Source organism: Miscanthus floridulus, chromosome 19 (genome assembly GCF_019320115.1).
Source record: "Miscanthus floridulus cultivar M001 chromosome 19, ASM1932011v1, whole genome shotgun sequence".
Lineage (NCBI taxonomy): Eukaryota > Viridiplantae > Streptophyta > Magnoliopsida > Poales > Poaceae > Miscanthus > Miscanthus floridulus.
Genome location: NC_089598.1, coordinates 91934767 through 92006855, shown reverse-complemented (window position 1 = coordinate 92006855; position 72089 = coordinate 91934767). Strand labels below are relative to the sequence as shown.

At 44.8% G+C, this 72089-nt stretch overlaps 2 protein-coding genes and 1 pseudogene across 4 annotated transcripts; 1 reads left to right on the top strand and 2 right to left on the bottom strand.

Annotated features, from left to right (window-relative positions):
• Positions 1-135: 135 nt before the first annotated feature.
• Positions 136-2966, bottom strand: LOC136526360 (GDSL esterase/lipase At1g71250-like; annotated as a pseudogene).
• A 39475-nt stretch (positions 2967-42441) lies between these two features.
• LOC136527569 (uncharacterized) lies at positions 42442-47337 on the top strand. 2 transcript variants are annotated; one of them, XR_010776848.1, is made up of 7 exons: positions 42442-43216; positions 43626-43693; positions 44431-44517; positions 44610-44694; positions 44780-44875; positions 45240-45614; positions 46983-47337. XR_010776848.1 is itself a non-coding variant. In XM_066520345.1 (6 exons), exons 3-6 carry the CDS (start codon positions 44487-44489, stop codon positions 45400-45402), a joined length of 375 nt encoding a protein of 124 aa, XP_066376442.1. In that variant the 5' UTR covers positions 42444-43216; positions 43626-43693; positions 44431-44486; the 3' UTR covers positions 45403-46057. The 2 variants fall into 2 exon arrangements, 1 of the variants encoding a protein (XP_066376442.1); XM_066520345.1 differs by lacking the exon at positions 46983-47337 and having other exon boundaries at positions 42444-43216; positions 45240-46057.
• Positions 47338-47995: 658 nt separating this feature from the next.
• LOC136527665 (receptor-like protein kinase HERK 1) lies at positions 47996-51874 on the bottom strand. Of its 2 annotated transcripts, none has more exons than XM_066520454.1 (3): positions 51594-51874; positions 51160-51395; positions 47996-50741 (listed from the first exon to the last, which is right to left on the bottom strand). In XM_066520454.1, exon 3 carries the CDS (start codon positions 50730-50732, stop codon positions 48207-48209), a length of 2526 nt encoding a protein of 841 aa, XP_066376551.1. In that variant the 5' UTR covers positions 50733-50741; positions 51160-51395; positions 51594-51874; the 3' UTR covers positions 47996-48206. The 2 variants fall into 2 exon arrangements, with proteins under 2 accessions (XP_066376551.1, XP_066376552.1); XM_066520455.1 differs by having other exon boundaries at positions 51160-51373.
• Positions 51875-72089: the final 20215 nt, after the last annotated feature.

Genomic DNA, 72089 nt, shown 5'->3' with positions numbered 1-72089 from the left:
ATCAGTAGCATTTATTGATAATTACTTTTTAAATAATAGTTGGTGTGGCCCATGACAAAGTTTGATTTTTTTTAAGATTGCAAACAAAGAGATATATTGTTTCTTGTCAAGTCTTAGAACCCTCCACGGGTTTCACTAGAAGTTAATGGGAGTGGTGTACTTGGTCGGCCCATCATAGAACGCTTGGGCCGTGAGAAAAGCGGTCTGTTGTGAAGGGTGCGCGTGGTCCCAGAAGACATGGTGGTTGCGGTTGGCGCAAAGCGTGGAGTTGGGCAGGCACGGCGCCAGCCCGCTCCCGTAGCACGCGCCGGCGACGTCGGTGTACCCCAGCGTCCGCGGGTCGGCCACGGCGTCCTGCGTGAAGCCAAAGGCATCGCCGAGGGAGTAGACGAGGCCCGACAGCCTCGGGGCGAGGCCGGCGAGCAGGGACCGAAGAGCGTCGTCGAAGCCAGTGGCGAGCTGGTTGAGGGTATCCGAGCATGCGCCCGCCGGGCTGAACGCCCGCACCGCCGGCACGCAGCCGACTAGCCAGACGTTGACGATGGCCAACTTCCTGGCGCCCATTGAGTACAATTCCTACATGCATACATGTGTTATTAGCACTGTAATTGACCAAAATTGTGTGTTCTGTAGACTCTGGACATAGTGGCGTCCATGATGGGGCTCCTTAAAAAATGTTGCATGATTATTAGACCAGTGCTAGCTATAGTACAGTTATGGTGGCGAAGTAGTTTGAGATGAGGTTGGCATAGAGCATGGCGGCATCTCTGCGCTGGTCTGCCGCTGACCTATTCTACGCCAGCAGCTCAGCGGTCGCGAAGACATACATGTCGTTGTTGCGATGCCGAGGAGGAAGACGGACCCAGAGAGCAATGCGCTCACCGCATGGGAGCCCACTGTGGCGGCCATCTTAGCCTTGGTGGCGCGAAGTACTCCATCTGCTTCGACAACGGGATGGTGTTTCCGATGTTCTGCATGCGTTTGCATGTATATACTCAGTTACTTCAGATAGAAAATAGGACCTCTAGGATCGTAGATCAGGGGATAAATTTGACTTAGATGGAAGACTTGGTGATGTACCTCGCCATGCGTAGTCACGGCCACGGCGCCATCGCGACATGGCCACTAGAGTCATAGTAGGGGAAGCCGTGCAGGCGCCTACTAGGTCGTCGAACGCAGCAGCAGTGCAGGTACAGTGCTGTGGCGACGACAAAGGCGATGGTGCTTCCCGTCGCTCACAGCGTCTCTCTTGATCAGTCTAGGGTTAGGAACTTTGGGGTGGGGCTGGCGGCTACCGGTGATCTCATGTCTTGTGCCCCAGCCCACACCGTCCTTTTATGGTACTGCGCGATTGGGGACCATCAGCCAGGAGAACTGGCTGAGCGCCCCCAACCAGGGTGTGGATCAAGAGCCCAATTAGCCATTGAGACAACTGGTGAAGATCATCCTAACATTCCCCCCCTTATCTCACCTTATGACTTAAATTCAACTTACTTTATCTTTTTTTCATTCCATCACAGATCAGTGCATAGAGCGTGCCTCATCGTCACGGTCAGTTGCCACTAGATTAAACAGCTACAATGCACCTCTCTGTTTTGAAACAGATTCTCAACTAGGCCCTTAGTATCCAGAAATTATAGGCTTTCTCGTAAATCCATGTTGACTGTGTGTTCTCTGAACACACTGGGTGATTAGTCTTTGGTAAGCGGATCCACAAGTACTTGCTTGGTACTCATATGCTCAATGCTCTCAAAATGATTCTAGATTTTCTCATTTACAACATATAACTCAATGTCAGTGTGTTTGGCAGCACACTTGACATGTTGTCTTAGGAGTTAACTACTTTAAATAGTTATTGTTGTTGACTATCATTGTTAAATCCGAGTACATATTCCCTCGACCACTTTTGCCTGTTCCTGAGGCCTCGTGACAACCATCCAGCTTTACAATGTGAATACCTGCACGTGACTAACCTAGCCTGAAAGGAATTGTTGGTGCCTTGGTTGAAGAACCGGCAAATGTTTCCGGTAGGAACCAACACTGTTCCTGCTGTCTTTGCACGTTCAGAAAGTGGCCAACCAGTCCTTTGGGCATGTGTCTCACCAGAGATAAACCTAGTCTACTGTTGAGTTTTGGAGGCACCTCCTAAACAATTTTTTTTCAAATATACTTATGTTTGACGGTTTGGATCCAGGAATCAAACAAGCCATGAAGTTGGTGCCTCCTGCCTCCAGACTCCAGGTACGAATCCTTTTTTGTCAGATCTGTTGTCTTTCAATGGTAAAAAAACGCATACTGGTACTCAGGCCTTGTTTAGATTACCCCAAAATTCCAAGTTTTTTCACTCTCTCTCCATCACATCAATTTTTAGCCACTTGCATGGAGCATTAAATGTAGGTAAAAAAAAAACTAATTGCACAGTTTAGTTGGAAATCACGAGATGAATCTTTTGAACTTAGTTGGTCCACGATTGGACAATATTTACCAAATAAGACGAAAGTGCTACTATTCATCGGGTTGAAATTTTTCTCAATCTAAACAAGGCCTCAGTTTTTTTTTCATCTCTATAATATAATATACTAACTTTTGCTGTGTGGCATGAAGCAGTGATGCCTATCCTGCTGCCATGCTGTTGTATCTTTGCAAACTAGTAATAAAATACAGTACAATACCATACCTTGGTCGATTTGTAAAGGGCTCTGCTAGATTTTCTCACTGCGAATATAATTCACAGCAATTACTCCGGAGTTTTTCAGCTTTCTAACAGATTTAAGTCTCCGCTTCACATGTCTCGAGGACTTCGAATTATCCTTAGTACTTGTAACTTTGATCAATACCGTTTGGTTGTCACAGTACATAAGGATTGCCGGAACTGGTTTCTCTACCAGTGGCAAGTCCATGAGTAGCTCTCTTAGCCACTCGGCCTCAATAGTAGCCGTGTCAAGTGCTACAAGCTCAGCTTCCATGGTCGATCGCGTCAAAATGGTCTGTTTACATGACCTCTATGTAACTGCAGCATCTGCGAGTGTAAACACATAGCCACTCGTGGCTTTAATTGCATCTACATCAGAAATCCAGTTGGAATCATTATATCCTTCCAATACAGATGGATAACCAGTATAGTGAATTCCATATTCGATTGTACCTCTCAGGTAACGTAGCACTCTCTCTAGTGCATCCCAATGATCCTTCCCTGGATTGGAAGTAAAACGACTTAATTTGCTCACAGCAAAAGATATATCGGGACGTGTTGCACCAGCGAGATACAAGAGGGACCCAATTATTTGTGAATATCTCAAATGGTCCAACCCTTCGCCTTTATTTGTCCTTAGCTTTACACTAGCATCGTAGGGCGTAGAGGATACTTTGGCATTCTCAAAGCTAAAGCGACACAATATTTTTTCCACATAATGAGATTGATTTAGAATAATCTCATTCTCATTTTTGATCAACTTAATATTCAGGATAACACTTGCTTCTCCTAGATCCTTCATGTCGAAGCATGAAGATAAGAATGATTTGACCTCGTCAATCACGGCAGTGTTAGTCCCAAATATGACTATATCATCCACATATAAGCACAAGATCACTGTTTGACCCCCACCATGGCGATAGTATACACACTTATCTGCTTCGTTTACAACAAAACCAACAGAGGTTAAGGTTTGATCAAATTTTTCATGCCATTGTTTGGGTGCTTGTTTTAGGCCATATAATGATTTTAACAATCTGCAAACTTTACCCTCATGTCCCTTAGCCACAAAACCATCAGGTTGCTCCATATAGATTTCTTCCTCCAACTCTCCATTAAGAAGAGTTGTCTTTACATCCATTTGATGAATGTGTAGACCATAGGAAGCAGCTAATGCAATGAGCACCCTAATGGTGGTTAACCTGGCCACAGGTGAATAGGTGTCAAAATAATCTTCACCTTCTTTCTGGGTAAAGCCTTTGGCCACAAGCCTCGCTTTATATTTTTCAATCGTGACATCTGGTCTCATCTTTTTCTTGAAAATCCACTTACATCCAATAGGTTTGCACCCAACAGGGCGTTCAGTGATTTCCCAAGTCTCATTTGTCATGATGGAGTCCATCTCGCTACAGACTGCCTCTTTCCAATAGTCAGCATCCGAAGACGCATAAGCATCAGCCAGAGTCGTAGGCACGTCATCCACAAGGTATACAATAAAGTCATCTCCAAAAGATTTATGAACCTTTTGTCTCTTACTCCTGCGTGGAGTGATGTCTGAATTGTTATCCTCCTCATTATTCTCTCATAGAGGTATGTTCTCAACTTGTTCAGAGTTAGGAATGGCTGCATCCAGATTTTCTAAAGTACTGCTACTCGGTCTCATAGGAAAGATGTCCTCAAAGAAAGTAACATCCTTAGACTCCATTATTGTATCTACTATAATCTCTGGAGTATCGGATTTAACTACCAAAAATCTATAGGCAGGACTATTCTGAGCGTATCCTATAAAAATGCAATCGACTGTTTTCGGCCCAAGTTTCCTTTTCTTCGGCTCTGGAATGTTGACTTTCGCTAAACATCCCCACGTTCGCAGAAAGTTGACATTGGGTTTTCTGCCCCTCCATGCCTCGTATGAAGTTATGTCACTTCTCTTGGTGATAACTCTATTGAGCACAAAATTTACAGTCAAGATTGCTTCCCCCCACCACATCTTTGGCATACCAGCACTCTCTAATAAGGCGTTCACCAAATCTGTAAGTGACCGGTTTTTCCTCTCAGCTACACCATTTGATTGTGGTGAATAGGGTGGTGTAAATTCATGGATAATCCCATGCTCAGAACAGAAATTAGAAAAATCATTAGAGATATACTCTCCTCCCCTATCATCTCTAAGTCTCTTAATCTTCTTTTCTAACTGGTTCTCAACCTCTGCCTTATATATTCTAAAATAGTTCAGCGCTTCATCCTTAGACTTCAGCAAGTAAACATAACAGTAACGTGTTGCATCATCAATAAAAGTAAGAAAATATTTATTCCTCCTTTAGTCAAAACACCATTCATCTCACATAAATCAGAATGGATCAAATCTAGTGGTGCCAGATTCTTCTCAGACTCTAATGCCTTAAAAGGTTTTCGAGGTTGTTTTGCTTGCACACAAGTTTGTCACTTAGAATTCTTGACTATATCACATTTAGGAATTAACTCAGATCTGGACATTCTAGCAATTGTATCAAAACCAACATGACAGAACGTCGAATGCCATATATCAGTAGAATTTTTATTCAAAGCAGTAGTAATATTCAAACTATAACAAGAATCCATAGTACTTAGTCCATAGTACTTAGGCGGAATAAGCCTCCGCTGTCATAGCCTTTTCCTATAAAAGCCCCAAATTTAGACACTACAACTTTATTCGACTCGAATACTAGCATATAACCACTCCTACACAGGAGAGACCCACTCAGTAGGTTCTTGTTTATCGTAGATGCGTGCTGGACATTCTTCAATTGGATGGTTTTCCCTGAAGTGAGCTTCAGATCTACCATACCAACACCAAGAACAGAAGCACGCGTTCCGTTTCTCATTAGGATGCTGGAAGTCCCTGCTGCCTGATATGAAGAAAACAAGTAAGCATCAGAACACACGTGAACATTTGCACCAGTATTAACCCACCAGTCGATAGACTGAAATGTAGAATAAACAACAGGAGATTTACCGTACCCTCCTGAAGTCGAGGCCTCGCCAATGGTCACATTAGTGAACTTTTTGCTCAGTTCAGTGGTCCTGTCCTTGCGGTTAGGACAATCCTTGGCAAAGTGACCAGGATTACCGCACATAAAACATGTGAGATTCTTCAGATCCTTCTTCTCGGTTTTCTTCTATGTTTTCTTCTTTTTAAAGCTAGTAACCTTATTCGCCTTGGGACCCTTCTTGTTAAATTGTTTCTTGTTTTGAACAAAATTGGCACTGTTCTGCATGTTCTTCACCTGCACATCTTTTGCCCTTGCCTTCTCTTCCACATCAAGAGCTGCAATGTGATCTTCAATAGAAATCTCTTCTCTTTTATGCTTCAGAGCTGTAGCAAAATCACGCCACTCTGTAGAAAGTTTAGCAACAATCGCTGCTGCAACAAACTTTGGAGGTAAAGCACATCCCAAATGTGCAATCTCACCAACCAAAAGCTGGAGGTCGTGTGCTTGAGTTACAATTGATTTAGCATTGTCCATGCTGAAATCAAAGAACTTTTCGCACACATACAGCCAGCGATCGGCTTCGGCTTCTGCATATTTTTGCTCCAAATCCTCCCACAGCATGGTGGCCGATGAGTAATTCATATACACATCATAGAGTTGATCTGCCAAGATGGTGAGGATGCAGCCCAATGCGGTGTTATTTGCATTCTCAAACTGCATGGTCTGTTCCTCTGTGATGGGAAACACAGGGTATATCACCCACCATAGCCCCAATGACATGAGCCAAAACTTGGCCCTTGTCTGCCATCTGTGAAAGTTCTCACCTTCAAACCTCTTAGGTTTCATGGCATCAGATGCATTTGCCATTGCTAGATCACAGAAATAGGCACAATCAGGTTTTTGGAATATTAGAAATATATGCCTAAAATACATTTCAGATTTTGTTTGGAGGAAAAACTCATAGATAAAAAATAAGCATATAACACAAGTAAACAGTCAACATACTGACTAGAACAGGATTGCGCAAGGAAATTACTCAATGATCCCGCGCAGAATGTAGTCGAACGTGTTGAAGTAGATGTTACAGATCACCAAGCGGTCGCGTGTAGACGTTGCCCAAAAACTTGATTGTCGCCCCGTGCAGGAGTCTCGCGGCAGTGGTTTCGGAGATCCCGCTCTCTTCAAGTCCGGTGCACGCCGAACTCAAAGGTCGACGAGGCGCATGAGCGAGAAGCTCAGCACAGCGAGTGGGAAGGTGAGCGTGTGAATGTGTACCCTTCAACCAGGACGTCTCCTGGTTTTATAGGCCTTTATAGTGCATCAATTCCCCTCATAAACAGTAAAAACTGCATAATTTAATGACAAAAAATGCTGCAATCAAATAGCAGAAACTGACATACCTTATTACTGTTTAAAACAGCAGTTTCAATCACATTGAAACGCCATTACGCTCAGCATAAAAAAATAAAACTGCACAAATAATAGCCTGCTGTATACGTACGCGTCGCAAGTCACAAGTCACGCAATTTTTCACGAGAAAAATGCGCGCGAGCTGGGCGTGCGTGTAGCAACAGTCTCCTTCTCTCTCATTTGCACGTATTTTGCATAGAGATGAGACTCCCATATTTAAGCAAGACGATCTCTCCTTGAATTAGCAATATGAGACTATAGGTTGTGCATGCTTTGGAATTTTGGGCCTAAATCCAACAGTCAGCTTGCCGTTTCATCCGTGCCTGAGCTCTGCGAAGATGCTGCTTCACCAGGGCCTGCATCAGGTCTCTACTCTTCATTTCTGTAAGTCAGGAACAGCGGCCAAAGATTCGATGTCTAGACCAAAATGTCGAGGCGGAGAGCCATAAAGAACCTCGAATGGAGACCGACCCAGGGCAGAATGTGTGGAGGAATTGTACCAGTATTCGGCAAGGGATAGCCAGCGGCTCCATTGGGACGGGCAGGCGTGCACGAAACAGCGTAGGTATGTCTCAAGGCACTGGTTGACGCGTTTGGACTGCCCGTCAGTGTGCGGATGATAGGATGAGCTGAGGCGGAGACTGGTGCCTGCAGAACGGAAGAGGAGCTGCCAAAACTTGCTTCTAAAGACTCGGTCACGATCAGAAATGATGGATTTGGGAAGTCCGTGGAGGTGGAATACAGTATCCATGAACAACCGCGCCACCATAGCTGTCGTGAACTGATGCTTCAGGGGAAGAAAGTGTGCGAACTTGGAGAACTTATCAACCACCACGAGAATAGCATTAGCAGACTCGCTTGGAGGAAGGCCCTCAATAAAATCCATGGCGATTACCTCCCATGAAGCAGGCGGAACCAGCAGAGGTTGAAGTAGGCCGGGGTAGCGAACGCGTTCTGGTTTTGCCTGAAGACAGACTGAGCAGGACTGAACGAATGACCAAACATGGGATTTCAGGCCAGGCCAGAAGAAGAGGCGCTTGATGCGGCTGTAAGTGGCTGGAGCACCCAAGTGGCCACCGACCGGGCTGGAGTGAAACTCCTGTAAGACTAGCTGCTGAAGGGACTTACTGGAGCCCAACCACACACGCTGCTTATGCCGCAAGATCCCGTGTGACAACGAGAACGGAGGTGCCGACTCTGGGGAGATGGACAACTTGGTGAGCAGCTCGCTGGCGACCGGGTCTGAGCGATAAGAATCGACGACAGCTTCCAACCATTGATGTTTAACAGAGGAGATAGCATTGAGCTGTTTAGGATGAGCGCGACGGGACAGAGCGTCAGCGGCGCCATTTTCAGTACCCTTGCGATATTGAATATATTGCAAGCCTTGGAGACGAGCAAACACCTTCTGTTGCCAAGCTATGTGAAGGCGTTGCTCATTGAGATGTGTTAAGCTTTGATGATCCGTGTGGATGACAAACTCGGCTTGGAGAAGATAATGGCGCCATTGGTCGACGGCCATGAGTATGGCAAGATATTCCTTCTCATATACTATCAAGCCTTGATTGCGGGGACTAAGTGGTTTGCTGATAAAGGCCAAGGGGTGGCCATTCTGGTGTAAGACTACACCAATTCCCGACCCTGATGCATCAGTATTGATATGAAATGGCTAGGAGAAATCTGGTAATGCAAGCACAGGCGCCGAACAGAGAGCATCCTTCGGCAGCTGAAAAGCTAGGGAATGACGCTGGGTCCAAACAAATGGCTGATCCTTCTTCAATAATTCAGTAAGGGGCTTAGCCATAATGCCGAAGTGTTTGACAAACTTCCGGTAATATCCGCCAAGACCCAAGAACCCGTGAAGATCCTTAGCGGAGGCAGGAGCGGGCCAGTCGACCACCGCCTGTACCTTTGAGGGGTCGGTAGATAGGGCGGCTGCGCTGACCACATGTCCAAGGTAGGAGATAGATTCACAAGCAAAGTGGCACTTTGACAGCTTCAGTTTCCATTGATCGGCACGTAACCATTGAAACACCTGATTGAGATGTTCTTCCAGTGATGGACTGTACCAATATGTCATCACAAAATACGAGGACAAATTTGCGGAGGCCTAGGGCAAGTGTCACATTCATAGCCCCCTGGAATGTCCCCGGCGCACCGGTGAGGCCGAAGGTCATGACCTTGAACTCGTACTGTCCGAGGTGGGTTTGGAATGCCATTTTATGTTCTTCGCTAGTGCGGAGCAAGATCTTATGGAAGCCTGCTCGAAGGTCCAAGGTAGAAAACCAACGAGTATTGTGGAGTTCGTCCATTAGTTGATCGAAAGCTGGCACTGGAAACTTTGATTTCTGTGTAAGTGCATTGAGGTGCCGAAAGTCCATGCAGAAGTGATAACTGCCGTCCTTCTTAACCAACAGCACTGGGGAAGAAAAAGCGCTGGCACTGGGCTGGATAAGACCTTGGTTCAGCATATCTTGGACTTGACGCTCAATCTCGTCCTTTAACTTCAGTGGGTAACGGTAAGGCCGGATGAACATGGGCTGGGCGCCGGGAACCAGTGGAATTTCATGATCACAGGCCCGCGAAGGAGGAAGCGATGTTGGTTCACTGAATAAATCCTAAAATTCAGTCAGCAGATGCTGGACTAGTGGCGGTACTCTGGCCTGCTGATGCTCCTTAGCCGCTGGCTGCGACAACGCTTTAATTTGAAGAAGGAAGTGCTGAGGTGAAACTAGAGCAAGACCTTGTAGCACGCGAGTGTGTCCCTGGTACGGCACTGCTAGACATTTCTGACGCCAATGAACCTGCACCGGGCTGTGGGCTTCCAACCAGTCCATGCCAATCACTACATCAAAGTTTGCCAACGGCAGAGTTTTGAAGTCTGACTGTAAGGTGCAACCATCCACTGTCCATGGCACACTGCGTAACACAGAACCACTGACAAGCATACCGCCCCCTACAACTTGAACTGAACTTGAAACGCTGTCAGACTGAACTCCGACCAGCTGTGGCACCAGAGTTTCATTGGTAAAAGAGGAAGAACTGCCCGAATCAATCAAAATCTACACAGGAACATGCTGCAATAAGCCAACCAGCCGAACTGTGTGCGCCGCCGGTACTCCAGACAATGCAGACTTGGACAGTGCCATCATCAAATGCTTGGATGAGGTTGAATCCGGAGAAGAATCTGCCAGTGAGTCATCTGAGGAAAAGGAGTCCCATAATGCATCAACGGCCTGTAGCACTTCTGGAGGGCAGTGGTGATCTTTGCTCCATTTGGCGCCGCACTTGTAGCAGAGGCCAAGTGTGCGGCGATAGGTCTTGATAGCCGCCAATTTCACGTCCGCTGAGGAAGATGCGAGGGGCGAGGTCGCCGCGGACGCTGAAGCGGGCTTCTCGGCGCATGGGGGCGGTGGCAGGAGTGGCAATGGCACCCGGGCCGATGGAGAAGGCTTGTAGGCAGAATACCAATCACCTCCACACGGAGGCTTAGCAGCAGCAGGACCGGCCACCTCTTCCTGCAACAAGGCCAAGGAGCGAGCAGTATCAAACGTTTTTGGGCATTGAACAAGCACAACGGATTTGATGTCTGGCTTGAGACCGTCAATGAAACACATGGTGAAATACATGGGATCGGATGTTTGGGGGAATAGGAAGTGAGCTGATCAACAAGTTCAGAGAACTCGGTGACATATGCAGTTACTGTGGTTTTCTGATGAACATTGAATAATTAGCGGAGTAAGAGTTCATGCTGGTCGCGGTCGAAGCGGTCGTGAAGGAGGCGACAGAAGGTATCCCAGGAAGCATTTTGGAGCTGGGGGTGATGGATTGGTACTAGCGGGAAGCCGGTCCCTCCAGATACATCTTCGCCATGCTGAGCCAGAGAGGTTCGTCAACCTGGTACATGGAAAAGTATTTCTCGCAACGACGACGCCAGAGGCGTGGATTGTCACCGTTGAATTTGGGTAAGGCAATTTAGGAAGGCGGCTGGGGCTTGCTGTTATTTGAGCAGGGTCTGATGGTCGGGGAAGGTGCGGTGACCACAGCGGGTTGGGATCCGGTGGGGTGAGTTGAGGATCGGGCGCTCAGGGAGGTTGCGTATGCAGAACAGCTGGAATTGGAACCTGGGAGGGAGAGAGCGACGACGTACCCTTGGCCAGGACATGGGTCCACATTGTAACGACGCCGGACCCAAGATCCCGTGTAGTCTGAGCAACGCAGTGCCCATCGGGCCGATCGGCGTTGTATCCGGTAGGTGGGCGCATGGATGCCGAGGTTGGGGAAGTCGGAAGTCCGGGCTAGTGCGACGAAGCGTCGAACACCACGCTGTCGTAGTGCTTGGTTATTGAAGCGCCCTCGGTCATATAGGCCCCGTTCGCTGGTGTAAAACTTGGCTGAAACTGGCTGGTTGTTGTAAGAGAAAAATACTGTAGCGGCTGAAACTGGCTGATTGTTGTGAGGAGGAGCAGACGGCTGAAACTGGCTGGTCAGACCAACAAACGCACCCATAGGAACTCAAATGGGATAGTCCGAGAAGGCTAGTACGCACATCTGTTACATCAGATAAGTCTCAACGTAGTAGTTTCGACAGACATGAGCAATGAAGCCACGCCACACATAAAAGTAACCACAATACAACATAGGTACAACAGACCTAGAAACAACAGAGCTCACTACTACACATCTGGTGAACCTCAATGCCACAGGCTTAGATGGGTGCACACACGACCTTACTCGAACGCAGCTTCAGGATTGAAGTCCGGGTCTTTCTCTGTACAACAAAGCAAGGGTGAGTACAAAAGTACTCAGCAAATCCAACCTTACCCTACGGAAGGGGATAACAGTACATGCATATGGATAAATCAAGGATAATGCTTGATTTTATTTGCATAAAGCTATCTTTTTGACACATGCATGTTTCAGTTTATAAATACCTTTTTTGCAAAATACATATCTTGTCCATATATAAGAGTTTTCTAAAAAAGGAGTTTGTCACAATTTTAAGTGCTACTGAATGCTCTGTTCCCACAACATATGGCAGGCAACCATTCATTTCCAAAATCACACTCACTCATGTTTCCACTCATCCTAACCCATCTAGTTGTTGAAACCAAACCATAACCCGTCCGAGACCGCGGACACGGCTATCCAGATAGATTTTACACTCTGCAGAGGTTGTACACTTTCACCACAAGTAGGATACCATAACTTAACACCGTCGTGCAAGCACAGATCCATCAGAGCCATTACCCTCCATACCTGAATACTGACGCTCACCACGGGCACACTAAGGCAACATTATCATAATACAATAATTCACAGAGCTCATTACATTTCATACAAATTCTCATATTTCACATACATCTCTTAGTGTTCCCCTGCACACCTGCCTCCAAGTGATTGCCATACCAAATAGGGGGATTTAAACTAAGCCTCGCCACATACAAGATCGAGTGGTTGTATGATAAAATGAGTTAGGCAAGATGAATCATCAACTCAGTCCTTAATCGAGACCAGATGGATATCTTTACGCTTAACCATAAAAGGTAAAGCCACAACACCTCGGCATCCCACAAAAGGGATCCGATCCGCCCCATCTCTAGGGTAATCACCATTTATAACTTGTTCATTAACCTTTTCACAATACCCACAACTTATCCTCACAACTCACACAGTTTTTATTTAAAATCATTGTATTTGAGAAATCATAGCGATGAGTATCCATGAGGAGTACCAAGTCTTAAGCATTCTAAATAACGATATTTCGTCATAGCATAATATTTGTTCCTAAGTTTGAGCAAGATAATCATCGGGTTATATCAATCTAAGGATGGCTATTCAAACGGGTTTTAGCTAAGCAGCGAAAATACTTCGTACGTATAATCGTACATGCAATATTTAAAACGGCTTCTACGGGTTGTGTTTAAAAATAGGATCGACATGATCAAAGGGAATTAGATTGGACTTGTCTCCGTCGGCGTCCTCGGCAAACTCCTGCTGGTAGTTCGGGTCCTCGGCGTCGAACTCACGGTAGTGGCCTCCGAACTCGTCCTAGTCGGTCACTCCGTCAGTTAAAACGCGCAAACAACCGAACATGCAGCCAAACATAATTAAATATTCACCTATATTTAAATGAGCTCTAAAAGTTATGAAATTTGTACGGGAGATAGAGTTTGATTTTAGATGAATTGAGGAAAACGAATCAACGGAATCGGCGTTTGTATGGCTGAGATATTGAGTTTGCAATGTGGGCGCGGGCGAAGCAGTTGGCGAGCCCGACGCTGAGGTGGATGGAAGTCGCTGCAGGCGGGTCCAGGTTGCTGACAGCGGCGAGGACAAGCGTCGCCAAAGAGGAAGGTTCGACTCCGAGGTAGACGAAGGGAGACGGAGTGGATCGATCCGCTGGATCTTTCGGTTTCATGGTTTTCGATCCATCGATCCTTATCCTCTGTCTGGTGTCAAAATGGAGCCATTTGGATAGATTTTATGGACCGGTTCAATGAACCGTTCCACCAAACCGTGCCACCCCCATCTTTAGCTGGTGGTCTTGAAGAGTCCGGCGAGCACGCTGACGACGGAGAGCACGCCGACGATGGTCTTGATGTTCTTGTATGTACAGTACAGGAACCTGTGCACGGCGATCCAACACGACGTGTCATTCCGTCCATGAGACATGGGATGCGACTAGCCGACGACATTCCAGCGAGACGGCAACCTGGGGACCTGGGTGCGGGGTGCCTTATCGCCGTTGGATCGCCCTGTGCGGCCAAGATCAGCGCCGTGCCGCGCCGCGAATTAAAAAAATGAACCGCTGGCCCTGACCGCCGCCCCGTGTGGTGTGTCCGTTCCGTCTACCCGGAGCGAGCCGAAGCTTCTAGAACCTTCGGGGCGAGATGGTCGTGCTGCACGTGAGGTCGGCGGCGCCCGCCTCCGCTTCCTCCTCCCCGTCGCAGGACGGGGACGAGGAGACGGAGTTCCTGTTCGAGTACGCCGCCTCCGCGGTCGCCCTCGGCGCGCTCGCGGGCCTCCAGGCCGCCCTCCTCTGCCTCTGCCGCCGCCTCCGAGGTGAGAGCCTGAGAGGCTTTACCAAGAGACCCCGTCCGTCGTCTTAGTCCTAGCTCCCGTTGTGGGGGGACGCCGGTCGAGTCGTACTGACGCGGCGTGGCCGGTTCTGCGATCCGCATAGAGGTGCGCGGGTGCTGCTGGTGCGGCCGCCGCCGCCACCGAGCTCGAGAGGGCGCTGGACGAGGCGGAGGCCTACGCTTCCAAGGTCAGCATTCCCATTCCCCTCGCTGTTTTCTCGCGCACATCTGCACCAGAATTTATGCTTAGTTTTAATCGTTAGATGCGATGCGGATTGCGCTTGTTTTTTCGACCTGTTTATGAGAGTTGGATGAAATTGTTACATCTTGTTGATTTGGGAGTTCAAGTATGTGGTAGGTTGTTTGATTCGGTACACTAGTCTCTAACTCTGAGAATCGTACTCGATCGATAGATCCGATGTAGGAGTAGAAGAATAGATTGTGAGCGCCCGCAAGCTACTGGTCTAAGATAGACTTCACTACTCTTGTCACTCACAGAGGCACTCACAGAGAATCATACTATGTAAATCGACAATGAAAAGTGTGTTAATTTTACATGTGCGGTCGACAGAGGCACTTATGTCACTCACATAGGCACTTATGTTGCCCCTGCCGGTCGACGGCCCAGACTAGAGTCCTCTTCATCTGTATGATTGTATCTCTGCCGAGTACAATACAGACTGACAGCCTGTAAAAATACCTAAGGAATCCCTTGTGATAACTTCAGCTGCATGACCTCCAGATGCCTTCTAATGCAATATGGAATTTAATGCACATAAACGTGCTGCATACATTTCTTTGTTATAAATTGCTTTACTTTGGGAATGAGATGTTTACTTTGATTAATGGTATACTGTGTTTGAGAGCCCAAATTACTCAAGCTTGCCTCCTTGCACAAACTTAGAAGTTAATGCCTAGTGAATATTAATGGCTAGTTACAAACTTAGAGTAAGCATTTGTTTCTCTTGGAGAGAGATGATGAAGAATTTGACAGCAGGACACTACTACACAAAATCTTTTCTGAGGCGGTCGTTTTGGATTAACGGAGGCGGGCAAAGCGTCCGCCTCCGTCGAAACGTCACGGTTAATCCGTGAACTACGGAGGCCTTACGGCAACCGCCTCGGTTAATGGGATTAACCGAGGCGGGCGTCTTAATGTGCCCGCCTCCGTTAATGTTCTCCAGAAAACCCAAAAAATAAAAAACTTGCGACTTTGGAGAGTTGAACCCACGACCTGCCGCTCAACACCACCACGTCTCTACCACTACACCGCACACTCAGTCATGTCTATATATAATATGCTATCTTTTTATATCAATCGGCCTGTTCGCTGGTTAGTTTCTGGGCTGGTTTGGGCTGGCTGGTGCTGGTTTATTGTGAGAGAAAAACACTGTTGGCTGGCTGGTTTGGGCTGGCTGAAACCAACAAGCGAACAGGGCGAATGTTCCGTAATCTTATATTGGATATTTTGGCTACTAAATGAACTCAAATGAAAAAACTTTTAACTACAAAGTTTTAAATATTGTCAAGTACTACAACTTTGGTACAGGATGTATCTCCATCAGAGATAGTTTGAAAAATTCAAAAAATTGAGTCTCAAAACATTTGAATTTCAAACACATATTTGAGACTCTAGATGACTTTAAATCCAAAACTTGTCAATATCAAACATGTAGATCAGGTCGGCCACTAGAACTTTGGTATTAACTATGTGAACATTTGAGATCGTTTAGGAATTCTAAATTTTAAATTTCAAAATCTATAACCTTCGAACGCACATTTGGGACTCTAAACATTTTCAAATTAAAAACTTTTCAACTACAAAGTTGTAGATTCTATTGAGAACTATAACTTTTGTATAGACCATGTCAACATCCGAGATCGTTTGGTAATTTTAAATTTCAAATTTCAAAATCTGCGCATTTACAACAATATTTTGGGACCCTAAACAGTTTCAATTCAAAAACTTTTCAACTACAAAGTTGTAGATCTCGTCGAGAGCTACAATTTTGATATAAAGTTTGTCTTCATCCGAGTTCATACGAAAAAGTTATGAATTATTTTTTGTTGCAATCATTAACCGAGGCAGACAACTTAAGACGCCCGCCTCCGTAAATCGATTTACGGAGGCGGACGCTTAACGATTAACCGAGGTGGTTGTTTTGAGGCGACCGCCTCGGTTAATATATTAACGGAGGCGGTTGCGTTAGGACAACCGCCTCGGTTAATCGTTATTAACTGAGGCGGGCGATTAAGGGTGCCCGCCTCCATTAAGGATTAACCGAGGCGGGGCAGCCAGCCACCGAATAACGGAGGCAGGAAACCAGCCCGCCTGCCTCGGAGGGCCAAAAGCAAACGCTGCCTAAAAGTTTTTGTGTAGTAGTGGGAGTGGAACTCAGATTACTTCAGCATTGACATAAGTCTCATGCTGTCCATGAAATAAGAACAATGTGGTTATATTTGTTACATGGGCCATGCCAATGCTGCAGTGCCGCCATTCCTGTTTAGGTCCATGTTCAGCATTAACAATGGGCCTTTTCTCCCTTTTACCGCTGGATATGAAACCTAACATTTTTAGGCAACTAGATAGGTTTCTCACCTACATCTCAGTAAGAGAGACAGCAGCATGAGGAAGATTCAAAATGGCAAAATGAATTAGGTTGCCAAATCTGTGGAAAATCTGAAATACTCCAAGAAAACGCATAAAGAAGCAACAAAGTGCAGGAGTTAGCACATGGTACATTGATAGACAAATGTTCGCACACAATAATCTCACTTAATCAACGTAAAACCATTCTTTGGTAACCTCACAGTCACAGCAACACAAGTCACACTCCATGAACATATAGGTGGAACCCATAGGCTCGAGCACAGTCAATAGGACCAAATTACAACACACACGAATAACCTGGCACACTTGGCAGAATAAACAACCACACACACGCACATGCAGAAACAAAGTCAGTGCACAATTAAATAGAAAAGGCAACCAAATTACAACACACACATGAATAACCTGGCACACTTGCAGAATAAACAACCACATACTGTACATGCAGAAACAAATCCAGCACACAATTAGATAGAGAAATGACCATGCAAACACAGATACTAGAGTCGGGATCGGTCGATGATGAATGCACTGAAGGACTGTACATCTTACTGGTATCTTGATTGGCCCACTAGTAGCAAATATGGACTCAATGTTCCTGTTCTTACCTGAATCTTGCTTGGCACTATTAAATCTTGCAGAGATGAGTTTATGGAGTCAGGGAGGCATTTCCTGCTGCTTCGCCTTGAACATGTGGCATATCCAGTTTAAGAACAGGGTGGTTTGGATGTGCTGCAATGGCTTCTCTCACCTGATTTGGGATGCTGACCCCAATGAACTCAAGCTCCTTCAACATGGGAAGGTTGTCAATTCCAGTGAGGGACTCCATGCTGGTGAAGGACCACACAATCTTCTGAAGCTTAGGGGCTGCTCCAGCTTCAAAATTGATGCTGGTGATGTTAGAGGCCTGAACAAGAAGATATTCGAGATTTTGGAAGTCATCCTTCTTCAAGGTGAGCGTGCTTTCGACATAAGATTTGCATCGAAGCCTGAGGCAGCTCAGTTTTGGTAGCTTAGCAAGATATGCTTCTACACGGTTTTGGTTCAGCAAGGTATTGCTCAGGGTCACCTTGGAAAGCTGATAAACCAGTAGTGGAAGAAGCAGTTGTTGGATACTTGTGATCCCGCTGAAGTTTAAGCTCTTGAGAAGCTTGGGAGAATTCTTGAAGACATTGCTTTCAGGAGCTGGAATGTGGGCTGTTGTGCCTATGTTTATAGTATTATTTTTGCTGCCTGGTAAGAGTTTGATCCGGACCGATAATGACTGCAGGCATTCACTCAGGTCACTGATAACTCCAAGCAAATTTTGGATATGAGTTTCTTTGTCGTAGATGACCACTCCCAGCTTCTTTAGAAGCCATAGGTGGCCAATCTTTTGCAACATGGCATCACCCTTCTGAGACCGTGAAACCTGTACACGGGATAATACCTCCATGTATAACATCTTCTCGATCTTGAGAGGCATCTTGACAGCAGTAAATGATTCCTCAGCCGTTCCGCTGATTGTGGAGTAATCAGAATGGCCTCCAGCTAGCAAACGCTTCAGCTTTGGGAGCACAATGTGTTTGGTGGCAGATGGGGGGATCTTGGTTTGCCGGATGTCTAATACCTCCAACTGCTGGAGCTTGTTGATCTCCATGGGCAGATGAGTGATTCCTGTACCCCGCAGGCTGAGGTACTTGAGTAGGAGCATCTTGTTGCATATGTTCTTAAGGTAATGGTGCTTGTTCTTCCCCAACTCTGTGCAGCCCTGGAGATCAAGCACTTTGAGCAGCTGCAGCTGAGAAGATGGAGGCAACGCTTGCAGGAACCCCATGATGTTGTCTGAGCGACGCAGCCGGAGGCCGCTGTGGCTGGAGAAGTGCCAAGCCAAGTGATGGGAAAGCCGACGCCTGTCAATAAAGTTCTCCATTTTTGCGAGCTCACTGATAAATGTGTGGATCGTAAGGTTCTGTACCGTGCAACTCTTGACCTTCCCTGTCGTGCCAATGCTGACAGGGCAAACAAACCACCTGTCAACAAGGGCATCGAAGCATTGCTCGGCCTGATGCACCGAGGAGGACCAGTCTTCTTTAGTGATGAAGCCTTCAGTGACCCACCGGGCAACCAAGCTCGACCTTGTGATCTCCTGTCCTCGAGGGTAGATGGCCAGGTACAGCAAGCAGCTCTTGAAATCCTTAGGCAGGCTGCTGTAGCAGAACATGAGCATCTTGGAAGCATTAGTCTCCCTTGCATCATCAGGAACTACTAGGCTGCTGCACAAAGTCTCCAGCTCTTGACGGCTCCAGTCAGGATCAGCAAACATGGAATGGAAGAACAGCTTCATGCTGGTGTTGTCTGTCTCACATCTCTTTAAGATGTCAAACATAATGGTGCGCAGGGCTGTCTCCTCCTGGGGTCCGGTGGCATTGTCGTATGGCCTCTTCAGCATCAGGAGGGCTTTCTTGTAGAAGTGGACGAGGGAGTAGATCACAGGGTCCTCCCCGCGGCTCATCACCTCCTTAGCCACCCACTGGTAATTGGTGGTCACCATGACCGCGCTACCGGCGGCGCAGCCGAAGGCAGCCAGAGCCATTTTGAACCTCTCCCATACGTGCACATCATTCAAGCGTTCAAGGATGATCAGTGACCTTCTCCCTTCCACTTGAAGATGACTCGCGATCATGCCAGCAAGCTGGTCTTCTTCCATCTCGCCCCAGTCCGCCGCCTCTTCGGCACTGATCGGCTGGCCTGAATGTCGCAGCTCCCCCAGCATGGCGAAGAGTAAGTGCCAGCTGGTGGCGATGGGGAAGTACTCTGGGAGCCTGAGCCACCGCACCCGATAATAGTCCAACTGATGGGTAAGGGCGCGGGACACTTGTTCTACCACGTCGCGACCGTCCTCTTTATCTGGTGCAACGATGGCGATGACTCGAGGCCATTGGCCTTCTTTGCGACTAGTGTCAGCAGCAGTAGCAGCAGCAGCGCGGCGGATCCACCTGAGGGCAGCCTCCGTGCAGTCGTTGAGAATGTCAGGCTCAGTGAAGGCGAGAGCCCTTCGAAGATAAGCATCCTGCACCAGGTGTACTGGCTCATATCCCCCGGCGGCCATGGCCCCTGGCACTGGCAGTGCGAGTGGCAGAGATGCGGCTACGATGACATTGCCGCCGCCGGCATCCTGGACGACGCCCCTACTTGGGACCTCGACGCCGTACCGCTGCCGGCGCTCGCCGACATCGCGAGCCCGGGCCTTGAGCTCCCGCAGCTGGGTGGCGGCGCGGTGCCTGGCCACCGCGGCGCGCAGGAACCAGGGCAGCCATAAGAAGTAGCCCCGGAGGCTACTAGCGCGCTGGACCTCCGGGTCGCGGCGCTGCACGTAGAGGTCGATGCAGTTGCTGCAGGCGTAGGCTAGGTCCCGGACTTGCTTCATCCACGTGCGCACCTGCACGTCGTGCTCCCCGCCGGGGGGCGCCGTCCTGGCGAGGTGCAGCAGGAAGCTGTTCATGCTCTCCATCTCGTCCCTGATGAACTGCACGTCGCCCTGGACGCGGCCCAGCAGAAGCGCCTCGTCGCGGATGAGGCCGAGCAGCGAGTGGACGGCGCCCAGGGCGAGGTCAGCCATGGCGCCTCCTGATGATGGGACGGCACGGCTGCTGACTGGCCAGCCTCAGCCGGTGGTTGGGTCACTGCCGGCCGCGGAAACACAGGTGGTAATGATGGTTGTGCATCATCATCATCACAGCATCAGGAACGTATGCGTGTATCTATTCACGCCATGGCTTGCCTTGCTATTGGCCCACGCAGTGCATGTACATCAGTACATGTGCGTGCATGCAATTCCTTGCCTTCTCCAAATTTGCCTTGGTATCAAAGGTGGAACAGTTCTAAGATTAACGCGCACGCTAGTAGGACCACTCCCACTTGTAGAAAGCTTCTGTTTCTTAAAAAGGAATTATCCGATGTTTAGATCGGTGACACATACACTTTATTCCTGGCTCTCTTTTCCTGGGTTCTATTGCTATTAGAATAGATGGAATCTCTTGTACTAACACCAATGGGTGAAGAAACATACCTATACTGATACCAGCATGTAGTATGTTGCAACCGTACCTGAGTACCCCCGTGGGTTGGATTACCATTGGAATAGATGGAATCCCTTGTATTTCAACCACCACTGGATAAAGCGACATACTCGCACTTGTATGTACAGGTGAAATGTTATACGCACACCCCACACTCAATGGGTGCAAGTGCATACCTGTGGGTAAGATTGCATCCTTACCAGCGGTGACTGATTTTGCAAGCCATGGACACAACTGCTACCTGAGTGTTTGGGGATATAAATATGCCCTTGGCCGGGCATTTGAAGAGTGCTGGAGTACCTCGAGACTATAGGTAGATAGTATAAGTGAAGAACACTTCATCCACTATATGAAAACTCGGTGATCGTATCAAAGACTTGACATTGTGCATAGTGCTCATCTTGTTGAGTGATGAGGCCTTATCTTGTGAGAGCAAGAGTGCAGGTTGTGTGCTCTTTTGTAATCTTGGTGTGCTCTGTGCTGGGACATTTGGAGTCTTGGTGATTCTCCAGTGACATAGATGACCTTCCAAACTTGATGTGTAGTGGCGACAACTTGGTGTCTAGGGGACGAGGAGACCTCTTCCTTGGTGGATAAGCTCCATAGTAGACCACAAATTGGTGTTTAGGAGAGTCGAGCAGTAAGTGGTGAGCCTATGCAGCCTGCTACACTTATCTTGATTGGCGGTAGCCTTTGTGGCAAGCACAACATTATGGCCAGGTAAGGTTGGGTGGCCGGGAGCATAGCTTTTATGGATCTCCAACATGTATTATGGGTTGCGTTTTTCTAACCAACGTCATGAGATACATCGTCATGTCGACTCGGGAGTTTGACTTATTTTGATCTGAGCACTTTACACACCACACTTGTGTTTTCGTATTTGCTTTGATTGTGTGGATTTACCTTTCCTAGGGCATGTTTGGCAACAGGAGCCCGTGAGGGGATTCACCGAATGAGCTGCAAGAGTCGGAGGAGCCACGAAATGAAGACTTCATCTTTGTAGTTTAAAAATGGCTCATTCTCCCAAGAGCTTCACTCGAGTAGCTATTTCTGGCTTTGGCATTTGGTAGCACTTCTCCTGAAGCCATAGAGGAGCTAGAGCTATAACTGCCCAGCACCGCTAAAAAGGGACTAAAAGTAGCTTAGGCGTTGATAGGAGGTTTGGCTCTAGCTCACAAAAAAAAAAGCTAGGCCCGCATTGCCGGTGGTGTCAACGACGAGGGCGGGGACGGCCATGATCTTCTTCATTGGGGTTCGAGAGGAAGAAGACAAGAGGTGGAGGAAGGAGAGGGGATCCAAGTGGAGGTGCTTGGTGGTGAAGAGAGGGTGTAGGTTAGCGCCATGGGAGGAGACATCAAACGGTGCTCGAAGTCGGTGTTTGTGTGGCTTCTTGTTACTTTAGCAAATTCACCCTGCTTTTCTCCTATTCCAGTTCTCTATTTAGTTGTGTTTTGAAAAAAAAAATATCTAAACCATCGACACCATGGATAGGACCCGAGCCTCTCGTGTTATTGTAGGTAACGGGCAAAATTGACATTTCCAATACACGATGCACGTTGCCATGACTAAGGATGAAAACAGTCGGAACCGTCGAAAAACTTCTAAATTGTTTTCTACTTTTATATTTGAAATACGAAAATGAAAACGAAAACGGTAAAATTGGACACGAAAACGAACGCGGACTTACGAATTATCGAGAATTTAAAAAATGAACCAATTCGAGCGGATTTATGTCGAACATGGTCGATATACGAAAACTCAATACGGAATACCGACCCGTAGACCAAGTGCATGACTAAGTGCATACATGATCAAGTTCAAGTGCATATAATAATTAACAAGTGCATATTATAGAAACATGAATTTGAATTGAGTCAGAATAATTTTATTAATCTTTTTAGAATAGATGTAGTATTTTATTTTAAAGATTTATTCAGATTTTTCTTTTGAGTAACAAAGATTTATTCGGCTGATGCAAAAACTATCAAATGATTGACTTTGCAGGTGGGGGTTAAACCGATGAGCTTGATGGGCTATGGCCCAGGTGAGCTTTCGTGTAGATGCTGCTGGTTTCCTGACATTTAGCACCATCTCGTGAGGTGAAGAGAGATGAGGCTGGGCGCCGTCTATAACAGAGGACAGCTGGCCACCAGTAGAAAGAACGCAACTGTATGGTGAATAACATGTAATTGGGCTGTATGACCTGTGCAGTTGGCCAAATTCGGTTTAAACCGAATTTTCAATTTGGAATATTTCAAATTAAAAGTAGAAAAGTAGAAAACGGTCGAAAAATGTCTAAATCGTTTTCTACTTTTACATTTGAAATACGAAACATCTGAAATGCGAAAGCGAAAACGGTAAAGTCGGACAAGAAAATACGGATTCGGTCGGATTAAATATAGAAAATAATACGGTTCGGTTTGGTTCCGTTTTCCTCGTTAGCCATGACTGCATGCCTCTCGCTATGTAAGTAAAAAATGGCACGAATTTAGGACATCTTCTCTCTCCATTGATGAGAATGTAATTCCCCGCCACCCCCGATGCCTGCTCACCGAATGCCCGCCGCCTCCACCCCGGCGTCCCGGCGCCTGGGCTGGACGGCCACCGCCACCACCCCACCATCCCGACGCCTCGACCGGATGATTGTCGCCGCCACCCCGCCACCTAGGCGCCCGGACCGGACGGCCGTCGCCGCCACCCCAACAGAAGCCGCCCCGTCCAAATCTGAAGGTAGCTCCTTGACACAACTACACATGGCTAACTGAAGATGGACGCCCCCGACCCTGGTGCCTCCGCTCCCCACAGCCCCCCGGCAGCCGCTACTGCCCCCAACCATGGAATCGAAAGCCAGAATCCCGATCCACCCAAGCCAACCATAGATCCAGGTCCGCGACGCGCTGATCTACTGATCCATGGGTGTTTTGTGGATTCTCCCCCAACGGTCATCCAGGAATCAGAAGAAATTTTAGCCAGCAACAAGGAGGATGTCAACTACCTGGCAAGGGAGGGAATCCCAATGGAGCTTCCGCAAGATCTCAAGCTTTTACCCCATGATGCAGCGACAGCTGAGATGGCAGTGCAGGTCGAGAAAGCACGGCCCCTGCAGAGAAAGCAGCAATCGACGGGAGGGTGCAACTTCGGTCAAGACGTCGCTGCAAACAGAAGCAATCAATGTGAGCATCCAGCGCAGGTCTCGTGTGAGCATCCAACTCAGGTCTCGTGTAAGATCCTCACGGCAGCAAGTTCATCTTCAATGACAAAACTCGCCTACGCTCCATATCCGATGCCTACTCTGCCTGATCTACACGAGGATGGACTCAACTCAACAGAAAAGCAGGGGTTGGAGGCCACGAAGACATCTCAAGAGATGGCCAACAACGAAGACTCAGAGACCCAAGAGTTGGACCCACAGCACTCCAAACAAGATCAAGAAGGGGCAATAAGTCCTCTAGAGATTGATCCGGCTCTATAAGCTCGTGTGCAGGATTTCCTACCAGAGTTGGCTCGGGAGCTGCAGGGGCCGCTCCAGCGCCAGCCAGAATTTCATGGAGACTACTCAAGTGAAAAGCCGTTAGCAGCACCACGATTTTTTACTTGAAGATATGCTTCAGAACAAGATTGTTTCGACAAAGGCCCCTAGAAGATCAGATCCGTTACTCCTAGAGGTGTTCGCGAGGATCGAGAAGGACCTGATTCAAAAAAGGATACCATATGAAAAGAAAGAGAAATGGGTGAACAATGATCATTCAGTTGCAATTGCAGCCAACAAGTAGTGCAAAACTCAAACCAACAATCCACCAGTTAGTAATGGCAAGGAGATAGCCTGCCATGAACAAACTCGGACAACCTCCAGCTGCAAGTTTGACAGAGGACGAGGCACACATATGCACCAGCAATTGGGGACAGCGGTAGACTGGGCTGATGGCGAGCGTGCTAGCACGCAGCTGCTACATCAGTTGTTGGCCTCAGCTGAAACGGAAGATGTTTGGCCTCCAGTTCGCCCAGAGCGCTGGTGGAGAAAAGAAAGAAAATTCGAGGATAGTTTTTCGGTTTTGATCCAAAATACGTTTTCACCTATTTACAGTTTTGCCACTAATCTTGTTTTAGCCATAAATCTCCGTTTTAACTCCGATTTGATCCGTTCAACTTGCGTTAGGTTCGTAATTCCATAATCTACATGTTCATACTACTGTTAAGTATGTTTTCAACTTTTAAAATTCGAGGTTAGATTTAATCTATTATTTTACTAAAGAAAATCTTGTTTAATTCATAACTTCTTCGTTTTAGCTTTGATTTTTGTGATCTTCGCGTCTGTGTGTTCATAGTGAGACGTAGATTCGTTTTACAAACTTTTCATCTTGATTTTATGTTGATTGGTGTACTATTCTAATCTATATCTTTTCTTTGCTATGCATGATTGCCGCTGGATGCTTGTATGTTGTTGTGATTATCGAGTATAAACGGTGAGCAACTCGTAGGAGACCAAGAGTACTACTTGGACGAGCAGGGACAGCAGGAGTACTTTGTTCAAGGCAAGTATAGCATGGGATCAACCTTGTTTCCTATTCACCTTAATACATTTAATTCATGTTGCATGTGTCTCCTTGATAGGAATTCCCTAGAATTGAACTTATACCTTGTCACCTATGGGATATGTATTGGGTAGCTTTGCTAGTGCTCAATTAAACCATGATCTTATAACTTGACTAATGGTATATGCAATAAAAATTAAAACATGACTTTTTAGCAACTTAGAAATAGGGGGTTGGAGTATTTAGCTACTTTCTAAATGCTTCAGATTCCTCTCTCTAAGGGCTTATCTGTAAGCGATCATCCGGGACTTACAGTATAGCTGTGAAGGCAACATGGCTTTGGCTTTAGCTCAGTATGAGAACCTTTTTCTAGCTTGTTAGAGGTTACCTTTATTGGCGTAAGAATGGCTTGCCGAATCAGGTATAGTGTAGCCTCTGTCCCTATGTGTATAGGCTAGTGTCAATGTGTCATCAGGAAGGGGGGCTCTACATCTGTTTGCCGAGTAAATCTAATGGCCCTAACTTGTTAGACGAACCTTTGAAAGGTTTCATAGTGACCCCTGCCTGCTCATCTTGAAAGTGCTTTGGGAGTAATTAACCCGAACATATGGGTATCACGACTCACAGTGAAAGTGTACAACCTCTGCAGAGTGTAAAACTGGTATATCAGCCGTGCTCACGATCACAAGCGGCCTTGGACCCTTATGGAATAGATGATCACTAAGAACTATTGGTTTATGCTATACATTATTCATGTTTACATTGATCATGTGTTTTACTTTGGGATTGAATCAACTTGTTGCTACTCTAATACTAAAATTGTGACAACTAAAAGCTGAATATTGTTAAACCAGTGTTTAGCCTTTTGAGCCTCATGAACCCCATGTTACACTTGTTGAGTACGGCATGTACTTACGCTTGTTTATTTTTATTATTTGGATCAAAATCCCGGATGGGTAATAGATGGCTATGGTAATGACGATTTTTCTGATGATTACTAGACTTGTGGTCAACCAGTTGACGTCCCTGTGATATGGAGCTTCCGCGAGAGATTTACCTTTATATTATCGCTATATTTGTGTGAAGACTATGTCTTAATATTCGTGATGTAATAAACACTTATGATGATACTATCTATAATTTGTCGGTTTATGTGTGTGAGTGATCTCTGGACGCATATAAGATTTTACATCCTATTTTACCCTTAAAATCAGGTGTGACAATAAATAGATATTCAAGGTTCATGATCTCTTCTAAGTTCTAATGTTACTCGGGTATAGCAGGTTCATGATCTCTTCTAAGTTCTAATGTTACTCGGGTATAGCCAGTTGAATACCAATTTCTAATCTGCTGCACTAGTGTTTTTGGCACCTTATTACATTACATCAGAGTTTCAAGCAGATGCACAGACCGATAGGGAATATAATGGGGACAAAACCAAGCATAAGAACTCAGAAGAGTAGAGAGTTGCTGATAGTTTACCTTTACCCAACAATACTGTGCTTTGCTAAATTATTCGGGACTAGTTATATTGTACTCCCTCCGTTCCTTAAAAAAAGTTGCTATATAAATAGTGCTAGTTAAACTTTCACAACTTTAACTAGGTTGGTAGAAAATACATGCAACGTCTATATCTTCAAATAAGTTTATTATAAAAATATATTCAACGGCTAATGATACTAATTATGTATCATAAATATTAATATTTTGTTAAATATATTTAGTCAAAGTTAAAAGTTGTTAACTCTTGGGGAAGCGAGAATGACTCTTTTTTAGAGACATGGGGAGTAGACAACAATTGCAGCAGCAGCTCCTCCTCTAGTAAAGTGCAGTGGTGCCAACTGCCAAGGCAGGATACCAGAAATTGACCGGCTGTCAATTCTCATGACTTCTTGATTTGGGCAAAAACATGCATGTGCTTGCAAAGAAAGATGGATCAAGTGTGCATAGGATACTATCAGAAATCTTCTGACTACGTGCTGCAAAGTCAGTAAAATATTAGTTATCCTAAATTACCCTCTCGCCCAGCAGTATACCAAATTTCAAACTTCACTATTGTTGAGTCTTCCAATGCCGATGTTTGTGACAAAAAAGAAGCACCAACAGTTACCTGTAACCATTTGAGAAGATAAGTTGGGGAATGTAAATGCTGCAACCGAAAATAAAGTTCCATTCATGGGCTCATGGCTCGATCTGATCAAAACAGTAAATCACCTTGGATGTAGGATCAAACTAACCATGAGCAAAAGCAAAGAACAATGCAGCCTTTTGCAACACCAACTATTACATGAAAAGGTTGAAATGTTAAGCAAAGTCGTTAATCAGATTTTACTAGATACGTAAATCACAGTGTGTTGATATATATGCTTGGTAGGGCCACTGATGTAATGAATGCATTTAACTTTGTATATCAAGAGTGTTCAATCATCCATATATACTACACATATGTTGATGAGGACATCACTTCTACAGATTCAACCACACCACCTACAGCTATAGTACCATCCATTCCACCACCTCAAGCTAGACCAGCAATTCACAAATTTTACACAAGAAGAGATCGAAATGTGCTCCTAATCAGGAACCTTGGTGTTGAAGATAAAGATATTTGATCTGATATTTTGTGCTGTATTTGTGGCTGTCCACAGGCAGTCACCACTTACAGCCAGCTAGAGTATAGTAGGCTAAACTATTTGTTTGGTACTTGTTAGCTGTCCAGATTCATGGAACAACCTCTATATTAACACTAGTAATAGAATTAGTTGTTGCCAGTACATTGTAGTTGAAGGGATCCGAGACGCCTAAGAGGGAGGTGAATTAGGCAACTTAAAACTCTAACTCTAAAGTCCAGGGGCTGTAGTTTGATTGGTTCTGATTTTTCTCTTTGGATATCAAAGGTCCTGGGACGCGCTTGTAAAGGATCGTGACGCCTAAGAGGGGGGTGAATCAGGCAACTTAAAACTCTAACTCTAAACTATGGCATCTTTCTATATTCTTAGCAAAACATATGCAAAAGATAAACTATCTAAATATGCAACTATGATTTTGCTAGTATGTTGCTATCTCTACCGCAAAATAATTATGCAAATAATATAAATGCGGAAGCTAAAGACTAAGGTAGAGATATGCAAACTCTTGTCGACGACTCTGGTATTTTTACCAAGGTATTGAGAAGCGCGCAAGCTTCCCCCTAGTCCACGTTGGAGCCCCTCACAAGGAATCCCTCGCAAGGGCCAAGCTTCTGGTCGGGTAACTCCGTGGATAGCATTAGGTCTTCCCCACGCGCAAGTGGGTCTCCGACGTGTCTTCCGATAAGCCTCTCCCGAATGCTCCCCGCCGTCTTCACTATCAAGCTTCCGGTCGAACCGCCGCGGGCCTTGTTCCATTCGGTACACGGTGGCAGCCATACCACAAACGCGGTTGGTATGATCTCGTAAGACTATAAGCCCCTCCGATGTACAACAATGGTGCGCGCAAGCACCGAGTGATAAGAGGTGTGCAAACCTCACTAAACACTAGGCCTAAACCTAGAGTAAGCGCATAAGCGATGGTCTAATCAACCTAAGCACTTCGTAAAGCACATACGCTAATAACCTAATGAATCACTAAGCACTATACAAGTGGAGATCACTAAAATGGTGTATCAACACCCTTGGTATGTTTCCTCAGCTCTCCACCCTTCAAATGGCTGGTTAGGGGTCTCTTTATAAGCCCCATGGAGAAAGTAGCCGTTGGGGACGAAACCCAGCTTTCTGCTACTAACCCGACGCTGCTGTCATCCTGACCGGACGCGTCCAGTCGTCCCGACCGTTGAAGCACGCGCGTTGATCAGACTCTGGGATGAGTCCGGTCATCATCGATCAAACGCATTCGGTCGCACTAGCACCGCTCTGGAACCTCTCTAGACTCGATCGGATGATGTACTTTGTGCGTCCGGTCGTCCAGTGCCGCTGCGTCTAGTCACACTGAAGACATTGTCGTGACGAAGAATAGTGTCATCGGTGCATCCGGTCACTACTTCGCTCAGCGTCCGGTCATAGCTGCTGACGCCTACTGTTGTCAAGCAACTGGTCGGACGCGTCTGGTCCCTATAAGGGCCGCGTCCGATCACCTCTGTCGAGCTCGTTTCTTCGCGATCTTGCATCTAGCTTAGTTTCCATCTTCATGCTTGGACTATGCTTGATATCTTGGGTCTTCTCTTGTGCTTCTAGAGTTTTGCTTATGGTGTTCATCGTGGATCATCATATCACCTTCATCCAAGTCACGTCTTGCATTCTATTGATCTACAAAACAATTACTTGCAAATTCATTAGTCCAATTTGGTTGTGTTGGTCATCAAACTCCAAAATCCAAAGTAAATGGGTCTAGGGTCCATTTTTCTTACAATCTCCCCTTTTTGGTGATTGATGACAACACGACCAAAACAAGCAAATAATAAAAATTTTAGAATTTAAAAACTATTTACTTGGTAGGATGCAATGCAAAGGGCAAGATTATATTATGCAAAAAGATATCACATGTAAACATCTTTGAAAACTTATCTTGCCCTTGCAAATGTCCTCATGTGGCATTATGGATTTAAGCCTCCCCCTAATTCCATAATCCACTATCCTCCATTTCTCAGACCATTACCACTTGTAAATTATTATGATCGGGCTTGCTTTTGGTCCTACAAATTCTCCCCCTTTGGAACCAAACACCAAAAAGGAAGATATTAGTAGCACAAGGGAGGGTCAAACTTTGTGATCCTTTGTATGTGGAGTGGAATAGGTCACAAAATTTGACTCTCACATTACATAGACTAAGCTCCCCCTAAATATATGCATGCATATGATGGAGAATATAGTTTATGCATAATTGATAAATTAATGCTCAAGGGAGTTTAATCTATATAATGCATGGAGAAAGCATATAAATACCAACATGATGATATTGGTTTACAAATACCACATGTGGAAAAAATTGATTTATACCACTTGCAATAGGTGGTGGATATTTGAAGTATGATGCTTAACTTCGGGTACTCCATTTTTCTTGCAATAAGACTACTACACACATGATAAGCTTGAAAAGGTGTTAGTCTCAAAGCATCCAACTTATAGAGTAACCTCCCCCTAAATTTGTGCACACAAGTATGGAATACTTGTAGGAGACATGCACATTGATTTTAAAATAAAAAAATACCACTTGAAAGATGATATCACATGAATGTGAGAATCATTTTCGAAAGTGATATTCGGGAGAAATTATCTACAATTTGGACTTTGGCATATATTAGATGAACAATTGTAAAATAAGCTATATGCTGTGCTCCTAAACAATTTAAACCATATAGGTTTGCTCCAAGGGTTAAGAGTGAGACCGAGCAAGCCTACCATAAGATATACCTAGTGTATGCATGACAAAGGATTTAAGCATATAAATACAAACCTAGGCATGAAAAGGAACTAGATGCTAATTGAAATTGTAAGAAATTAAATCTAGTTACCTAACATGGGAAGAGAAATTTGGGTCCATAGTATTCACTAACCCACTTGGCAATTACCTTGTCCATAATGATGCACCCCATGAAATGCACCCATACTTTGCCAAGTCCCCAAATTCCCCAAAGTCCATCGAACTTCTCACTTTCCTTTAGGGATCCAAACTTTCTTGGTGCTCTTCGTATTGAAAATGATCTCCTTTGACACCAAAATGCGTTTGGCCCCATTGTTGGCTTGCTTGTTCACCTTGATGGCCACCACCTTGTCATTTTTCTCCTTCTTCAAGAGATAAGGTGTGGAGGCCTTTTTGTCCACCTTGTTGGTGTAGGTGTTGGTGAACTTGCTTGTTTGCTTTTTGTTTTTCTCTTTCTTCTGTTATCCTCCCTCATTCTTCACCTTACACTCATAGGACTTTTGGCCTTCCTTGTGGCTTACGTAGCAAACCACGGTTTGTTCTTCATCAAGCTTCTTCACTTTCTTGATGGTGTTATCTTAATGAAATTGGGCTTGCTCCGTCTTGTCTTTCACTTGAGTCAAGTCCTTGGTGAGGCGAGCCACGTCTTGCTTGAGTTGCTCATTCTCTATTGTGACCTCTTGTGTGCATATTTCTATAACAACTTTCTCAACTCAAACTTAGTTGCACAAGGATGAGTCTAAACATAAATCATTATAAGAAGTAGAGGCATCATTTTTAGGCATGTTAAAAATTGAACCTTTCTTTTTGGGTGCCTTGGTGGGGGTTGTACCGGCGGCTTCAAGATTAGCAACTTTATTAGTTAGCTCATCACAATGTTTGCACATGGTTTTCATTTTAGCGAGCAAACTTTTATAATCATCTTTGAGCTAGCTAACTTTTTCTTTAATTTTTTATTTTTCTTTACAAGTTGCTCATCATTGATTGTGCAATTATCTGTGTTTGCACTAGTCTCAAGTTGCTCAATTTTAATAGATAGCTCCATATTAAGATTGACAAAAGTTTCATATTGTTCAAGCAAAATAGCATAAGCTTGTTGTGAGCTATCTAGTTTTTCTTTTAATTTTTTAAGCTTCTTTTGTTGACTAGTGCAAACTTTAGCAAAGTTAAGATTTTGTTGCAAAATTTCATCATAAGAAGGTAGCTCATCATCACTATCATTGTCACTATCACTAGGGATAGGCTTTTTGTTACCTTATTCCATAAGGCACACACGTGAAGTGCTTAATGATGAGTGCTTGTGCCCATGCCTCTTGTGGTGGTCTTCTTCTTCACTTGAAGAATCATCTCATGATCTTATTGATGTGAGAGCTTTGTCCTTGCACGCCTTCTTCTTTGTCTTGGGTGTGGTCTTATTTGGATAAACTTCCACAAAGTGTCCCAACTCGCCGCATCCATAGCATCCTTTCTTTCTTTGCTCATTTCTTTGATTTGTGAAGATGAAATCTTGAATTTGAATGGGCACACCCTTGACATTGAGTTTTTGTATCATTTTCTCCACCTTGTTGATAAGCTTGATAGATTCTTCATCAAGGTCAGAGGTGGAGGAGCAAGATTGATCATCATCACTAGATTCTTCGTCGTCATCATCCTCATCTTCACTTGAGGAGCTTGAGCTTGAGCTTGTCTCGACTTGCTTGCCCTTCATCTTCTTTATCTCACTACATGTGAGAGCTTTGTCTTTGCATGATGAAGAGGCTTCTTCTTGATCCATCTTGCATGATATTTCAAATGCCACTATCTTACCAATGACTATGGCCGGGGTCATGATGCTCAAGTCCTCGGTATTGTGAAGGATGGTGATGATGCTTGCATATTTCTTTTGTGGTAGCAAGAGATGATCTTCCTCATGATGTCTGTGTAAGGAAAATGGACCCTAGGCCCATTTACTTTGGATTTTGGTGTTTGATGACCAACACAACCAAATTGGACTAATGAATTTGCAAGTGTTTGTTTTGTAGTCCAATAGGGTGCAAGACGTGACTTGGACGAAGGTGACGTGATGATCCGATGATCAACACCTTAAGCAAGACCTTAGAAGCACAAAAGAAGACTCAATATATCAAGCAAAGTCCAAGCATGAAGATAGGAACTAAGCCGTACGTAAGATCATGAAGAAACGAGCTCGCAGAGGTGATCGGACGCACCGGTGAATAGGCTCGGCAAACTGGCGTCAGCAGCAGTGACCGGATGCTAGACCAGACACTAGCGGCGAAATGACCAGACGTAGGGAAGCAGCGTCCGATCGAGTACAGAGAGGTTCCAGAACGGTGAAACTACGACCGGACACGTCCGGTGGCAGGTGACTGGACGCTGGCAGTGTCCGATCAGTGGTTCACGGTTCAATGGTTGGGACGACCGGACACGTCCGGTCAGGACAACTTTAGCGTCCGGTCAGTAGCAGAAAAGCGGCATTTCGTCCCCAATAGCTACTTTCTCAATAGGGCTTATAAATAGACCCCCCCAATCGGCCATTTAAGAAGTGTGGAGCTGAGGAAACATACCAAGGGTGTTAATACACCATTTTAGTGATCTCCACTTGCATAGAGCTTAGTGATTCATTAGGTGATTAGCGTAGGTGATTAGCAAAGTGCTTATGTTGATTAGACCATCACTCATGCGGTTGCTCTAGGTTTAGGCCTAGTGTTTAGTGAGGTTTGCATACCTCTTACCACTCGGTGCTTGCGCGTACCATTGTTGTACATTGGAGGGGCATGAAGTCTTGCGAGATCACACCAACCACGTTTGTGGTGTGGCTGCCACCATGTACTGGAGGGAACAAGGCGCGCGGTGTTTTGGCTGGAAGCTTGATAGTGAAGACGGCGGGGAGCATCCGGGAGAGGCTTGCCGAGAGGCACGTCGGAGACCCACTTGCGCGTGGGGAAGGCCTGAGGCTATCCACAGAGTTACCCAACCGGGAGCTTGGCCCTTGCGAGGGATTCCTTGCGAGGGGCTCCAACGAGGACTAGGGGGAAGCTTGCGTGCTTCTCGATACCTCGATAAAAATACCGGAGTCATCGACGGGAGTTTGCATATCTCTACCTTGCTCTTTAGCTTCTGCATTTATATTGATTGAATTACTCCTTTTGCGATAGAGATAGCAACACACTAGCAAAACAGTAGTTGCACATTTATATAGTTTATCTTTTGCATAGGTTTTGCTAAGGTTAGAAAAAAAGGCCATAGCTTAGAGTTAGAATTTTAAGTTGCCTAATTCACCCCCCCCCCTCTTAGGCGTCACAGCCCCTTTCAATTGGTATCAGAGCCGGTTGGCTCAATTTGGACCTTTGGCTTAACCGTCGTTGAGCCGACGCTATTTAGAGTAGTTGGGATGAATATCTCTAGGCCTCCGCACTTTGATGGCACTAACTTCCCTTATTATAAGGCTAGAATGGCTTGCCACCTTGAGGCGGTTGATTTGGGTGTATGCAGAGTCACTCGTGACGGGATGAAACCTATTAAGAATCCCAAAAAACCCACAATGAGTGATGAAAAAGAAATACATTTCAATGCTAGAGCTAAGAATTGCTTGTTTGAATCATTTTGCTTTGATGTGTTTAACCAAGTATTTACTTTAAATACGGCACATGAAATTTGGTTAAAACTCCAAGAGCTCCATGATGGCACAAGTAATGTCCGTGAGCAAAAATGTTGTCTAGCTAAACAAAATTATGATTCCTTTACAATGAATGATGATGAGCTTATTCGTGATATATATTCTCGTTTGAATCTAATTATCAATGAGCTCCATTCAATAGGATTAATAAAGCTAGATGATGTGGACATCATGAGGAAGTTCATCTCCGTGCTACCACAAAAGAAATATGCAAGCATCATCACCATCCTTCACAACATGGAGGACTTGAGCACCATGACCCCGAGCATAGTTATTGGTAAGTTAGTGGCATTTGAAATGTCACGTAAGATGGGTAAAGAAGAAGCTTATTCATCAAGCAAAGGCAAAGCTCTCGCATGTAGCGAGAAAAAGAAGATGAAAGGGAAGCAAGTTGAGACAAGCTCAATCTCCTCAAGTGAAGAAGAAGAAGATGATGAGGACGACGATGATGATGATGAAGATTCAAGTGATGATGATCAATCTTCCTCCTCCACCTCCGACCTTGATGAAGAATCAATCAAATTAATCAACAAGGTGGAGAAGATGATCCAAAGGCTCAATGTCAAGGGTGTGCCCATCCAAATTCAAGATCTCATTTTCACCAATCAAAGAAATGAGCAAAGAAAGAGAGGATGCTATGGATGCGGCGAGTTGGGGCACTTTATGGAAGTTTGTCCAAACAAGCCCACACCTAAGACAAAGAAGAAGGTATGCAAGAACCAAGCCCTCACATCAATAAGATCATGGGATGATTCTTCAAGTGAAGAAGAACACCATCACAAGAGGTGAGGCCGCAAGCACTCATCATCAAGCTCTTCTCGTGTGTGCCTTATGGCACGAGGTAACAAAAGCTCATCCTCTAGTGAGAGTGATAGTGATGATGATATGCCTTCTTATGATGAAATTATGCAACAAAATCTTAATTATGCTAAAGTTTACACTAGTCAACAAAAGAAGCTCAAAAGTTTAAAAGAAAAGCTAGATAGTTCACAAGAAGCATACAAAACTTTGCTTGAACAATATGAGAACTTTGCTAATCTCAATATTGAACTATCTACTAAAATTGAGCAACTTAAGACTAGTGCAACAATAAATGAATGCACAATCAATGATGAGCAACTTGTAAAGAAAAATAAAAAATTAAAAGAAAAGTTAGCTAGCTCACAAGATGCTTATAAAAGTTTGTTTGCAAAAATGGAAACCATGTGCAAACATTGTGATGAGCTAACTAATAAAGTTGTTAATCTTAAAGCCGTTAGTACGACCCCCACCAAGGCATCTAAAAAGAAAAGTTCTATCTTTAACATGTCTAAAAAGGATGCCTCTACTTCTTGTAATGATTTATGTTTAGACTCACCTTTGTGAAACTAAGTTTGTGTTGAGAAAGTTGTTGTAGATACATGCACACAAGAGGTTGCAAAGGAGAATGAGCAACTCAAGCAAGAAGTAGCTCGTCTCACCAAGGACTTGACTCAATTAAAAGGTAAGGCGAAGCAAACCCAACTTCATCAAGATAACACCGTCAAGGGATTGAAGAAGCTTGATGAAGGACAACCCATGGTTTGTTACGTGTGCCACAAGGAAGGTCACAAGTCCTATGAGTGCAAGGTGAAGAATGGGGGAGGAGCAAAGAAGAAAGAGAAGAAGCAAACAAGCAAGCTCTCCAACACCTACACCAACAAGGTGGACAAGAAGGCCTCCACACCTTATCTCTTGAAGAAGAAGAAAAATAACAAAGTGGTGGCCATCAAAGTGAACAAGCAAGCCAACAATGGGGTCAAACGCTTTTGGGTGCCAAAGGAGATCATTTCCAATATGAGGAGCACCAAGAAGGTTTGGATCCCGAAAGGGAAGTGAGAAGTCCAAAGGACTTCAAGGAATTTGGAGACTTGACAAAGTTTGGATGCATTTCATGGGGTGCATCATGATGGACAAAATCATTACCAAGTGGGTTAGTGCATACTATAGACCTAAATTCCCCTTCCTATGTTAGGTAACTAGATGTTATTGCTTTCAATTGGTACTCATTTCAATTGGTATTTCTTACAAATTGACATCCTTAAGCATACTAGTTACTATTCATGCCTATGTTTGCATTTGCATGCTTATATCTTTTGTTATGCATACATTAGGTATATCTTATGGTAGGCTTGCTCGGTTTCATTCTTAATCATTAGAGCAAACCTACATGGTTTAAAATTGTTTAGAAGCAAGGCACATGGCTTGTCTTACAATTGTTCATCTAATATGTGCCAAAGTCCAAATTGTAGATAATCTCTCCCGAATATCATCTTCGAAAATGATTTTCACATTCATGAGATGTCATCTTTTAAGTGGTATTATTGATTCTAAAATCAATGTGTTTGTTTCCTACAAGTATTCCACACTTGTGTGCACAAATTTAGGGGGAGGTTACTCTACAAGTTGGATGATTTGAGACTAACACCTTTTTAAGCTTATCATGTGTGTAGTAGTCTCATTGCAAGGAAAATGGAGTCCCTGGAGCTAAGCATGATACTTCAAATATCCACCACTCATTACAAGTGGTAGAAATCAATTTGGTTTCCACATGTGGTATTTCTAAACCAATATCATCATGTTGATCTCTTTTTAATGTTTATATGTTTTTTCCATGCATTATATAGATTAAATTCCCTTCTGCATTAAATTGATAATTGTGCATATACTTTCCCTTCTATCATATGTATGCATATATTTAGGGGGAGCTTAAACTATATAATGTGAGAGTCAAATTTTATGATCTATTCTACTCTATATGCAAAGGATCACAAAGTTTGACCCTCCCTTGTGCTACTAGTGTCTTCCTTTTCGGTGTTTGATTCCAAAGGGGGAGAATTTAGAGGACCAAAGGCAAGCATTAATACAAGATGTAATGGTCCAAGAAATAGAGGATAGTGGATTATGGATTGCCTATGTAATGGGAGAATTTGTAGGAAACAAGGCTTAAATCCATAATGCCACATGGGGACATTTGTAAGGGCAAGATAAGTTTTATGTAGTATCATTTAGTTTTACAAAGTAGTATCTTTTAGCATCACATAATCTTGCCCCTTGCATTGCATCCTCGCAAGTAGGTAGTTTTTAAATTTCAAGATTTTTATTATTTGCTTGCTTTGGTCGTGTTGTCATCAATCACCAAAAAGGGGGAGATTGTAAAAAAAATGGACCCTAGGCCCATTTACTTTGGATTTTGGTGTTTGATGACCAACACAACCAAATTGGACTAATAAATTTGCAAGTGTTTATTTTGTAGTCCAATAGGGTGCAAGACGTGACTTGGACGAAGGCGACGTGATGATTCGATGATCAACACCTTAAGCAAGACCTTAGAAGCATAAAAGAAGACTCAAGATATCAAGCAAAGTCCAAGCACAAAGATAGGAACCAAGCCATACGCAAGATCACGAAGAAACGAGCTCGCAGAGGCGACCGGACACTGGACCGGACGCATCGGTGAACAGGCTCGGCAAACTGGCGTCAGCAGCAGCGACCGGACGTTGGACTAGACGCTAGCGATGAAACAACCAGACGTAGGAAAGCAGCGTCCGATCGAGTACAGAGAGGTTCCAGAATGGCAAAACTACGACCGGACACGTCCGGTGGCAGGTGACTGGACGCTGGCAGTGTCCGATCAATGGTTCATGGTTCAACGGTTAGGACGATCGGACACGTCCGGTCAGGACGACTTCAGCATCTGGTCAGTAGCAGAAAAGCGGGATTTCGTCCTCAACGGCTACTTTCTCAATGGGGCTTATAAATAGACCCCCAACCGGCCATTTAAGAAGTGTGGAGCTGAAAAAACATACCAAGGGTGTTAATACACCATTTTAGTGATCTCCACTTACATAGAGCTTAGTGATTCATTAAGTGATTAGCGTAGGTGCTTTGCAAAGTGCTTAGGTTGATTAGACCATCACTCATGCGCTTGCTCTAGGTTAAGGTCTAGTGTTTAGTGAGGTTTGCATACCTCTTATCACTCGGTGCTTGCACGCACCATTGTTGTACATCGGAGGGGCTTGAAGTCTTGCGAGATCACACCAACCGTGTTTGTGGTGTGGCCACCACCGTGTACTAGAGGGAACAAGGCCCATGGCGTTTTGGCCAGAAGCTTGATAGTGAAGATGGCGGGGAGCATCCGGGAGAGGCTTGCCGAGAGGCACGTCGGAGACCCACTTGCGTGTGGGGAAGGCCCAAGGCTATCCATGGAGTTACCCGACTAGGAGCTTGGCCCTTGCAAGGGATTCCTTACAAGGGGCTCCAACGAGGACTAGGGGGAAGCTTGCGTGCTTCTCAATACCTTAGTAAAAATACCGGAGTCATCGATGGGAGTTTGCATATCTCTACCTTGCTCTTTAGCTTCCGCATTTATATTGATTGAATTACTCATTTTGCGGTAGAGATAGCAATACACTAACAAAACCGTAGTTGCACATTTATATAGTTTATCTTTTGCATAGGTTTTGCTAAGGTTAGAAAAAGAGGCCATAGTTTAGAGTTAGAATTTTAAGTTGCCTAATTCACCCCCCTCTCTTAGGCGTCACGGTCCCTTTCAGTCTGCATCATCTAGCTTTATTAATCCTATTGAATGGAGCTCAATGATAATTATATTCAAACGAGAATACATATCACGAACAAGCTCATCATCATTTATTTTAAAGGAATCATAATTTTATTTAGCTAGACAATGTTTTTGCTCACGGACATTAGTTGTGCCGTCATGGAGCTCTTGGAGTTTTAACTAAATTTCATGTTCCGTATTTAAAGTGAACATTTGGTTAAACACATCCATGCTAAAAGATTCAAACAAGCAATTTTTAGCTCTAGCATTGAAATGGATTTCTTTTTCTTCACTCTTTGTGGGTTTATCGGGATTCTTAATGGGTTTCATCCTGTCACGAATGACTCTCCAAACATCCAAATCTACCACCTCAAGGTGACAAGTCATTCTAGCTTTATAATAGGGAAAGTTAGTGCCGTCAAAGTGCGGAGGCCTAGAGGTATCCATCTCAACCACTCTAAATAGCGTCGGCTCAATGGCAGTGAAGCCAAAGGTCCAAATTAAGCCAACTGGCTCTGATACCAATTGAAGGGATCTGAGATGCCTAAGAGGGGGGTGAATTAGGCAACTTACAACTCTAACTCTAAACTATGACATCTTTTTCTATTCTTAGCAAAACCTATACAAAAGATAAACTATCTAAATATGCAACTACGGTTTTGCTAGTGTGTTGCTATCTCTACCGCAAAAGGAGTTATGCAAATAATGTAAATGCGGAAGCTAAAGAGCAAGATAGAGATATACAAACTTCCGTCGATGACTCCGGTATTTTTATTGAGGTATCGAGAAGCGCGCAAGCTTCCCCCTAGTCCTCGTTGGAGCCCCTCGCAAGGAATCCCTCGTAAGGGCCAAGCTCCCGGTCGAGTAACTCCGTGGATAGCCTCGGGTCTTCCCCACGCGCAAGCGGGTCTCCAACGTGTCTTCCGATAAGCCTCTCTCGGATGCTCCCCGCCGTCTTCACTATTAAGCTTCCGGCCGAATCGTCGTGGGCCTTGTTCCCTTCTGTACATGGTGGCGGCCACACCACAAATACGGTTGGTGTGATCTCGCAAGACTACAAGCCCTCCGATGTACAACAATGGTACGTGCAAGCACCGAGTGAAAAGAGATGTGCAAACCTCACTAAACACTAGGCCTAAACCTGGAGCAAGCACATAAGCAATGGTCTAATCAACCTAAGTACTTTGGAAAGCACCTATGCTAATCACCTAATGAATCACTAAGCACTATACAAGTGGAGATCACTAAAATAGTGTATCAACACTCTTGGTATGTTTCCTTAGCTCTCCACCCTTCAAATGGCCGGTTGGGGGTCTATTTATAAGCCCCATAGAGAAAGTAGCCGTTGGGGACGAAACTCAACTTTCTGCTACTGACTGGACGCTGCTGTCGTCCTGATCGGACGCGTCCGGTCGTCACAACTGTTGGAGCGCGTGCGTTAATCGGACTCTGGGACGAGTCCGGTCATCATCGATCGGACGCGTCCGATCACGCTGGCGCCGCTCTAGAACCTCTCTGCACTCGATCGGACGCTGTACTTTGTGCGTTCGGTCGTCCAGTGCTGCTACGTCCGGTCACGCTGAAGACATTACCGTGACGAAAAACACTGTCATCGGTGCGTCCGGTCACTACTTCGCTCAGTGTCCGGTCACAGCTGCTGACGCCTGCTGTTGCTGAGCAACTGATCGGACGCGTCCAGTCCCTATAAGGGCCGTGTCCGGTCACCTCTGTCGAGCTCGTTTCTGCGCGATCTTGCGTCTGGCTTGGTTTCCATCTTCGTGCTTAGACTATGGTTGATATCTTAGGTCTTCTCTTGTGCTTTTAGGGTCTTGCTTATGGTGTTGATTGTGGGATCATCATGTCGCCTTCGTCCAAGTCACGTCTTGCATCCTATTGAACTACAAAACAATTACTTACAAATTCATTAGTCCAATTTAGTTGTGTTGGTCATCAAACACCAAAATTCAAAGTAAATGGGCCTAGGCTCCATTTTTCTTATAGTAGTAGCATGCACTGTAGCAGCAACCATTTTGGCTATAAAAGGAGGGGTACCTTTATATATAAGAGTTGGGTTTTGTTTTAGTACGGTTCAGTTCCTTTGGAAACTACTGCTTGTGTTGTCTCTTGTGTCGGTTAGACCAACAAACCAACCTCTACTCAAAGCCCCATCTTAATATTTCACTACATACTTGCAATTTAAAATTGCTTGCACCTTGTTCTTGCTGGTTTTCTTCTATTTCTTGCAGGAACAAACCCTAGTGGTTAGGTCAACTTAGTTTTGGCTAGTCTGATAACATCTCAAGAGTTGGTTCAGCGGTTGCTAGGTTATTGAAACCTCTTGGTCGGTAGCCTGGAACATGTGAGTCACCCTCACAATTGGAAGGCATCTCATCTGACCGAAGGGTTGGGCCTCTAAAATTCCACATCATATGCCCTACCCTTCCTCTACTTCTAAGCTAGAAATAAAACATGGTAAAAAAAAGAAATACGACCACGATAATAGCCACTAATAAGTAATATATTTTGTGGGACAGTTGAAGTTTTGATTCCTTAGAACTTGTTAAAACCAATACATCACATAAGACTGTTTGGCATACTCCGTATACCTCATGTGCAAAACATACAAAATAAGTTTGAATGCGGCACAATGCTTGCATGAGGCACCTTGTGTAGAAAAATTCCACCACACACACAAAAAAAACTGACTGTCTGACTCTGTACCATTGATCGCTTATGCATGGTAGTTAAAGTGGTGCCCTAACATAACAAGTATATGGAAATTCTAGATCAGTCTTTGTTAATGAGAAGGCATAGACAAAAGACAACTTCCTGAGTATATTAGGTATTGCAATGTGTAGATTCACTCGGTAAGATCCCAAACGCTATTGTCAGGGATGATTTGGTAGGTAATTGCACGATTTACAGCATCATAGTAAGCCTTAAAATCTATTCTTGTGTTCGCCCCCCCTACTGCACAAATTTCAGTACATATAAAGACGCATTTACGTGCTTTTGAGCATATTGGGAAGGTGAGCCTGAATATACATTGTGCTAGTACCACAACCAACGCTAATAGCCAACAGATGAAGAGAAGTGACCAAAAGAAGTGAAAGAAAAAGATGTAACCAACCACCATACATAACTAAAACATTGATAACTATTCCGTCCACAGGTACGACACCAAAGCCATTTGATGCGATTAGATCGAGAAGACAACGCGCACTCGTCCATACGATCAGCTCAATTCTCGTAACAGCCGTAGCAAATCAGAAAGACAAAAAAAAAAAAAATCAATTCCCATAACCATCCGTCATCAATTCCGCGATCACCCCGCCACCAATCACGCGAGACGCGCCAAAAAAAAATTAGCGATGGGAATCGTTGATCGACGTGCGAAAAATCGCACGCTCCTGCGCTCGCCGGGCGAGCTTTCACTCGCCCCCGCATGCAGTGCACCGGCCCCGTGCGACGCGCAATCACCGCAGCCCCGGAAGGAAAGGAATCACCGCACCCTCGCCTGCCCACATCTGCGCTCTCCCACGACGCGCACTGACCGCAACCCACGCCGCCACACCCTCGCGCCTGCACCAGCACCTCGCCCCGCCCCTGTCCGACACCGCCGAGCACCCGTTGCAGATCCGTGAGGAGCCACGCCGGTAAGTCGTGTTGCATTGGATTTCTGATCCATTGTTTCGGTCGACAGTACTCCTCGCCCCGGGCTCAGCCACGCGGCCGCCTCCTCTCCGTCCCTGCCGCGCCGCCGCCCAAGCCTGTTCCGCCGCCGAGAAGGTGTTCACGCCCGCACCGTCGGTGTTCGCGCCCGCGCCGTCGGCCTCGCCCCGCCGATCCGCGGCCGACGGACCACCGAGAAGGCCCTCGTCGCACACGCCCATCGACCTCGCCGTTCGCGCCCGTCGCGCTGTCGGTTGCCTCCCCAACCTCCTTCACTAGGCCCTTCAAGATCTAGCATCGGATGTGACCTCGCCGGCCATGGCGACCACCCTGCCAGATCCCTAGCAGACCCATCGTTTACAGCTTCCCCGTCGAAAAGGGCAATGGCGGCTCCTCCCCTTCGCTCCGCTGCAGTTCATTACCTACTCTAATAAATCACCAGAGTATAGGCAAAGGACAAACAAATTTCAGAGATGTTCCTAAATGCTGCAGGGACGAGTTTGTAAACTCCTCTTCAGGTTTAACGAAGAAGGTATGTGATTCTTCTGGTTCTTCAGTGTTCGTTGTTCTAATACATGTTGGCATGTCATGGTTTATAAGACTTAAAATTACCAATGTTGCGAAACAAAGCAACTATCAGATGTCCAATGTATGCACAGAGATTATATAAACATTAGGATATACCTTAAAAACACGCTCCCAAAATTGAAATGCGCAAAGATTTTCAATTTGTACACTGCCATGCTCATGACGCATGGCAAGAAGCAGATATGAGTAGCTGGGGAGCGGTCCGTATCCCCAGCTAAAATTGTTCTAAAATTTCCTTGACAATATATATGTCTGAAACTTGGTCTTAAAACTGTATTCCATATCATTTCCTTGGGTGCCATGTGGCATTTTGTCTAACCTCAGATGCAATAATTGTTTTTGTTCCCTTTCAGCTGAGCAAAAAAGGAGCATTTGATCCTGAAGGCACTGCTTCTCACAGTAGCATGAGATAAGTCAAGAGGTAATAGCTGAATCATGTCAAGATTTAATTATTACCTTGTTTTGGCTGCACTAAACTTTCAAAAGTAGAAGTAAAAGAAGAAAGAGTCATCAGTTCCAAATGGAAAAGATAATCAGGCCATTTTATTCCAGTACTGCCCTTTTTCATGACATTAAATGAGCCAGCATGTTGTTTAGGTTTTTAGATATCAACAAGACAACAACTTATTTATGTTTGTCATTTACAGACTACAGTGGGTTTTTTCCGAGACGATTTGGCAAGGAGCAGGACCTTTTGCCTAGCCTTTTCGTATCAAATCAATTATGCATCATTGTTAAAAAAAAAGTTCAGTACTGCATCTTTGTTTCTGTTTCATATTTTGAGTTATCACTTATGTGGTCTGTCGACTCTCCATATATACTTTTGAAATAAGCACTAACCAAGGTAGGTTTCACCTACAAATCTATGCGTTGATTTCCAAAGTTCTGAACTGCGTGATTTTAATGGCATGTAGTTGCATGTTTTTTGTCTAATCAAGAATAATACGGACCATCAGTCACTCTGTATCTATTAATTAATAGCTAAACATGTCTACTAACATAACACAATATATTCTGGAAACTGGCTTTTTTGTGACGTTTGTGACACTACAGCTCCTTGCTGTGATTGTGTTGCAAACTTGCAATGTACAATGCCCCCGTTTCTCCCAACTTTTGCTAAACCGTCTGCGTCCTCTCTTTCTTTCTTTTTGCCAACAGAGATTGGGCTGGGCTAGATTGGATTTGGAGTCCTCTTCTCATTGCTTGGGATCATTATGCTGTTTGACAAGAGATTCCTGGCAATGGGTAATGTAATAATGATCCACCCTCTTGATTGATTCTGACTTCAGTCTAGCCTCCTGTTTACTGATTAGCACTGTTATTTGTCATGTTGTCAGATCTGCTTTGTTTCTGGTGTCTTACTGACCATTGGGCTAAAGCAAGCTATGTAATTCTCCACCAAGCCGGCCTAAGAATCACAAGGTCCTGATATTATCCCTGCAAAACCCAAGTTGTTTCAGTTTCATTTATATTTCTAGCTAACAAATGAGCCTCATAAACTGTGCAGGGTTCAATCTATTTCGGGTTTGGCTTTTTCCTGGTCCTCATTGGATGGGCCTGCCTTAGGCATGATGGTGGACTCTTGCTTCATCATGCTCTTCAGGTTGGTAGTTTCTTTCCTGTTCTTAACGTTACTCATATGTTGAAATATGGTGAGAAAGTTACTTTTCCTCATTGTTATAACAACTGCAAAACATATTCAGCCTGATCGGCTGTGGTACAGGCAGTGCTGTAGCTGCCGCACAAGGTACCGAAACTATTACAGCCAATCCAAAACAACTGCAGCCCAAACAACAATAAGAATCACAGCCGAGCAGGCCCATTGCCTTTTTTTCTTTTATACCATTCTCCCACTTGATAAATGCTTCACTAGGAACACTGCTCCTGTTATCCTATCATGTGCCCTAATTTTTTTCCCACTGCTGTTTTGGGATCTTCCTTATTTTCGTTGTCAATGCCGTCGTCAGCGTCTGGCAGGAGAGCAATGCGAAGGTGCTCGAGGGGCTCAAGGAGATTCAGTCAGAGCACGCAATCATCAAGCGTGATGGGCGGTGGTCGCATGGCCACCCTGCTTGCGACCTCGTCCCTGGGGACATCATTGAGCTCTTGTACAACTGTGATTTGCGCTGATAAGACCAGAACCAGATGTTTGTAGTGAAGCTTGTGGCAATTGTGAGGTGGCCTGATACACTTCGAAGATTTAAGGTTGATGGAACCACTTATGATCCAACTGATGGGCAGATACATAATTGGCCAAGCTTGAGCATGGATGAAAATCTCCACATGATTGCAAAGATCGATGTGGATTGGAATGGTGCAAGCATTGCCCACTCTAAGCATCAGTATGTTTCTACTGGGTCACTGCGTCCTTTTCCATTAATCAAGGCATTTCAGCTCCTGTATGTTTGCTCTGTGAATTATCTTTGGCATGTAGGTGTGCCATGGACAATATTTGCTCTGGAGCAGCTTTGTTTTCCACTGAATTTGTGCTTAGGAAACAAATACAGCACTGGAAGATTGATAAATTGCATAGGTCATTTGTCATTTGATAAATTGCATAGGGATTTTCACTTCGGCTGCTAAAAACATGAAAAACGTCTGATTCAGAATCAAACATCACTGCAGACCTTAGAAGTTCAGTGTGTCAGTGACATTGATACATGTGTAGGCAACTAGCCACAAACTGACGATGTCTTCTGTTTTTTATTATTATGTCTTATGTCTTTAATAGCTAAAGGGAGGATGAAAATATTTACTTGAATATACACATGGATGATGAAACTCACTGCAATTTGTGTGTAGATGATCAAAAGGAGCTCATTCTTTCTCCTTGTATGTTTGGTGTTTTCCTTAGATGTTACTGGTGATGCTTAGCACACTAAAGAGAACTACTTACTTTCATTTTCAATTCTCCAGTGATAGCATTACTTATTGATTTTTTGAATGGTACAGTTTGTTAATTGCTTGTGTTGCCATTTGTTTCGGAACCGGGTCTTGTGGTCTGACAAGAAAATGGATTTGATTATTTTAAAAATGTGTAAATTTTATTTGAAACATGATAGTACTTTCATTCTAAAATACTATGGAACATTATTATTTTCCTCACATGTTTACTTTTGTAAATAAAGGTGGTTTGTCTCTTCTGAGCTAGAAAGTTGTTTTCATATGTAGCTTATTTCCTTATAATGCAATCAAAGTATTATGATGGTGTTTTAGATATTTTATTAAATGTGGAGATTTGGTATATGCTCTGTCTATAGCAATATGAAATACCATTACTCATGGTAATAGCTTAAAGATTGAATGTGTGTAATAACTACAACAACAACAACAACAACAACAACAACAACAACAAAGCCTTTAAGTCCCAAACAAGTTGGGGTAGGCTAGAGTTGAAATCCAACAGAAGCAATCAAGGTTCAGGCACGTGAATAGCTGTCTTCCAAGCACTCCTATCTAAGGCTAAGTCTTTGGGTATATTTCATCCTTTCAAGTCTCCTTTTATTGCCTCTACCCAAGTCAACTTCGGTCTTCCTCTGCCTCTCTTTACGTTACTATCCTAATTTAGGATTCCACTACGCACCGGTGCATCTGGAGGTCTCCGTTGCACATGTCCAAACCATCTCAACCGGTGTTGGACAAGCTTTTCTTCAATTGGCGCTACCCCTAATGTGTGTAATAACTAACTGTTAATTATTGTTGTTTTGCAGATACATTTCTTATACTGATCTTTGTAGTGGCAGTAGCTCACCTGCGATCTTTATTTTGAACTATGTACTTGAATTATGTGAATTTTTTGTTTCAGTATCCTTGTTACGTAAAATTGATGCTCATCTTTAAGCTATTGGCTCAAAACAACATTTTGCTAAGATAAAGTAGATTTTAGTGTCCGGTGACAAAACGTCAATTTCTTGATGCTCTTCATGTTGAAATTTCTTCAGCTCAAAATGTAAAATTGATGCTTATCTCATTATGGTTTTCATGTAACAGTGATGATTGGCTAAATAAAATGTTACTGAAATTATATCGTTTTCCTGAAACAATGAATTATCACAATATTATTTTTCGCACTCCAAAGCGTAGTCGACGGCTGTCGACCTGTGTGTGAGTGTCTGTTGATCACGATTGCGTTTGTCACTTTGACAATGCACGCGTTGAGATGGCCATGTATTGTTTTGTTCCCGTTGCAACGCACGAGCATGATCCTAGTGTAATATATAATTACAAAAGGTAAAGAGGGCGGAGTTTGGCTAACCTTAGCACGCAAGTCCTTTGAATCAGTGGCAGCCTGGCAGGAGAGCTATCGTTGCTGATAGTGTTCAGCCCTCCAGTATTTCTAGGCTTCTAGTCTATCTGAATGGGGAAAAACATACTGCGTAATATACTTAGACATTAACTAGTATGACTATCTTCTGTTTCAGATGTATGATTCCCAAGCACCCAGCCAGACCGAAGGCCACCCAGACTATAAATCAACACACGGATATACATGGCTACGGCAGTACGAAGTTTCACACGTCCAGCACTTCACCAGTAAGCAGTAACATTGAAATTTGAAATAGTCCATCTACTAAATTTGTAGCCGCACAGGCTCACAATGGCTATTTCAGATGTATGATTCCCAAGCACCCAGCCAGACCGAAGGCCACCCAGACTATAAATCAACACACGGATATACATGGCTACGGCAGTACGAAGTTTCACACGTCCAGCACTTCACCAGTAAGCAGTAACATTGAAATTTGAAATAGGCCATCTACTAAATTTGTAGCCGCACGGGCTCACAATGGCTACAACTGTAACTCGAAACCTTAGTTCAGTACATTTGTAGAGGAAAAGAAGAAGAAAAATTACACATGATCTCTCAAGTAAACTTCAGCAAGAGATGACTTGAAGGCCTTCCTCAGTACCCCTACAGGCTGTGTCATGCACCTTTACCTTCCCTCGGCTTTGATCAGCTGAGAGAAGACCCGGCTCATAGACACATCGGAGAGGTCATGATCAGGCTCGTTTGACACTCCAGCTTCTGCCATTGTCACGCTGATGCTCTCAAGAGCGCCAATGTTCTGAACCTGTGATGGGAGTTCCACAATACGGTTCATGCTGTTCACATCCGAGACTGTGGAATCAGCATCCTGAAGCTGCAGAACGTACTCCAGGTTCCAGAGGACATCTCCCATTGATGGCCGCTCCACACCATAGTCTGCCAGGCACTTCTCCACTGTTTCGCCAAACTTTCTCAGAGAGTCTGGCCTGATTGTGCCTGAGATTCTCTGATCAATGATCTGATGCAACTCTCCTCTCTTCTGCCACTTCATTCCCCACTCGGCCAGGTTCACCATCTCCCTAGGAAGTGTAGGGTCAATCACTGGCCTTGCACAAAGAACCTCAAGCAAAACAACACCAAAAGAGTAGACATCTGACTTCTCAGTCAGCTGCTGCCTCCGGAAATATTCAGGATCAAGATACCCAAAGCTGCCCTTCACTGCAGTGCTGACATGAGTTTGATCAAGCTCAGGCCCAGTCTTTGATAGCCCAAAGTCAGCAACCTTTGCAAGGAGGTTCTCATCAAGCAAGATGTTTGCAGACTTGACATCACGATGGATAATGGCCTTTGCAGATCCAGTGTGAAGATAGTGCAACCCCCTTGCAGCTCCAATGCAAACCTCCAGCCTCTGCTTCCAATTGAGTGAGGGGTTATCGGAGCCATAGAGATGGCTCTTGAGAGTGCCTTTCTCCATATACTCATAGACCAAGATCATTTCGTTCCTTTCATCACAGTACCCAATCAGAGACACCAAATGGCGGTGGCGTAGACGTGAGAGGAGCTCAATCTCTGTACGGAACTCGTTGAGACCTTGCTGAGACTTTGGGTTTCCACGCTTCACTGCAACCTTGGTCTCATCCCTCATCACTCCCTTGTAGACCTTTCCAAAGCCTCCAACTCCAATGACCCAGTTCTCATCAAAATTGTTTGTTGCTTCTTGGAGGACACTGAAGGCAAAGCGGTATCCATAGCTTCCATTCAGCCCTGATGTGAGAGTAGTACCATAAGACGTTCTGCTTCCTGTGCTGAGAGAGGTGAGCCCATTGATAGAGAAAGGCATCCAAGTCTTTGAATGCTGCTTTTCCAGAGTCTTTTTCCTCCGGCAAAGAAGCACAAGAACAACAACAATTATAAACAGTCCAACACCTCCTCCTAGGGCTGCACCAAGAATCACACCCCAATTTTTGTTTCCACTGCCAGACCCAACAGTGAAAGCAGAACCTCCGGTACTTATCTTCATAACCTCAAGCCCATTCAGAATCCCGTCAGGCAATACATTGCTCAAGGTCGATGGGCCAATGCTGATGCCAAGTTTGCTGGATGCATCATTTGATGAGAGAACCACATCTATATAGATAGGTGTAGCCAACTGACTATCAGACATTGTTGACAGATCAAGATTACTCTGCGCAGAAAAGCCTCCGATATATGCATTGAAGTAGAGCTGGTTAAGTGCCTTACTGACAATATCACAGAAGTGAAACCTTACCAAATAGCTGAAGCCAGCATCCACATCAAACTGCCATGTCATGTTGAAAACAGCATTTGATGTATTCGCTGCTGCCAACTCTCTAGCTGTACCATAGACAACATCAGGGGCTGTCAGCTGAGTTGCTCCACTCTTCTTATAGTTGACATCCTTGCCATAAGAAACATTTTTTGTCACAGTTGGGTTCAACAAGTACTTTCCATCAGTCACCCAGGTCCTCGAGAGGGTATCATTGTCAGGAGTGACCTTCGGACCACCCATGTTAACCCGATACACTGTCTCCAGTGGCTGTGTAGACAAACCAGTGTACTGCTGGACAGGATTGACCATTTGTGCATTATCAGCGATGAGATCATCTGGGACAGAGACCACCTCAATCGCGTTGACAAATGCAATTCCATTCGACGGCTTGAAGGAAATCACAAGCGTGTCGCGGGTGATATTCAGGGAGTACTCCTTGAACAAGGGTGCAGTCTTGTCTGGTTGCTGGAAGTCACTAAGCAGGAGAACATCTTGGGTGGACACAGTAAATTTGGCAAGTGAAAGATCATAGCTCTGGTAGGTGAAGGGGAAGAAGTAGAAGCGGACGAAATGCCGGCCCTGTTTCTGGATAGGGAAAGTGTAGGACGACGGCCCGGTGAAGATCCGGGCAGTCTGGTACAGCGCCAAGTTATCAAAAGAGGCCACCCCATTTGCTGAGGTGCCCGCAAGTATATCCTGGGAGGTGGACACCTTCACCGGAGATGCACCATCCGCTGCGAAGGTCCTCCGGCCAACCATTGTGCTCTTGGAGGACCCACAGTCAACAAGGTAGCTGTCCGCAGGTGTGAATTGCGCTTTGCAGATGCAAATGGATGACAAGATGCATAGCACGATGAAGGTTGTTACAGCTTGCCGCTTCTTCCTCCCCAAAGTAGCCATCATGATGTTGACCTGAGTAAAAAGTATGTTCAGATGGCATGCATGCAAAACTGTAATCTCATCTCGAGAAAAAGGGGAAACAAAACAATTGGTACAGCTGTGAGCTACTACTAGGCAAGAACAAGAACATGCTGATTTGCTCATCACTTGGGGGCATGGATCTTAAAATAAATTCGGGACATTAAATTCGAAATGAATCCCCCAAAACTTCTGGAAAGCGAACCGTATCGGCAGCTCGGCTCTCCGCACTTCCGCAGAAGGGGTGGAACCAGCAAAAGACATTTTTTTGCCAAAAAAAATCGAAGTTTGTAGGGATAATACATGTGTATACTGGACTTGTAACTGGATCAGATCAGATCCGAACACAAAGAGCTTGGGTTTGGGAGCTCGTTTTCGCACGGCAGGAACGGAAGAGAAGGGGTGGGCGTACCTGGGCGGGTGCTCGTCGCCGGCGAAGGTCCCGAAGATGGAGACCTGGGCACCTGGTGTAGGGCGGCGTCGGCCGCGCAGTCGTCGGCACCAGAGGCAGTCTGAGCGCACGCTTTTGGAACGGGAGAACCACCGAGAGAGAGAATGCCGGGGTGCGCGGAGGAGATCTCGGCTCGGATGCAGGCGGCGCAGGGATTAATAGCTACCTCGACTATCTATAAGAGTTCGCATCAGCATCTGAAGAGAGGGAAACAAGGAGAGAGATTAAGAGCTAGCAACGCATCACTCTCCGCACTCCGCAGCAAACAAATCGAAAGGGAAACAGATTTGGATTTAATTGCTCACGGGCCACGGCCACGGCAAAAGAAATGACCCCAAGAACAACCCGAGCTCCCAGATGGAATCAACCGGCACAAGCAAGCTAGGTTCACTCACCACCAGCAGGAGAAGAAACGGATCCGAGCCCGCGCGGATCTCTCCGGCCGTGTCAGTTGTCCAGCACCAGGATGGCGGCCGAGAGCAGGTGCACGCTCCCTGAGGCAAGAATGCGGAGGCGGGAGCAGTACGCACTGTCTTGATGTGTCTTGGCGCCGGCGATGAAGTCGCCGATGATGCGGCGATAGAAAAGGTGGCGCGGTTTGTGGGGGAGAGGAGAGGAAAGAGATGATGGGGGAGGGAGGAGAGAAGTGTGGGGACTGGGGAGAGAGAAAGCGCGAGCAAGCGAGCGAGCAGGAGTTTTGTACTGGATCATCGCGTTGCTTTGTTTTACCGTTATTTATTAGGCCCACCCCGCGTAATTAGGCTTTATTACACAAAATTAGGGTTTTATTTATATTTATTTTAATTAATTAATGTCCGAACTCCTAAAACCGATCATCATGTCCTTGGAAAACTTTGGGCTTCTCGTGTCAACTCGCCGCAGAGCCGCGGCGAATCTAGACTAAACTGCTGCCGGGGTCGTACAGATTCATGAACTCAATTTGATGGGGTCGTAGCTGGCCAGAATACGCGGGGTTCCACTGATTCGTACAAAGTTATCGGGGTCGCATGACCCCGACAACTTTGCACTGGCTTCGTCGCTACCGCAGAGCCCGACAAACTAGACACTGGGTGCTGAATTAATTGAAAAATGAACTGAATTGAATTGTACTAAATTTTAGATTTATTTTCTCTTTTAATTCAATTTTAGACTTATATTTTATAGATTACTAAGGTCCACTTTGACAAGGATTTTATTATAGTTTTCCACCGACTTAATTAAAAACCTTACATAATTAGTACATACCATTATACTATGACGACTTCTGAAGCTAAAGTTAAAACAAAAATGGTTCCGAAGCTAAAATAGAAATAAAAATAGTGAAGCCAAAACCGTTTTCTAATCAGAAATCGAAGTTATGAAAGGAGGCTTCTCTTCGCTTCACCATTTTTAAGAAACCTAAACCATGTCAAAGCGGCTTATAATAATGAATTAGTACGGTGACAGGGCTACCATTTCGGGCAAACCATGGGTAATGAATCATCGCCCTGTTCGTTTGAACTTATTTAGAACCATTTTTCAGCTATGGAACAATGTTTTCCTCACACGACATTTCAACATAAGCATCAGCCAAATTTCAGCATAAGCGACCAGGGTGCATTGAAGTGATTGAAGCCTTTGGTTTCTTCCAAGGAAAAAAACTTCTTTTGTAAGGAAAATAGGGTATGTTGTTGAATAAAGTTAAAATTTGTACTTCTCTCAAAAAAATTCGGTTCATGCGGCTACGTACGCTGCCCTATCCACAGACCCATCCAACTAGCAATATGTGTGCTGTACACGTCTCGCTGTGTTTCTTTCCCTTTTCATATTTTAAATTTTAGAAGAATGGCCGGTCAGAGTTATTTGTAGAATTTTATCTTCTCAGAGCTTGTAGTATTTTTTTATTTCATTTACACGAAAATAATATGTGATTGGTGGACACGGAAGTGTGGACATCCTGGAAAGGCCTCCTTGACAACCTACTTATTCAAACGTGCCTTTTGTCAATGCCGAAACTCAAATTCTCAAATTGTAAAATATACACTGACAACTCAATAAAAATGAATGAAGAAATTAATCAATGTCCAATTGTCTTTTTCCTGCATTTTTTATTGTGGTGGTTGTTTTAAATATCAGTCGGTACGGCCGTTTTTGTTAGTTGGAATAATGGAACATGGGCTTCAATTGTTTGATCCCTGTCTTGTATAGATGAGGTGTCAAGTACAACATTTTTTTTATTTCTTGGCAATCAGTGATACTTCTGGGGCCATTTGCGCCGTGATGAGAGCTCAATTACACGGCTTCCCAAGCCCATTATGGCTGTGGCCATCTAAATTAACCGTGTATAAGTACAAGGTATAATTATAATATAAAAAAGCACGCGGCTTGTTCGGCTTACCCATATTCGGCTTGTTCAACTTGTTTTTTTTTCAGCCGGAACAGTATTTTTCTCTCACAATAATTCAGCCAGAACAGTGTTTTCCAGCCAGTTTCAATCAAGTTTCAGACCAGCGAACGGGGCCACGATCTCCCAAAAAACATTAGTAGTTGAAGGTTCATGTTTCAACACATGCATGTGGATTTAGTGACTTCCATGTTCTCTTGGATGTGAATGTTAAGAACAACTGAAGATGTTGTCCAAAAAACAAACTGAAGCAACTTGTTTGCCACAAGTCGGTAGATATCTTGTCACGTGAGGTGATATAATAATTCTAAACTGAAGAAAAAAAGCCATGCCATGTCAGACAAGTGTAGATGTCATTCATGAGATAGATTTCTTTTATTTACATGGTGACAAATAATTTTACAAGGAAATATATGAACACCGTTCCTGTGAGGTGCTTCACTGCCAAAATTTTCTACGCTAATCTCTTACTACTTGTGAAAAGTGTTTTTTTTTTTGTGGTGAGAAATTTTGCCTAGTTGATACAGTTCGGTGGAGGACAGTTGAGCAATTAGTAGGATGAGGAAGAAAAACAAATTGGAAAACCTCCGCCCAGGAAAATGAGGGCACATGGCATAGTGGTTGTGGTCCTAGCTATCTCTCTCCATCATTGATGTCTGATTTTTGTGGGGGAGAACATGCATGTTAGCCTTGACCAAATCCTTAAAATCGCCCTGATTTGATGTCATCTATCTATATCGTGAAATAATAACCAGCCACCCAGGACAAGACACAAGGGTTATCAATGCCTTTTTATATAAAAAGTGCTGACCTAGGGTCTGTTTGATTAGGTGGGGCGGAGTATAGGCTAAAAATTAGCTTAAATTAACTAAGATTAGCTAGCCATAAAAGTGCAATCAAGTCTTAATTATAGGTTTTGGTGATAATGACCACACAATTAGAGAACTAATAAGATTTATCGAGATGACAAGCAGAGAATTTATATTTGATGATGTTCCACGAAACGAAGGAGCCCCCAATTACAAATATAGATGGCTTCAACCTCAAAAAAGTTTTAAGATTCTTTTATATCTTGAATTTGATAATAGAAAAAGCCATACTATAAAGGGAGACGCAATGCTTAATCGAATATGTGCTACTAAGTGTTCAAACAACTACAAGCATTATCAGATTCACAGTCAAGACAGTCTACACTTCACTATTATCCTTGTTGTCTTGCATGGTGCGAGCTCCGACTCGTCCGACCCCTTGGTCGCGGGCTCCGGATTGCCCGACCCTTTGGTCATGGGCTTCGTCTCGCCCGACCCTAAGGTCGCGGGCTCCGTCTCGCGCCGACCCCAAGGTTGCGGGCCCCGGATCGCCCGACCCTTTGGTCATGGGCTCCGTCCCGCCTGACCCCAAGGTCGCGGGCTCTGTCTCGCCCGACCCCTTTGGTCGCGGGCTCCGTCTCGCCCGACCCCAAGATCGCGGGCTCCGAGTCGTCTGACCCTTTGGTCGCGGCCTTGTCTTGCCCGACCACTTGGGTGCAATGTCCGTTGAGGGTTGGGAGTATATATACCTTTCCTCTTCTTCCCCAACGGCTATCTGTGATTTAAGTGACCGTTGGGGGCTGGGGGCTATATATACCTTCTCCTTCCTCTCCAACGGTAATTAACCTGCTCTCTTCTTCCTAACTTCAGCACGCCCAAAAATAGAGCAGGAGCTCTCTCTCTCTCACTTCATTGTTGACCTCAAGCCCCCAAGCAAATCCATTGATTTCTCCAATCCTTGAGGGATAAGGGTCCAAAACTCGATTAGAGAGCAGCTCCATTGATTCTCAAACTCTAAAGAGCACTTGGTTCATGTTTTAGCTGACGGTTGTGTTTGTTACTCTTGGAGCTTGGCTCCTAGCCGGCTAGAGCATCGCCTGTGGAGCTTGCCAACTTGTGTGGCAGCCCCGTGAGGTTTGTAACTATCTCTTGAAGCTAGTAAACTCACCCCTCATCTCAAGAATTAAGTCTCTTGACTTGAGAACGAAAAAGGGCTGAAAAGCTCTAAGCCTGAGTGGCTAACCTCAATAACGTGGAGGTAGGCAACCCTTGGTGGCGAGTCGAACCACGGGATAAATCATTATGTCATTTGTGCTTGATTTAAATTACTTGTATGACATATTGTTGATTGAGTTGATTTTTAGAGTTTGAGGCTGATCTATTTGTGTGTGTGGTTCCCACCACTTTCAGCTATCGATCTGTGATCTACTACCCTGCAGGAAGCTAAGAAATTTACCCAATCTAAATTTTGTTGGGTAGATTTTAAACTGTGAGCTAATCTCTCCTACAGGTGCGGTAGTGTCGCGCCCACAGAGCGGCAGTGCCGTAGGTGAATTTGACTTCGGTTTGAGCTGAAGTTTTACATGCCTATTCACCCCCTTCTGGGTGTTCCAGAGATCCTACAAGCCATTTGGTTAATAACTTATCTAAACTTGGCTAAACATATTATTTCATCTATTAGTGCTTCTGTTTGAATAGACTTAGGCTAATTTTAACTATTTTTTACGTAACTAGCTAACAATTAGACCTTGATATCTAAATATGTCCTTAAATGTTCATATAACACAGTGGCATCCTATCCTTATGGATATATTTCTCCAAGAGACTTGCCCTTCAAAAGAAATATTCAGGACACTACTAAAAACGCAAATAATTCTAATAGTGGCAATTTTTTTATCGGTTATTAAGAAAGCCGACAAGATAATCATAACTGAACTAACAGTTTTAGAAAAACACACATGGAATACAGGTAACTAAAGGGATAATTTAGAGTTGTCTTGTGTGTGGAATTCTAACATGGAAATTAATTATCAGGCCAATATATAGATAATTTAGAGGAAAATTGGAAATTGTATTTTTGTGTTTTTTCTATCTATGGTCAAGATAACTCACTGGAATCCATGAGCATAAAACAGAAACTGAACAAAAAAAATTGATGGGCCACACACAGGTGCCAAAATGATGGACGAAAACCTCAGCCCACACATTTTCGTGGCAATACAGGTAAATGATGACAAAAAAACCCTCCCTTACCCTTGATCCTCTTGCCGCCTCCTAAACAGACGAACATGAGCTCCCTTCCATCTCTCCCCTTCCACTATGTTGCCTCACCCCCTTCTCGAACAGTCGCCACATAGCCTCACCCATCCTAACACTCAAATGAAGGCGCCACGCCGCCTCACTCCTTCCCAACCGATAAATGAAATGATATTTGTTTCGGAGATAGTAACGCCAATAGGAAAATGTCTTAATTTGTACTAGTTCCGCAGTTACAGGAAAAAGACATACAACAAAGAAAACACAATATGTTTTGATTGTACAAATCCTAACATGAAATTCTTCATTTTGTTTTGACGGTACCAAATAATTAGAATTGCCTTTTTCTTACATACGGAGGCTTTTTTCTATTAGTTTCTGACTACAGAGGTAGATTTCTAGACCGGTCAGACTTATATTTTCTTGTCAGTTATATACCGATAGGGAAATAGTTTCGAACGATAGAATGTCTTTCAATTTTCAATGTCTATAGAATTTGCACGATTAGGGACATTCTTGTTTATAGTAGCGAGGAGCTAGTCGAAATATCTTAGGTTAATGAAGTCGCCACAAACATCTCGCTGCATCTCATTGTTGATGGGCATCGCCTATCACACTAAAAAGGATGTTTATTAGCATAAACATGTGATCAACCATGTTGAGTGGGAAACTCCAACTGATATGGCACGGGCATGTTTTACCACAAGGAGAAGCCTTGCTTCTAGTTCTAGTGGTCATGTGATAATTTGATAGGCGTGGTTATGGACACGTGGATTTAAGAATGTGCTAGCTTTTATGGCCCGGTTCGCTTCGCTGAAAAAACAAGCCAAAACACTGTTTCGGCTGATTTACTGTGAGAGAAAAACACTGTTCCGGCTGAAAAAACAAGCTAAAAAGTACGGATTATAAAACAAGCGAACATGGCCTATATGCGCGTGCATCATACTATTCATTCCCAAGATAGAAATGTTGAATATTTGTGTAGCATGTAATCACCGATGCGATAACAACAAATTGAGGCTAACTCAGCTAGTTATGTTGTAGGGGAATATGTTTATTAAAATGTAAGTTATCGACTTAGTATTTGATTTATTTTCGAATTTAAATAGAGCTATTTTTCATTGCCTCATTGGTAGACAAGTATCTACGTCTTTTCTCTACTAATATTTCAGGGGGAAAATCACCCACGTGACATTTTACAATTTCATGCATAATTGTAACCTTGATTTGGCGCTTTAGTACGGCGGCGGAAAAAGTGTGTTCGGCTAGTGAAAGAAGAAAAAGGTAGGATGTCTTTCTTTTTTCACGTCATTGTCGTTATACACATGCTGCTTTTTATGCAGAGTAAGACGGTATGCAACGACTACGACCTAAAATACAAGACTTATTTATTTTTTGGGTGGTGTTACAGGCAAAGGGTTCAATACCTATTTTTATCTTCTCCAACAACAAGACTCAAAAGACAATCATTTATACAAATGAGTCACCGGGAGAGAGAATATTAAGATTTAAATTATGTGTCTCTTGGCACATAAAATGGATTTTTTATATAAATACTCTATATATTTGAAACTATAGGTATTATATTGAAGATCTATTTTGGATTTAAGTTCGGTCCATATTATCAACCTAGAGCATGGGAGCAGGGTCTAGGGTGAGTGACCCGACCCATGCATCAGCCTAGAGCATGGGGCAGTCATTAGCCAATCAGGTTTGGCATACGGAGTACGTAGCTGATAGATTCGGTTGCGTCTTGTGTGTGTTGTCGGTCCGACACGGATTGAAAGAGCCCTGTCATTTTCACTTGTTGGATAATTACGGCCTTTGCTAGGCTGATGTGATTGATACTTACCATACTAGACATGTTGCTAAATCTTTGCAGGCAGCCGGAAAAACAGGGGACATGCTTAATTAGTTCAAGCAATGAAATTGGGTAATCTCTATATGTACATCGTACTACTACTACTTCGGTATTTTACCCCCTCACACTCGAATTATGGATTGTCTTTAGCACTCCTCCCTCCATCAAGAAAGTATGTAATTCTAGCACGACATATTTAGTATCTTAAATTTGTCCAATTATAGATAAAAATATTAATATTTATAATATCAAATAAAGATCATTAGATTAATTACGAAATATATTTTCATAATAAATTGCTTTAGAGCCATAAATGTGAATAGCATTTACTAGAAACTTGGTTAAACGTAAGCCACTCTAACCGGCACATAACTAATAGTTGCATTCTTTATTAGATGGAAGGAGTATTTGACTAGCAATTTTGGACTCTGCAGTAATATCCTTCCATTATGTTTTATACTAATACATGACATCGCGGTCAGGAGAGGAGACAAGAGAGGGGAGAATTAAGAATGCAATAGATTTTTCTCTGCTATCTGTGTGTGTGATTCTGGATTATATGGAACAAAGGGAGGTGACAGGAGTGCAACAGGACAATGACAAAGGTGGGTTACGACGGCACGCCAGAGCACCGCACCGCGTAGCACAGCTGGAGAGCAGGGCATGCAGCTTGGCAGGCAGGAGGAGAACTGGAGGCGCGCGGCTGCGCTGGGCTGGGCGCCAACAAGAACCAGCTGGATGGGGAGCACAGCAAAGCCAGCAGCGGTGGAAGGAGCAGTAGCTGCAATTTGCAAAGCACATCGCTGGTCTCCTGGTTCATCCTAGTCGACGCCACAGAAGAAAAAAAAAACGGACAGGAGAAGAAAACCAAACCTACTCCATGTGCAAAACGCAAAAGACAACCCAAACGCGGCTTCCAGATAACTGGAAACAAGTGTTTCCATTTTCTTTTTAGGGAGTAACATGCATGAAACTCGGTTGACGACAAGTAGCAAATCTCTAGGGAGGCTCAGCTATCCAAAGGAACCACCTTCATTCTGCCGATGGTCAAAGGCTGAATTTGGCTGGCCGGTGACGGTGAGGACACCAATCTGAACGTGCCATAAGCCCATAACCTCATCGACCGGGGAGCACGTATCTCGGAGGAAACCGTGCGGCGGTTCCAAATCGTCGTGCCGGACTGCAGGAAGAAGCCAGTGATCCATGACTGCTAGTCTAGGAATGTGAAAGGCAGACAGCATGCGTATCCACAGGGCAAGGGCAGCAGGCATGACCTGACCGGGTGGTGGCTGCTACGCCTGCGAGCGTCCACCAGCCAAAGGTGGTTACACCGTAAATTATATGCTAAAACATGTCATGAGCATCATACTTAAGTGATATTGCATGTGGTGTGATGAATAGGTAAAGCATTGTAACTTAAACGAGTCGTAAAGACGTAAAACGAAAAGTTAATTCACAATTTATAAAGTTAGCAAGTAGGGATGTTAACTAATTTTTATTGAACAAAAATGCTATAGAACATGTATGTAATACTTAAATAAAGTTTGAAGCGCAAACTTTGTAGATGACAGTGAAATACTTGCGGTCGAAAAATGATATTATTAGCTAATATTTCCACTAGCTTAGAAATGATAAATTGAAAACAAATCCAGCTCAAAAACTTACAAATTTTCAAGTCTGCCGACAGCTAGACATTGCTATGTTTAGCAATTTATTGTGAGAGATTGGGTTAATGAGTAGGATAGTATTATAGCTTGTTTTAGTAGCCTAATATACCATCTAAGGTATAGCAAAAGTGGTTTGGAGATTGGATCAACAGTTTAGACACCTCGAACGCTTTAAAGTCTGTGCATAACATGAACTCGGGCCGTTTTCTCATATTGGGCGCGGTCACCAGGCCGTCCAGCCCCGATGTCGCGGCGTCGGTGCGCTAGGCGCGCGCACACGTGGCCACGCTGGCCGGTTGCTGCTGCCGCAGCCTGGCCGCGGTGGGCACGCCGCTAGCCACCATCCGCGAGCCGCCGCGCCCGCCGTTCACCTGCGCCTGGCCGTCCTGCCACCATGCCGTGCTGCTGCCGCGGCCGTCGCGTCGCCGCTGCTGTGCGCACCGCCCTCCTCGGGTCCCGCTGCCTCGTCGTCGTCCCGCAAGTGGTGCTGCAGCAGCACATGGTCGAGCCTGTAACCGCAGCAGCACGCACGTTCTACCCTGGTGTCGCGTTGTCCAGTAGCGCCGCTGCGACAGCCACACGCATGCGTGTCCTCTCTAGCGACCAGCCGCTCCTTGAGGCGACGTAGAGTTTCCACGCGTTGCTGGCCTCGCTCTGCGCCACACGTGTAGTCGGTTACCATCTCGCCCTTGTCATCTTCCATTAAATGGAAACCACCGGCGCCGAGCCGTCATCGCCATTGAAGGCGGGCAAACGAGGCTGCGTCGCATCGAAGCTGATCCTGTAGCGCCCGGTCGATCTATGTACAATTACTTGTGCCAGATGTCAATTAAGGAACCTAGCTACGCGCCAAGTCCACGTACGGTCCTAACCGAGCCCTATCAAGCTCCAATTTTGGAGTTTTCCCTCCGTCGTGCCATTAAGGCCGGGCTTGGCCGTGGACGAGGGCAGTCACCCACCGCACCACTCCACGCCAATCCACATGCCTCACAAGCTTCGCCTCCACCTCCACTTCACCCTGTGCATCTCGCTTACACCTCTACCGCCTCGCCGTAGCTGCGGCGCCATCTCGGAGCGTCGCTGCACCCCTCCGGTCACACGCAGCCAGCCCTTATCCGCTGACCGTTCCCTCAACCATCACCACAGCCGTGGCCACCGTCTAGCCAATAGCTATGTGGTGGTCTAGGATGGCTGGTACGGCCGCGCCACCGTCGCACGCGGTCGCTCGCCGTGGCCACCTCTCCCGCAAGCTCCGCTGCTCCCGTAACTTCGTCTAGTGTAGGCGCTAGGACCTTAGATGCAGGTCAGCCCGCTAGTGGGGCCGCTGCGTGCCTTAGTTGGCTGGTGTGGTCGTCCATTGCCATGCTATCGCGCCGGCGCGCGTAGGGGTGGCCAAGGACCTGGCCGTGGTAAAAGAGGATAGTTGCGAGGTCCTTTTCGCATAGCCTCTCTCTCGGGGAATAGTGCTACAGACCCCGGGTTGATTTGTATGTAGCGCGGGGGTGTTTTTGCAAAGTTGGCAGTGCGCGCGTGGGTCGCCCCGTCGTGGGCCGTCTCGCGGTGGGCCGCGCGGTGGTGGGCTGTGGTGTGAGAATTAATTTTTCTTTTTCTTAAGAAATTAGAAATAGTTTTATATTTTATATTCTGAGCTAAACTTTGAAAATTAATATCAATTCATATAGGTGTCCAAAAATTATGAAATAAATTTTGTTGGGTTCCTGAAAATGTTGTCTATATGATGGTATGATTAGATGATGCAGGTCTAAGTTGATGCAAAGGATTATTAAATCATTTATGATTGTTTAGTATTATTTAGATTAGTATTTGTAGGAATTTTTGTGGCAAATTGGTAATAGCTTTGACCATAAAATTTTTATAGAGATTCATTGTATTATTATATGCTCACTGTAATTTTTGTAGCCTTAGAATACGCTAAGTACTAGGGTAGTTAGGTGCTCCTTGTTGTAATATAAGTTAAATCGCTAATAAGAGTAAGGTTACATTTTAGTTGCTAAGTTAATACATGTTAGATGAATCCATACCTCTGTTTGTGGAAATGATAGGTAGTTAGTATCTTAACCATTAGAGCTGGCTTAGTGGCTCAGTAGATATATTCTTATTTTAAGAATTGTTGTTGCCTTAATATTAAAGTGTTGCATCATCATCGCATGCATGTAGAGAACGAGTTGGTGGAGATCGTGACCATCGGAGATCACGAGTTCGAGGAGGTGATCCTCGTGTAGGACGAGGTCCTGGAGCCGCCACTGACTGACTCAGCTGACACCGCGTCTGCCCAAGGCAAGCCCCAGTGCATAACCCTTAATTTGAATAATCACTGAATATATACATATATATATATATGATGTGCATTTACATTATAGGCATTTTATGGAAACCACCTGCATAAATAAATCTGTCCTATGAGTCCCACTAGTACATGTGCGAGTAGCTGCTATGCTTAGGTTTTTTGGTAGCGTGAGTAACCTACCGTTACTCACAATAGGTGATTATTATTATTACTCATGATAAAATGGTGAAAGGAAATGGAGACCGGGCAAGGATATGGTATGGATATTGGTGGGTGTAATAGGTTGTGTCCCATGGCCAACGGGGCATAGCTTGGTTATACTGTTTTTTCTATTCATGTCGGTTAAGGACCGTCCGTTGTATTGGATTCTAGTCAGATCACGGACTTATTATCCTGAGCACATACTTGCTTATGGGAGCGGGAAGGCTCGTTGCTCTCTTGTCGTGGGTTCTGGCTCTTTCTAGACCGACTGATTGGAGGCGGTGATGGTGGAGGTCTAAGCACCACACTGAGTCTGGAACTCAGGTGTGGGGGCTTGGAGTCCAAGTTTAGATGGAGACCTGGACCCCTTGACAGGAGAGTGGTGGGTTGGTACTTGTCGATGTTTCACCATCGATAGCCTGCCACGGGGTACCCAGGGCAGTATGTTTGGGCTTCGGCATATGCAGAACTTAACGGTAAACGCAAGAGACAGTCGATTTATCCTGGTTCAGGCCCTCGACTGTGATCGAGTAATAGCCCTACGTCCAGTCAGCGTTAATCTTTGCATTGGATTGATTGTAAAGTGTTGTGTTGCGTTGTCTGTTATCTCTGTCTAGGAACTCCGCCCTCCTTTATATAGTCAGGAGGCCAGAGTCCTAGTCGGTTTACAATGTAGAGTCCTAGTAGGATTACAGGGTAGTATTACTACTAGGATTACATAGGAGGAATCCTAATCAAACTAGATCTCCTCTCTTCCTTGCGGTGTATCCTATGGGTCCCGCATCGATAAGCCCCCGAGCACTTCATGGTTGAGCTCAGGAAGCCTCATCTTGTTTCTTCAGGTCTTGCCGAGCAGGAACAAGCGTCGTTCGAGTACCTTCTTGAGTGAAACCATGTAGCGCTTTTTGGGATCTTCGAGTGTTATGCACTTTTTTGAAGAAAAATTACATCCGTCTGGGTGTAGCTCTCGAGCCTCTTGCTGTTTGGAATAAGGAGCTGGAGGGTCTTGTCTTGAAATTGCTCTAATTCTTCGTCGAAAGGCTTCCGAGCATATACCGGGGTTCTTTATCAAAAAGAATTCGGATATAGCTCGGTCCGGGTTCTTTTTGTCATGAGTCCTTGAAGTGGTTTGTCTTGAAGAAGCCTTCTTGGTGATGTGCACTTTTTCGAAGAAAAAGTACACTCATTGAGTATAGCCCCCGAGCCTCTTGCTTTTTGGAACAAAAAGTTGGAGGATCTTGAATCTGAGTTGTTCAAAAAAACTAAAAATCTTTCCTGTTGCATCCCCCGAGCATGTATCCGAGTTCTTTTGTTCTAAAAGAACTCGGATGCAGGGTCTTGGCATATTCTCCGGTAGTCTGCTGTTGTCAGATGTAGTTGTACGGTGGTGGTTGAGTGTAAATGCAGAGTTGTACGGTATTGGTATATCCTTTCGAATATGCTCGTCCTTGAGTACTGTTCCTTCACGCCTGAGTCCTCTTTTACTGAATCCTATCTTTTTACTTTGTCTTTTTACTTTGTCCTTTGTTAGATTTGTTCCGTTGGTGCTCTCGGTCCATGTGCACCGCTCCTTTGGCCTATAAATACCCTCCTGGTGTGAAGTTTTGATTCATCAGGCGTTTTGCGCGTGGTCTTGAAATCTTCGTAGTCATGAATATGATATTTTCTGAAGTAGAGCAGCCCCCAGGTGTATCTTGTAGTTCTTGTATATCTTGTCATAGCTGGAGGGAGTCTTGTGATAGAGATTAGAGGTAGACTAATCTTGCAGCGGCATTGTACCAGGAGGTACGTTGCGGTAGTTGCAGGAAGTCTTGTGATGTGGGATACGTTCCTTCATCTAGCAGTTCTAGGAAAATCCCCCTTGCCTGCCCTGTGACTGTCTGGTGCAGATCAACGCCTGATCTAGTGTCACATCGAACTTGGGTAGACAGATGCCTGCTGGGCTTCCCTGTTCCACGTTGCCTCGTCATGCTGCTGACTTCCGCCTTAGATGTTCTGTATCCGTCCTTTGAAGAAAACAGTGTAGCCGAGTATGGTTTGTTCTACTGAGTAGCAATTTGGAACACATAGTCGTTCCAGAGCCTAGTTGTGTCCGGGTTCCTTTTTGCAATCTTGTTCATCGTAGTACCAAGTTCGTTGGGTCTTGTAAGACGTGTAATCTTGTATTTTTTGAAGTCATTTATAATAGAAAGAATGTTGTCTTCTGGGTTGCCATTCCTTTTTCTGCTGATGTCCTAGTTGTTTGCGATATTTCTGAGTTCTTTCTATAGGAACCGAGTTCTTGTGTTCCTTGTGAGGCAACCCTTCGCTGCTTCATTATTGACGAGTTTTTTTGTAGCGATATGTTAACTCTGCCTTGGTGCTGGATGGATAAGTCTGAAATCTACCCGTTGAACTGTATTGTTGTGTAGAAATGTGTCGCCCATCATTTCAGCTTTGTCAGTTGTGTTGGGAAATGAACCGTTGCGTTCTCATGCCGTATTAAGACATGCCTAATGGGCCGTAAAAATCTATTTAAAGGCCTTCTTTCTTCTTTTTCTTTACTCTGCCCTGCTTTTGCCTTGAAACCCTAGTTCTTACTCCGCCGTCGCCATTATCGTCGTCATCTGAGCGCCGCCACCTGACCGTCATCGCTTCTTAGTGCCTTATTGCCTTTGCTAGTATATGGGTAGTAAGAAGTCCGCGAGCAAGTCCTAGGCATCCTTTGTAGACAAGGAGGCATCACTTTCTGTGATTGAAAATCAAGAATTCATGGCCATGAGGGCTGCTCAGAAGGTCTGGCCGGCTCCAACTACGACTGAGGATCAGTTGCGCAAGCTGGTCAGCGATTGCCTGATCCAGGACAAGGAGATTGCTGGGTGGAGAGCTCTAGGCCAGCATCGGGTTCCAACCCTAGGCTCTAGTGAGATTGTTCTTTTTGTCTCCTTTATCCGTGCTGGTCTTTGCCTTCCTTCCTTCGCTTTTCTTCATCGCTTTCTTAATTATTTTGGGATTAGCCTGGACCATCTTACTCCCAACGTTGTCCTTCATCTTTCTATTTTTGTTCATCTTTGTGAAACTTTTCTTGGAATTCCTCCTTCTCTTTCTCTCTTCCGTTATTTCTTCCGTCTTAAGCCCCAACCCCACAGCGATGGCACCCATGTTCTTGGTGGCTGCGGGATTCAGTTTCATCAGGGTCATCAGAATAGATTCTTTGACTATGATTTGGTTGATTCTGTGAGGGATTGACGTGCCGACTGGTTTTATGCAGCCAATATGATCCCTCCTCTTGCTGTCCATTCTTCTTCTGGTCCTGTGGTTAACGACCGATGGGAGAAGAATCCCATGACGGCGGATGAGCTCCAGGCGATTAAGCCATTTTGGAGAGGATATGTGCTCTGAAACAGCAAGGCTTGACTGGCTTTGGTATCATCTCTAGTTTTCTTCGCCACCGTGTTCAGCCTCTGAAGGAGCAAGAAAACTACGATTTTGAATACTCTAGAGCGGAGGACCCTTCTCGTATGGTCCCTGCCCTTGAGTTGACCAGTGAGGAGGTACTTGAGCACCTCCAGAAGATGCTGAAAGGAGTTAGCATCGTCCCGCTTATTGTCCCCGAGTTCTGTGCTAACAATCCGCCTCCTACTGTGAGTTGTTTTTTCTTATGCTGGTACTTTTCGTATTTCCTTTGTCGTCTCCACTTTTCGCTTAATAGTTATCGTCTGGTTGTTTTACCTTTTTATAGGAATTGGGGCATAACTTCGTTGACCCGATCCCCCTTGTTGACTGCCCTGCCATTGTGGAGCTTGGGGAGAATCTTGCTGGGGCATCTTTAACCAGTAAGTTTCACACCACTGTGATGTTTCCTGGTGTTTTCTTCCGCCATTCTTGACACATATGTAGAGTATGTTCCTCGTCTAGTTCCTCGAGCTCCCCGTAGTTTTGTCTGCCGCCAAGAAGTCTCATCAATCGAGTACTCGTCCAAGTACTCAAGTTATAGGTAGCATGCTCCTAGGTGAGCATATTAATATGTTTTGTCTTTTTGTTGTTTGCTTTTGCCTCTAACCAAGTACTTTTCTTCTTTTTCATATGGTGCTGTGGTTGCCATGCTTGAACGTGAGGAAGAGGAGGATGATGATGCGACCCTTGTTACGCGTCGGTGAGTTGTTTTCCTGCTTTTCTACTGTTGAACACTTCTCTTGTAGTAAGCGGTCGTCGACCTCGAGTTCTTCTGGAGCTTCGATTCTGACCACGCCGCTCCCGTTGTAAGGTGGCGGCGATATTTTTGCTTCTATAGTTCCCCCTCTGAGGTCTTCTGTTGGTCTTGGGGGTTTTATGAAGAAGAAGATAGCTAAGTGAGTGAATCCTGGTTATGTTTCTCTGCTTCTGTTTTCCCCTTCTCTGATTCATATTCTTATCGTCGATTTTCTTTATCATCTTGTAGGCCTTCGCCTTCCCTCAACCCTTAGTTGACTTCTTTTCAGTCTTCTGACACGCCCCTGCATTCTGAGTCTTTGGACTCGGCATGTGCGGTCGGTGAGGTGGCTGTGAGGGTGACAGGGTCCTCTGGTGATCCCGCTACCGCTGATTTGCTGGCCCCGGAGGTGACCGTGGCCGCGGCGGCGGAGCCATCTGGGGAAGTAGCCGGGGCTTCCCAGGGTGTGGTTATGGTCTTGTCTTCTTTGCCTAGATGTCTTTGACTTAGTCAAGTGTTTGTCATGCTTTTGACTGCGCTGTGTGAACAACTCAGTATTTGTATATCCTTATGTTGACAAACTTTCTTGATTTGTCGAGTACTTGTCTGGCTTCCATATGAGCCATGTAAACAACTCGGTTTTTGTAGATCTTTGCCTTGACAAACTTTCTTGATTTGTTGAGTACTTGTCTGGCTTCCATATGAGCCGTGTAAATAACTCGGTTTTTGTAGATCGTTGTCTTGACAAACTTTCTTGATTTGTCGAGTAGGAACATCTTAGGTTTGGTTCGGGTGTTAGCTTATTAGCTACCCTCATCGGCGGGCTCAAGCATCTTTTCAGCTCTTTTGCTCTCACCCGGTATGCTCAGGCGTTATTTCAACTATTTTGCTTTTTGGATTGGGTGTCAGCTTATTAGCTACCCTCATCGGCGGGCTCAAGCATCTTTTCAGCTCTTTTGCTCTCAGCCGGTATGCTCAGGCATAATTTCAGCCATTTTGCTTTTTGGATCGGGTGTTAGCTTTTTAGCTACCCTCATCAGCGGGCTCAAGCATCTTTTCAGCTCTTTTGCTCTCAGCCGGTATGCTCAGGCGTAATTTCAGCCATTTTGCTTTTTTGATCGGGTGTTAGCTTATTAGCTACCCTCATCGGCGGGCTCAAGCATCTTTTCAGCTCTTTTGCTCTCAGCCTGTATGCTCAGGCATGATTTCAGCCATTTTGCCTTTTTGTATCGGGTGTCATCTTATTAGCTACCCTCATCGGCGGGCTCAAGCATCTTTTCAGCTCTTTTGCTCTCAGCCGGTATGCTCAGGCATGATTTTAGCCATTTTGCTTTTTGGATCGGGTGTTAGCTTATTAGCTACCCTCATCGATGGGCTCAAGCATTTTTCAGCTCTTTTGCTCTCAGCTGGTATTCTTAGTGAAAACAACTCGGGAATATTCGTAATAAGATATCTGTTGTCAAGGAGAACCATCTTTATTGATCATGATCGTTTACATGGTTGTTGAAAACAACTGGGGGAAATCCATAGTAATACACGTATTGTCGTGGAACACCATCTTTATTGATCATGAACGTTGATCTCTTGTGGCTTGTACGTGTATTCTTTCTTGATTTGTTTTTCACGCGTAGAATCTTCTTAGTTGGTTGATGTGCCATGTATTGTTGACTTCTTTTCTATCTTCATTTATCAACTTGTACGTGCCTGGTCCGGTGACTTCTATGACAATGAAAGGACCTTCCCATGGACTGAGTAGTTTATGGCGTCCGTTAGTTTTTTGTATTCTTCTTAGTACCAGATCTCCGATTTGGAGTGATCGAGGCTGGGTATTCCTGTTGTAGTGGCATCTTAAACCTTGGAGGTATCTTGCTGATTGAAGGGTAGCATTTAATCTGACTTCTTCTGTTCTGTCGACTTCTAATCTTCGGGTGTGTTCTGCTTCTCCTTCATCGTATTGTTCTATCCTTGGTGATGTCTAGATTAAGTCGGCCGGTAGTACTGTTTCTGATCCATAAACTAGGAAGAAAGATGAGTATCTGGTGGCTCTGCTTATTTGAGTCCGTAGCCCCCATACTACTTTGGGTAATTCTTCAATCCATTTGGATCCATAGTCCACTAGTTCTTCGTATAATCTTGGTTTTAATTCGGCTAGTATAAGTCCATTCGCCCTTTCCACCTGTCTATTGGCTTCTGGATGTGCGACCGATGCGTAATCTATGCCGAAGCCGCAATCCTGTGCCCAACTTTAGAATTCTGTAGCTGTAAAGGGAGAACCCAAATCTGTTAGGATTCGGTTGGGCATGCCAAAACGGTGCATAATGTCTTGGATGAACTCGACTGCTTTGGCTGTGCTATATTTTGCGAGTGGTTTGTATTCAATCCACACGGTGAACTTGTCAATTGCTACGAAGATGTACTCGAAACTGCCTTTTGCTTTCTTGAGAGGTCCTACTTGATCTAGCCCCCAGTAGGAGAAAGGCCAAGCGGGAGGGATGTAGATTAGATTGTGAGCTGGTACATGAGCTTGTCTTGCGAACATTTGACAACCTTTGCATTTTCTGACTAGTTCTTCTGCGTCTTTCAAAGCGGTTGGCCAGTAGAATCCGGTGCGGAACGTTTTGCCGATAAGTGTTCTTGAAGCGGCATGATTCCCACAGCACCCTGAGTGTATTTCGGCTAAGATCTCTTTGCCTTCTTCAAACGAGACACATTTTAGGAGTACTCCTAATGATGCGGCTCTTTTGTACAGCTTGTCCCCTACTAGGACGTAGTTCTTGCTTCTGCGAACAACTCGGGTAGCTTCTGCTTTATCTGCTGGCAACTTATTCTCTTTGATATAATCGATGAAAACCTAGGTCCATGAAGTGGTGATTACCACAATCTGGGTGCCTTTTGCTGGGAGTTCAGGGTTTATCTCACCGGGTTGTTTGATAGAGGGAGCTGATAACTCCTCTATGAATACGCCGGGTGGGACCTTTGCCCTGTCCGATCCAAGCTTGGCGAGGACATCTACCGCAATATTAGAATCGCGCAGGACATGTAGAATTTCCAATCCTTGAAAATGTTTTTTGAGTTTTCGTATCTTAGCGCAGTAGGCGCTCATATTTTCTTTGGTGCAGTCCCAATCCTTGTTGACTTGGTTGATGACTACTGCCGAATCGCCATATACGAGTAATTGCTTGATTTCGAGGGTAATTGCTATTCGTAGTCTGTGGATGAGTGCTTCGTATTCTGCTCCATTGTTTGTAGCTTGCCATAGTATCTGAAGGACATACTTGAGTTGTTTTCCATCTGGAGAAATGAATAGAACACCTGCACCGGCTCTGCCTAGCTTGAGCGATCCATCAAAGTACATCTTCCAATGGTCAAGGATAGTATTTGGCATGGGTTGTTGAATCTCTGTCCACTCGGCCACAAAATCGGCAAGGGCTTGAGATTTAATCGCCTTCCGTGGGGTGAAATCGATATTGAGAGCACCAAGTTCAACTACCCACTTAGATATGCGCCCTGTTGTGTCTTTATTGTGTAGAATGTCTCCGAGTGGGAAATCTATCACCACGGTAATTTTATGGCTTTCAAAATAGTGGCAAAGCTTGCGTGAAGTGATCAGGAGAGCGTAGAGTAGTTTTTGCACATGCGGGTACCGGATTTTTTATTCTGACAGTACCTCGCTGATGTAGTATACGAGTCGTTGTACTTTATATGCGCGCCCTTCTTCTTCTCTTTCTACGGCTATCGCTGTGCTGATCACAGTAGAAGTTGCCGCAATGTATAGCATCATGTCCTCGTATTTCTTTGGAGGTGTGAGAACGGGTGAGGTTGTGAGGTACGTCTTGAGTCTTTTGAAAGCTTCGTTGGCTTCTTCTGTCCACTCAAACTTGTCTGTCTTCTTTAGTAGCTTAAAGAAAGGTAACCCTTTTTCGCCAAGCCTTGATATGAAGCGATTGAGGGCCACCATGCAGCCTGTTAGTTTCAGCACATCCTTGACACTTCGAGGAGGGCCCATCTCAGTTATGGCTCAAATTTGCTTGGTGCTGGCTTTGATTCCACGATGGCTGACCAAGAATCCTAGTAGTTGTCCTGAAGGAACTCTGAATACATACTTTCCTGGGTTCAATTTCCACCTCCACCTCTTTAGGTTTTCAAATGTTTGCCTTAAGTCTTCAATTAGTGTGTTCGGGTTCTTTGTTTTTACTACTACGTCATCCACATATGCTTCTACGTTTTCGCCAATCTGATCTCCAAGGCACGTTTGGATAGCTCTTTGGTAAGTAGCACCAGCATTCTTGAGTCCAAACGATATGGTCTTGTAGCAGTAGGCGCCGAACGGAGTGACGAAAGATGTCTTGCTCTGGTCTTGTTCTTTTAATGCAATCTGGTGATATCCTGAATAGCAATCAAGAAAGGATAATAGGGCAGATCTTGCTGTCGAATCAACTATCTGGTCAATGCGTGGTAGCCTGAATGGATCTTTTGGGCAGTGTTTGTTGAGATCTATGTAGTCTACGCATATGCGCCACTCGTCCGTGTTCTTTTTTTGTTCTAGAACTGGGTTTGCCAGCCAATCTAGATGAAGGATTTCTCTGATGAATCTGGCTGCCATTAGCTTTGTGATTTCCTTCTTAATTGCTGCCTTCTTGTCGGGTGAGAATCTTCGTAGTCGTTGCTTCATAGGCTTTGATCCTTCATTAACATCGATTCTGTGCTCAGCCAACTCCCTTGGGACACCTAGCATGTCGGCCGGCTTCCAAGCGAAGATATCTTTGTTGTCCCAAAGAAAGTTGGTGAGCGCGAGTTCCTATTTTGCCGAGAGGTGTGCGCTGATGGTTGCCGTTTTGGAGGGATCGTCGGTGCCCAGGTCGATTTGCTTGACGTCGGCTTCTTTTGGAGGTGCAAGGATGCTGGGCTTTTTAGCCGGTATCACTAGTTCTTCTGGGCTCATTTCTGTGGCAATAGTGGCTATTTCTTTTCTACCATCGGCGGCTTGTGCCTTGGCTGCAATTTGAATTGCCTAAACATCACAGTCAAAAGCGCGCTTTAAATCACTTCGGAGGGAAAGGACACCGTTAGGCCCTGGCATCTTTAGCAATAGGTACGGGTAATGCGGTATTGCCATGAATTTTGCTAGTGCTGGGCGCCCAAGAATTGCATGATATGATGAGTCAAAGTCTGTAACTTCAAACTTGATGAACTCTATTCGGTAGTTTGAGGGAGTGCCAAAAGTAATCGGTAGAG

Coding starts and splice junctions, on each gene's coding strand:
- LOC136527569 (XM_066520345.1), top strand. CDS start 44,487: ATGCTGTTTGACAAGAGATTCCTGGCAATGG. Junction 44,518..44,609: donor CAAGAGATTCCTGGCAATGG/GTAATGTAATAA, acceptor TCATGTTGTCAG/ATCTGCTTTGTTTCTGGTGT. Junction 44,695..44,779: donor GCCGGCCTAAGAATCACAAG/GTCCTGATATTA, acceptor TAAACTGTGCAG/GGTTCAATCTATTTCGGGTT.
- LOC136527665 (XM_066520454.1), bottom strand. CDS start 50,732: ATGATGGCTACTTTGGGGAGGAAGAAGCGGCAAGCTGTAACAACCTTC.